General features: G+C 37.3%; 6 protein-coding genes across 6 annotated transcripts; 4 read left to right on the top strand and 2 right to left on the bottom strand.

Moving 5' to 3' along the window:
• The first annotated feature begins 6,436 nt into the window (after window positions 1-6,436).
• Window positions 6,437-15,196, top strand: LOC129245303 (hairy/enhancer-of-split related with YRPW motif protein). The gene is made up of 3 exons (XM_054883384.1): window positions 6,437-6,609; window positions 6,681-6,895; window positions 14,289-15,196. Exons 1-3 carry the CDS (start codon window positions 6,437-6,439, stop codon window positions 15,194-15,196), a joined length of 1,296 nt encoding a protein of 431 aa, XP_054739359.1.
• A 24,421-nt stretch (window positions 15,197-39,617) lies between these two features.
• On the bottom strand, window positions 39,618-41,075 carry LOC129244596 (nucleoporin seh1-like). The gene is made up of 5 exons (XM_054882317.1): window positions 40,878-41,075; window positions 40,377-40,817; window positions 40,111-40,319; window positions 39,903-40,045; window positions 39,618-39,842 (listed from the first exon to the last, which is right to left on the bottom strand). The coding sequence occupies exons 1-5, from the start codon at window positions 40,986-40,988 to the stop codon at window positions 39,673-39,675; spliced, it is 1,074 nt and encodes a 357-aa protein (XP_054738292.1). The 5' UTR covers window positions 40,989-41,075; the 3' UTR covers window positions 39,618-39,672.
• A 418-nt stretch (window positions 41,076-41,493) lies between these two features.
• LOC129244673 (nucleoporin seh1-like) lies at window positions 41,494-42,927 on the bottom strand. The gene is made up of 5 exons (XM_054882442.1): window positions 42,761-42,927; window positions 42,253-42,693; window positions 41,993-42,201; window positions 41,793-41,935; window positions 41,494-41,735 (listed from the first exon to the last, which is right to left on the bottom strand). Exons 1-5 carry the CDS (start codon window positions 42,869-42,871, stop codon window positions 41,566-41,568), a joined length of 1,074 nt encoding a protein of 357 aa, XP_054738417.1. The 5' UTR covers window positions 42,872-42,927; the 3' UTR covers window positions 41,494-41,565.
• A 2,184-nt stretch (window positions 42,928-45,111) lies between these two features.
• On the top strand, window positions 45,112-52,158 carry LOC129244672 (potential E3 ubiquitin-protein ligase ariadne-2). The gene is made up of 3 exons (XM_054882441.1): window positions 45,112-45,785; window positions 46,752-48,112; window positions 50,595-52,158. The coding sequence occupies exons 1-3, from the start codon at window positions 45,719-45,721 to the stop codon at window positions 50,739-50,741; spliced, it is 1,575 nt and encodes a 524-aa protein (XP_054738416.1). The 5' UTR covers window positions 45,112-45,718; the 3' UTR covers window positions 50,742-52,158.
• Window positions 52,159-54,221: 2,063 nt separating this feature from the next.
• Window positions 54,222-55,660, top strand: LOC129244571 (zinc finger protein 239). The gene is made up of 4 exons (XM_054882274.1): window positions 54,222-54,354; window positions 54,530-54,635; window positions 54,732-55,294; window positions 55,354-55,660. The coding sequence occupies exons 2-4, from the start codon at window positions 54,567-54,569 to the stop codon at window positions 55,550-55,552; spliced, it is 831 nt and encodes a 276-aa protein (XP_054738249.1). The 5' UTR covers window positions 54,222-54,354; window positions 54,530-54,566; the 3' UTR covers window positions 55,553-55,660.
• A 3,911-nt stretch (window positions 55,661-59,571) lies between these two features.
• LOC129245845 (regulator of nonsense transcripts 3B) lies at window positions 59,572-61,646 on the top strand. Its single transcript, XM_054884267.1, has 3 exons — window positions 59,572-59,765; window positions 59,853-61,187; window positions 61,243-61,646. The coding sequence occupies exons 1-3, from the start codon at window positions 59,655-59,657 to the stop codon at window positions 61,600-61,602; spliced, it is 1,806 nt and encodes a 601-aa protein (XP_054740242.1). The 5' UTR covers window positions 59,572-59,654; the 3' UTR covers window positions 61,603-61,646.
• The last annotated feature ends 9,826 nt before the right edge of the window (window positions 61,647-71,472 follow it).

Raw genomic sequence — 71,472 nt, 5'->3', positions numbered from 1 at the left:
AAGAAGTAACAAGAGATTTGGTGGCTTCTAATACAAGCAGGCTAAAAAGACCATTGTATTTAGAGCTCTGGAAAGAGGGTAGTTAGTCAAGGAAAGGAGAAAAGGATCAGAGAAAGAGATAGGAAAGAATAGAGACAAAGACGGAGGTAGTTAGTCCTGTGAGAATTTTCCAAATTCTTTGGTAAATCTGTAAATATCCTCCAGCTATCCGCCTTTTCCAAGCAAGACAGGCACATTGGGCTCTCAATGATTCCAATGGTGGGCATATGCTGACCCCATGGATTGTGTCCTGTAATAATATCGACCATCAACCGAACGTCTTTCCTTCCAAGTTTTAGAAGAAAGTCCTACAGTTTTCTGTTTGGGCTTGTCACAAAACACATCGCAGTTCTGCAGCGTTCTAGACCGAACCATCGCTGTTTTGTAAATTGCCTACATAATCGCTCATCCGATTCATATTACCTGCGGAAATGATTCCGATTATTGGCTCTGGCCCTTGTGGGGGAATCGCTGATCCACGGTTGTCCAATTCAACGGCAATCTCGTTTCCTTAAACACCGAAGTGTCCTGGATCCCATATAAGTACAAACCTGTTCTGACTTGCGGCAGAATTAAGCTTCTTCTTAGATTCTTGAACAATCTTTGAAGTTTGATTCGCCTTCTCCAGTGCCTTCAGTGCAGCCTGACTGTCAATAAAAACTCCAATATGTTTCCCGCTCCATCTCCTCTCGATTATCCATTCGGCTGCTTTCAGGATGGCAAAAATTTCCGTTTAGAAAACAGTTGCCATTTGCCACAAAGCATAATGATACTTATTACTATCGTGTATGTACCATCCGGCTCCAGACCCTATTTCATTCTTGGAGTAGGGTTTTAAAGTTGGGATAGGTTAACCAGGTTGCTTGTCTAGGACACTTAGATCCTCTCCCTCCAGTGAGGCATTTTGCAAATTTCCCAGTTCATCAAAGAAATAATCGCACGGCTTCTTTGAAGTGCAGGACATTCACAAAGGTAGTGTTGTACCGACTCAATTTCTTCTCCATCTCCACAACTCCTGCAGAAGTCATTGTGAGGTACACCCATTCTACTGGCTAGGGTGTCAATAGCGCAGTGACCCGTTATAAAACCTGTGATGGATGGTAGTTGATCTGTTGAATCCAAGCAGAAAGTTTGTCCGTTTAAGATTCAGTTCAGACTTTTAAGTTAAAAAGTGCTAAATTTTCAAAGCATTGTTTGAAATACTTACACTCACTTTATGATAAATATTATTATACATATGTAGATATCAAACGAAAGAAGATATATCCAGCTATTAAAAAAATAGCAAAAGAATGAATTTGAAAGGTTTTCCTAATAGCTCAGTATATCCTATTTCATTTGATACCCATGCTAATATCATAGAGTGAGTGTAGGTATATAATTTATTTTTAATGAATATTTGTTCTTTGAAACTTTAAAGCCCTCTAAAATTTAAAATGAAATTCACGAGAAAATTAAAAACAGAGTTAGCAGCAAAACTATATAAAATTTCTACTTTCACGTGCGTATGAAGTTTTTCCTGGATAACATTCACTGTTGCACGGTGTATTAATGCCCACCTACAAAAAAGCTTATCTATTTGTCTGTTGTTGCATGTTGAGGGTGCTGCTATGTGCCTCACAGAGATATTTTTATTATAGGTAAGTGAGGAAGAATGAATTTCACACTACAACCGGCTGACCAACGATTTGACGCTGCTAAGATCGGTGAACAAAATTGGTTTGCTTATCACTGGAACAAAACCTTGGAGGGGCTATACGAGTAATATTTAAACTGGGAAGGATGTAAAAGGCTGCATATATTGACATCGCCGGCGCATGTAAAACTGGGTTAAGTTCTGCTGCTCTGAATGTCGTTTTGCACTTACTTCCCACAGCCTTTTACGTTATTTCCTCGAAGTGTTGTTAGGTTAAAGGAAGTTGGCCTCTGGAGGGAATGTTCCAATGGACATGGAAGCATTTTTGCGCAGTTAAAACCGTATTTCTCTGAACTTCGGACAGATCTCTCTATCCGCAAACTGGAATTTGAGGGTCGTGCTGGGGCAATCTTTTCTAATATGTCTTCACTGACGGCTCATGGATGGAATCGTGAGTCGAAGCATATCTAAATAAGAAAATTTAGCTATTTCCTTAAAATTGTGAATACTGCTAACGTTTTTCAGGCAGAAGTCTTTTCTATCCTGCAGGTCGACAAAATGCTTAGGGAACATGGGAGCGAGGGAGATATTAACATATTTTACCATAGTCAAGCCGCGATCAAGGCTCTGACGACGCCGTAGTACAGATACGTAAGGAGGCGATCAAATCTCATTTCTCTGATCTAAATTTCAGGACATGGGAACATAGAGAGAATTGAAATTGCTGATGAGCTCGCCAGGCAGGGAACTGAATTGTTCTCAGAGCCCTACTACCCGGTCATCGGCACCCCCGTGACTGTTGTTAAAAGGAATTGTACAACTTATTTCTCAGAAAAGCGCAGAAGAGGAAATTTCTTCGTGTGCTTTTCTAAAACCCTTTGGCCGCAGTACAATAGTAGGAGAACTCAGAAAGTTCTGGGGACTATACGCCATTCAATTTCCAAACTCGTAGCTGTATTTACCGGTCATTGGATGATCGGCACACACCCGGATAAGTTTGGTTTATCATTTAATTGCCATTGCAGAAGTTGTGGGAACTTCCAGAGATGGAGAGTGTTTAGCACTTTCTCTGTAAATGTCTGGGTTTGGCAACTAGACGATTAGGGTCACTGGGTTCTCCTTTCTTCGATAGCCTGGAGTACTGTGCCAACCTAAATCTCATCAATATTCTACATTCGGATCGGGCTGGCTGTAGATATCTGCCTGTTGGAGGAATGCTACTTGAGGAATGCCAGACTGGCACTTCAACCATTTCACCTACCTACCTACCTATAACTTCTAACCGCCTATACTTTTCTGCTAGTCCTCAACAATGTTCTGCATAAGTCTCTCGATGGCAAACTCCGCGGCATCCAATCGACTTTCTCGGAGCATCTCGAAGATCTTGATTATGCTGATGACTTTTGTTTACTCTCAACGAAACACACTAATAACCAAGGAAAACTTTGTGGCCTAGCAAGCGAAGCCACACTATATGGGTTGAAAATAAACATTCAAAAGACAAAGGCAATGAAAATAACTGCCAATATATCCTCAAATTTTGTTATAGAAGGAGAGAAAATTGAACTTGTCGACTCTTTCAATACTTTGAAAGAGATTACGATGGATGGTGGTGCAAAGAAAGACATAGAATCCAGATTAGCAAAAAGCGCTGGAGCTTTCGCTAGCTTACGAAAAATCTGGAGTTCAACCATTTTATCAGTAAACACAAAATTGAACTTGTACGAATCCAATGTTCTCACAATTTTCTTATATGGGTGCGAGACATGGCTAGTTAGCGACAGCCTTACAAGTAAGTTACAAGCCTTTATAAAGTATTGCGTCGCATTCCCAAAATTTGATAGCCCAACACTATAAGCAACTCGTCATCATACCAACGCTGTAACATCCATCCAGTCGCTACAATAATAAAAAGGCGTAAATGGGGCTGGATAGGGCACACTTTACGGAAACCTCTCGGACAAATCTGTTGCTACGCACTTGACTGGAATCCTCAGGGCAGCCGGTAAAGGGGAAGACCTAAAACGTCATGGCGTCGCACTGTATTGAAGGAGGCAGAGAATGCTGGTAAATCATGGCTGGAGATAAAGGAGTCAGCAAAAAGTCGAACTCGGTTCAGATGTCTCACCTCGGCCCTATGCTCCCACAGAAGTTAGAGGAAAATGTTGATGATGATGATGTAACCGCTACACGTTTGTTCTAGGAGAAAAAACATCCCTTCTAATCCAAATTGTTTCAATTGAAAAATATAAGTTTCGAATTACTTTCACTAATATAAATATTAACAGGCGGCCGCCGCACACTGGGGATTTTTGTACAGAGATGCGGAAAAAAGTATACATCCCAAAAAATATTTACATTTTTACTACTAACGAAGTTGTATATATTTGTGTATGAAAAGAACATGTCTAAAAACTATTTTTTTTTTAAATTTAAAAAATTTTTTTTTTTTTTAATTCATAAATTTTTTTTTTTTATTAATATAAGCCAGCAAATATTTACGCACAGGATATATGTAAGTTCATAATTCTGAATTACCCTCAAAATGTCAAAACAAAATTAAAAGTGTTTCGTTATCATTATGCAAACACTAGAAAGCGTTTAGTTATTATCATTGCCAAAAAATAATCAGTGGCGCCTGGTGGCACCTGCAATTGATTAAAACTGAAAGAGACGCTATTAAGCAACACGCTGATACTAGTTTCTGACCGTAGGTAAATGTAGCTCAACGTGCAGATCCAAGAATATGAAGGAATATGATTTTTTTTTTTTCGTAAAATTAATTATAAATAGATAATCAAATGCTTCACAGCCTTTGTTCTTCCGGCTAAAATATATAAAAATATCGTACCCTAAATGAAAAATAAAAATTGGAAGTCAGCTCAAGCAAAAAGAAAAAAAACCACCTTGGGCTTTGAAGTTTTTTCTTAGTCAGTTCAATACAATAAAAAAATTATACTTTTGACATACATATCTATAAAAAAAAAACTGTAAGTCGGAGTTTAGTAATTCTTTTTGATTTTATTGTTGGTTCTATTCTGGAATTTAGAAATACCATTAAACATTGCGTAGGTGGTATGTTGCAAATTTGACTTTTTTCCGCAAAATCCCCAGTGTGCGCCGTTGCCAAATGGTTGGTGCGCGTCTACCATTGGGAGTGCGTAGGTACGCGCCATGTATTTATTTTTATATTTTTATTTGTGTTACCAGGTTATTTGGCATGGGGATGACGCCAAGTCTGCCATAATCTGTAGCAGCAATAAATCTCGAAGCATCGGTAACTTATCCAAGTTTTTACTTTGCTTAAATTTTCAAACGTTCAATGTCAATATTTCCTCATCTTACCAGAAATGTTAAATTCTGTTTTGGGCAAAATAATTCAAGGGACTTACTAAGTTGAATGAAATTCCCAAATTAAACATTTTATACTTACATACATACAGAAGGAGTACACATATTTCGGATTGACCTAGTCGCGTGCAAATACACAGTTTCAGATTTCATAAAATGCTCCTTTTATTGAACTCACCATCAGGGATTTATGTATTTACATTTTGGCAAGCACGCAGACACCTGTTTGTAGGACACAAACTCCAGATAATCTTTGGAGAGTGTACGGTTATACAATACGGCCTTGAAAAGTGGGCAACAGATGTAGGCCAATTCACTTGTTGGGGCCGCACACGACCGACGTTGGTTCATGTCGCGTGCTCCACGCGTTTGCATGCGCCCAGCAGCAGGAGATACATATGTAGATAAATAGGCCGGCGCAGAAAGGCAGCGCCCATGACGGTAACGGCGGCAGCGGCACAAGTCTGGGCTTTGTTTTCCGAGATATGTCAAGTGGCTACGGCGGCTGCAGCATCGAAACAGCCGACCACCAGTGCATCATGTCAATCAACAAGCGCCAATCATTGTTTGAATAGGCCACACATACAAATCCACGTGAATATGTGCGCAACTATTTAGATTTGTACATGTGTGTGTGTGTATTATATGTATTTAACGGTAGTAGCAATAACAAAAGTTAACAAGAAGCACCTTGCATCTCGTTATGCTCTCACTTAGCTGCAGCACAAACCCCCAGGTGAGTGCGCCTTTATAGTTCTATGTAGATAAGCACATACATACACACATACACGCACATTATGCATATGAATGAGCCAGTATTTACCACCACAACAATTCACCAATAGCGAAGTGATACTGAGAGAACATATGCTTTACACACTCTCATTGTTTGCTCTTTGTCGAGGATCGATGTGCTCTCCGCTCGAACCCTTTATGGCCAATCTTCTACCGCATCCTTCGCTGTCGCTGTCGCCGTCGACTGCGACTCGTTCATTGTTTGGCACTGCCAGTGCCGGTCAACGCTCGCTTTACTGCTGCACAGCCTCGGGCGGTGGGTTGGTTGTCACCACCTTTGTTGGTAAAGCCGGCCGTCGGCACATATTTGCGTATAGCGAGGGGTTGGTTTGAGTTTAGATTTTATTGGCGGCGCTACGACTAGCGTAGTGCAGGATATGGTGAAAGCAGAGCAAGGGTTCAGGATATGCCGGCACATGCAGGTCGCACGTTGGTCATGCGCTGCAAAATCAGTCGAACGCCGTTCGTACACACGATAAGTCACGTGTGGCTACTAGCTCCTGTAGTAATTGAACAAAAATAAATACATAGTTGGTTTTCATAGAGGCTTCATCAACTTGACCACACTTTTAGTTTCTAACCTGTTCATACGACGCCTGTGTTGAATATAAAACAATGGAACATAATCTGCACAACAATACGCCAGCACATTGGGGCTACGGAGTTACTCCGGTGCCAACTACGCCGCAGACCCATTGGGCTCCGCCGCCACAGAGTCATGGCTTGAAACGCGCCCTGTCCGAAAGTGATTGTGATGATCTGTATTCCGAGGAGTCCTCGAAGGAGCAGTAAGTAACTAAGATTTATTCAGTCGATGAAAGTATCTTTAATCATATTTCTTAATTTAAAAAAATTTAAGAATATCGCCCAGTGAGCCGGGAAGCTGCCAACTATTAACCCGTAAGAAACGACGAGGTGTAATCGAGAAAAAGCGACGGGATCGCATAAATTCTTCACTCACCGAGTTAAAACGCCTCGTGCCTTCAGCTTATGAAAAGCAGGGATCTGCTAAACTGGAAAAGGCAGAAATCCTCCAACTGACCGTGGAACACTTAAAAAATATACAAACAAAAGGTAAGTCAAGGACTATAATTGTTGAATAGATTGTGCATACACATACAAACATACATGCAAATATGCACTTGAAAGTGATTAAGGCACTTCCTTATTAAAGGAAAGTAAATTATTAAGGAAGTGGGAAAATTATTGAGGAAGTGGAAAAATTATTAAGGAAGTGAAAACATTATTAAGGAAGTGGAAAATTATTAAGGAAGTGAAAAAGTGATTAAGGAAGTGATAAACTCTTAAAAGTGCACACAAAAAAATTAAGCGAGCAAAATCTTTAGTGCCGCCGAGAAATTTATTTGAAAAATGTAGAAAATGTTGTGGGCTTCAATAAAAGGTTATTTATGATAAATACCAAAAAAATCAGTAAAGTTATAAAACAATAAATGTACATCCAATAAATGGCAGCCGCGGTAGCCGAATAAGTCGGTGCGTGACTACCATTAGAAAGTGCGTAGGCTCGAATCTCCGTGCATGAAACATTAAAGTGAAAACGTTTTTTCTATAGCGGTCGCCTCTCGACAGGCAATGGCAAATCTCAGAGTGTATTTCTGCCATGAAAAAGCTCCTCATAAAAACCATCAGCCGTTCGGAGTCCATTTAAAACTGAAGATCCCTGCATTTGTGAAACAGCATCACCACGCATGCCACAAATGGGAGAAGGAGCTGGACAAACACCAAAAGAGGTCTAAGCGCCAGTTATATATATATATGTATATATGTATAAGATATGTGGAAAGTTCTAAAAAATCAAATAAAATTAAGAAAAATAAACACAAGTAACGCCAACCGCTATAGCGCAGATAAGGCTGAAGCATCTCAGCCGAATGCAGCCAGAAGAAAGCCACATACGCTCAGTCCAACACAGCTCTACATTAAGTTTAATAAGGAACTAGGCTTGGAGGAGGTGCTGTGATGAGTGGAGGGCTCAAAACATCATGAGGTCGAAGTGCAAACTTAAAATTAAATCTAATCTAAACTAAGCCAGTGGATGTTTAATCTATACTTGACACATGAGAATTATGAGCAATTTAGTGAAAAATGTGTCAATTAAGATTTCCTCCGGTCAAAATTTTTTCGATACATATGTATATATATTAGCTCATTTAGCATTTCCAATAACGCAGATTTGCACTATTTTTCGACATTTTTCATAATAATTCGGAACATGTCTGGGGTTAAGGCGTCAATTTCCTTGCAAATATCGTTTCTATCGAGTCTGTGGTTTTTAGTTTGCATCTTTACCTTTAAGTAGCCCAAGAAATAGTCCAACGCTACCAAATCGGGCGAGCGAGGAAGGCAGGCGAAATCGCCGTGGGAACTATTCAAGCATTTTTCTGCCATATTCCAAGCAAAGCCAAGAGTCCATAGGCAACAAACGTTGGACAAATTACATTTTATAGTGGAAAAAATACAAAACTTTCTTCATAATTTTCTGTAAAATGATTTTGGGAATGTTCAATTGCAACAAATGATGGTGAAAAAAGGTCTCAAGGACCATGTTCTCCACACTCCACGATGTTCGCATTCGCTGAAGTTGATATACAGTTGAAACATTCCCGCAAGACACAAATTTCCGCTCGAGAGACTTTATTGTATTCACTAAAGGGAGGGGTCTAGGGTTTGAGCATTTTTTTTAATGAATTTTTGAGACTTTGCTTTAGAGATATGAATAGTGAAAATGTATTTAAACTTTTTGTACATTATAAAGCATCATTTCAACAATATTGTACTAAATTTTTGTAAGAAAATATCGGGAAATAAGCCGGTGAGGTAACTTTTCCGAAAACGCCTTTTCCAAAAGGTGATTTGCGGTGACTATCGTATCTAGCTGTAGAATCACCTGAAATAAAAAAAACAGAATTATTTGGTTAAATTATCACCAAAACCTCCCCCCCACTGGCTCCGATTTTTTTTTTTTTCATTTTTACGTTGCCAGCGCGTTTTTGAAGCAAAAAGTGCGATTTTCACTGATTTTTTCGCTGTATAAGTGGAAACCGCTCTTAATGTAAAACAAAAAAGTGAAAAATCTCTCAGTGGGGGGGAGGTATTTTATATATAGAAGTTGTATACCAAATTTGAAAAGGATCGGTTAAATATTGTTGAAGTTCTAATAGTCACGGACTTTGAAAAAGTGGTTTCGAGAAAAACGCGTTTGAAAAAAACGCTCCGCTCCAAACGCTCGCAGCTGTCGCAGAGGAGTGGGGACAAAAACGTCTATAACTCCAAAAGTTTTGCTCCGATTGAGCTGAAATTTTGGGACAATATTTTTGAGATGATTTACTATAAGAAAAAGCTATTTCCAAAAAATCGATTTTTTGAAAGTCAAACCCTAGACCCCTCCCTAAAGGTGATGGGCGATTCTGGTACTTTCACTGGTACGCACTTTGAGTTAAGATGTTCGAGGAGTTATTTTCAAAATAAAATTTCACGATTTCTGCGCATTCTGGGCTATGTATTTTTTTTTTATATGGAAAATACACCGAACACCGTCCGCGAAAAAAAATTGTCAAAACTCAACGCTCAACTTGCAATTTAATGTAAAAAATTTAATGACCTACAAAACTGCATACCCCGAATTTTTCCAAAATATTCTGACTAAAAAGTTTGAAATTTTGATGAAAATTTTTCTATTTTTTTGTTTATGTATGCTTTTGTGCAAAGTTTGAAACTTGAAATCATATGGTTTTAGTAGGAAAAGTAAATAAATTGTCAAAACTTGTATTTAGCACAGTGTATATTAAGTTCCATCAAGCAAAAAAAGTATATATAATATATAGTATGCGTATATACTTATAATTGGCGCTTGAACACTTTGTTGTGAGTTTGGCCGAGCTCCTCCTTCTATTTGTGGCGTGCGTCTTGATTTCTTGGCGGAAATACTCTCAGAGGTTTATTATTGCCTACCGAATGGCGATCGCTATTAGAAAAAACGTCTTCTATCATTTCGGTGTTTCATGGACGGAATCTCGAATTCTGAATGACAGTCACGCACGAATCCATTAGGCTACGACGGCCGAAAATATTGGTAGGATAATGAGCACAATTTGAGTAGGTTGATTTCACGATTATAACTTTGAACATTTTACATAAACAAGTCATTTATTCAGAAGATACCACTTCATTTTTGTCGAACTTCTTTGCCTCATTACACATTTTTTAGTTTTATTAAGTTATTGAATGTTTATGCTTGCTAAATTTTTACTGTCATTATTATTTATTGAATCTATTAATTAAACTTAAAACTAACAATAAGGTTTCGACTCTCAACCTAAATTAGAGTACCTACAGCTTCTTGAAGAAGGTTAAGGTTGTTATGGAGACCCCAAATATGCGTCACAGGGTTGGAAGGTCAATTCTTCTGAGACGTGACGAATTGACGGTATGCAACAGGGACCGAGTCAATGGATTTGGGTGGTGTCCCAGCCTTTGGTTGTAGTTTTGTTGGATTACTGCTATTTCTGCTGCGACTAATGGAACATTTAGGTCTCGATGGATACCAATTTTCATTGGTTATGTAGCACGGCGCTCCAGTAACCATTCTTAATATTTTAGATTGCCTTCGTAGTAAAGGGTTTTTCAAATGGCGCGGGTCGATTTTGGCGCCCTGTGGCAGCCATTTTGTTTTGGTGACATCTGTCAAATCTTTTGTTTATTATTTAGTTGTTTATGCCAATTCATCATGGCAAGTTACACGATTGAACAGCACGTTCAAATGATAAAACTTTATTATCAAAATGAGTGTTCATTAACGCAAACGTTGCGCGCATTGCGCCCATTTTTCGGTAGACGTGGTAACCCTTCCAATTTCTTATGGCCCATATTGAACCATATGGACCTAGACGACATGTGGTTCCAGCAGGACGGCTCTACGTGCCACACAGCAAACGCCATTTTATTCCACTTCAACATCTACCCGCCCTTATTGAAAAACCCTTTATAATTGCAATATTTCTGGCACTTGCATTACTCCACAGTTGTGAAGCATACGTCCAGATTGGCTTGATGATTGTATTGCAAAAAAGGACTCCTGATTAATGCCCGAAACAGGAATTGTTTAGCCAATGCAGATCTTTCGGTTTTAGATTCATCTCTGCACTTTTGGCCTCAATGTGCCTTTTCCATGTCAGGCTAAATAGGAGGCTATGTAAAAAAGGATTTATAACATTCTTCTTCATCATTTATATGTATGTATGTACATGTACTTATACAAAATCATTGAATGGGTAAAAATCATACCACAGGCCGCGTGCACTTTGGCCCCGCGCCTCTACTTGAGAAAATTGACGATATATATACATCCGTAGTTTCGGAAGTCATTGTGTATTTGTCGCAAGCAGGTCAAGAGTTGTTAAGTTTCGCACATTTATTTAATTTTAGTAGTTTTTTTTAGTGAATAATTCAACAAATTATTCGAGTTGTGTATTCAATGTGATTCTATCGAAAATCATGAAGCGGTTTTAAAAGGTGATGTACGTTGGCAGCTTCTCGCTTTAATTTCGACATTTTAACTCCCTTAGAAAAAATTGCATTGCTTCTTTGTTGATTCCGGTATGGATTTTGTGAAAGATCATGATTCAATAGTTATAGTAGTAAAACGTAGTATATATAGCCGATTTTCTGCTATCGAAAAAATGGATCAAATAAGTTGCATAAACGTTTGTATAAAAAATGGAGTTAAGTTCTCAAAAACAATTGAAATGTTGGCAGTGGCATACGGTGAGAGAGAGAAAGAGAGAGAAACACTGAGTCAAAAAAATGTGTATAAGTGGTACAAGCTTTTCACAGACGACCGAGAAGATGTGAATGACGAGGCTCGCTCTGGACGCCCCAGCACATCATCAACCGATGAAAATGTTGAGAAAGTGAAGAATGTACATATGTGCACATCCAGCAGTTTAATGTTTAGCTGGAGTTTTCTAATTACTTTTCAGCATGGTTAGACCGTTAACCGGCTCTCAATGAAAGAATCAGCTAATTAGCTGACGTAACTGGTGTCATGACAGCAGATTGTGTTGGTGTTTATACGAAACTCAACTTACTTTGTTGACGTCTGAACAACGACTGATTGGACGAGTGCGTGCATACGTAAGAATTGAGCGGGCGGAATTCTAGTGCCGAGTACCCGGTGACATGCAGCCGAAGTTACTCGCTAAATATCATTTTTCACCAAGGCGCACTGCGTATCTTAGATGGCGCCTTCCCAAAACAGTTACTTTATATTTAGCGATTTTGACAAGTCTGACGTCAGCTCCCTTCGCAATACAGAACAAACGAACAAAACAAACAAAGGTAGGGGAAATTGCATTGGGAAATTTCAGTGAATGGCTTGGTCATATTCTGATTTGTGATATTACAACTAAACAAACGAATGCAAACGAAGTGCCGCGTGTTAAATTGTGAAAGCACAAATGAATATAAAGCTTCCAAATGCAGTTTTTTGCGGAAAACGCCGTGGCAGGAAAATGTGTGTGTATGTGCGTTTAATTTCTTCTGTTTGACTGTTTCCATTTCTTTCGCCTCCTCTTCTTCTTCACAAACAAGTAATTCCGCTTCTTTTTGCTTGTTTATTGATGCACTCTTGCGACACGACGAATTCGGAAGGCGCAATCTCTTTCTTTATCATTCCTGATTTTTCAAAATAGCTGAAGGTCAAAGCTAGCAATCTACAGGGTGGGCCATATAGCGTTTGCTTTTTGAACCACCTATTTTTTTGAGAATGGTAACACAAATGAAATGTCAAATGTGTTCATAATTTACTTAAAGGTTTGACATTTACGAAATGGGACGCTTGAAATGAGACGCTTGAACAAAATTGGGAAATATTGAAAACCTATTTCCAAAGTGGTGAGTCTTCTTCTTCTTTTCTGATTTTCACATCGGTGGCTACGTCAATATGCAAAATTGTCGGATTTAGGGTTCAGAAAATCCACACGTTACTGTAGAGAAGCAAATGCATCCACAACGAGTCACTGTTTGGTGCGGTTTTTGGTCTGGCGGCATCATCGGGCCATTTTTTTTTCGAAAATGAGCGAGGAGCCGCGGTTACAGTAAATGGCGAGCGTTACCGTGACATGCTCAACGAGTTGTTTCCAAAAATTGAAGAGGATGACATGGACGACATTTGGTTTCAACAGGACGGTACAACTTGTCACACTGCCAAAGTTACACTCGAACTTTTGGCTACCGTTTTTGAAAACCGAATAATCAGCCGAAATTCCAATATCAATTGGCCGCCTCGGAGCTGTGATTTAAGCCCGTTGGACTATTTTTTGTGGGGAGCCGTTAAGGACAAATGCTATGCGAACCATCCAGAGACGATTGATGCTTTAAAACACGAAATCGAAGTTGCAATTCATGAAATTGGAGCCCAAACATTCGAAAATGTGCTTAAAAATTGGGTTGATCGAATGGCCTACTGTAAGGCCAGTCGTGGCTGTCATTTGAACGATATTATTTTTCATTCACAAATGACAATGTTCAATCTTCAAAATAAAAAAAAAGTTTGAAAAAATATTGATTAGTTTTTTTTTTTATACCCGATTCAAAAAGCAAATTTTACATGGCCCACCCTCTATCATCTTTGTCTTCCAGAGTCCCCTTCACAATAGTCTATTTTTTTAATTTACAGCACTACTAGTCTGGTCGCTTATAGTTATGCGCTTTCAACTCAAGTGGGATATTTTATTTTTTTGCTTTCTCCGTAACTCACTAAATTTCCTACTGTTTTTTACTGGTCGAATGCAAAAAAAATATAGCCAACATTGCTGGGCTCAATCCCCTATGGTTTTCTCCTGCAAATGCCAACAAACAAATTTACTAAAAGATTTCAGTTGATAAGTTCTGCCTACGCTAAACACTTATTTGACTAATGCCAACTAAATATTGTCTGGTACTGGCTGCCTTTTCAATTTTACGCCTAAAATACCCGCGAGAACTCGGTTTTATCAGTTTTCCCACCCAAAAAGTAGTTCCCACGCTTTCAATTTATCATTTTAATCCCACAACAGAACTCTCCCATAAAGCAGCAGCACCACCACCACCACCACCTCCACTGCCATTAGCAGGATCAGCAGTCAATTGCCGATATGTGTGTGCGTGTGTGTGAGAGCAAGCGCCTTTGTCGCGTTGTTATTCACCCGTAATGCAAATATTTTTTATGTCCCTATCACCAAACATACTTGCCTTTAGACCCACCCTCTGTCATGACAAAAGGGTTGGTTCGTAAAGTACGACGCAGTTTCCACAATTGTGAGAATAAAAATAATGATAGTTGTGAATTATAAGTGTGCATATGTATATGTATGTGTGTGTGTTGTCAAATCCATAAGTCAACAGTGAATATTTAGATACATTTGTATGTATGTATTTATAACTGATTTTTTATGATTTACTTTTGCAGGTATTGAATCGTTCAGCTATGATCCTCAGCGCTTTGCCATGGACTATCATATTATCGGTTTTCGAGAGTGCGCTGCTGAAGTGGCGCGCTACTTAGTGACCATAGAGGGCATGGACATACAGGATCCGCTGCGCTTACGCCTAATGTCGCACTTGCAGTATTTTGCTCAACAACGCGAGCTATCGGTGAAAAGTTGTGGCAGCCCAGGTGGTTGGACTACTGCACCGGTAACTGGTGGATATCAGCCGAACTGTGCTGCTGCCCCATATCAAACCTATGCAAGCGCAACTGCTGCGCACTCGACTATCAATCCTGCTTACATGGCCGCACCACTACATCCTTATCCTACGCTGAGCACCTCACCGACCAGCACCTCTCATCTGCATGCGCACCATCATCAGCAGCAGCAGCAACAACAACAGTTGCAGCAACAGCAAGCAGCACCAGTGCAGGTTAATCGCACTTCTTCCGCCTCTGGCACAGTGCCAAGTGAAGCAATGCCACCGATTAGCCACTCAACAAGCCAACAACAAAATCCTCAACAACAACAGCAACAGCAACAGCCGCACTCTACGCAATCAACAACGTCACACGTGCAACAAGCGCCCGTGCCACATGAAGCACACCATCAACAGCAGCAACCGACACAAGCGCAAGCACAACCTCAGCACTACACACAAGAGCGTACACATCCCGATCAACAGGGTCAAGTCAATTACGCCGACTTGTCCAACTCGCAGGTTCATGCCGACCTACGAAATCCCACGGCGGCCATTGCCACAACCGACTTGAACTACAGCGGCACAACTCATTACCCAGTTGCAGGTGCGCAGGAATACAATGCCAATTACGTTGCAGCAAACGGATCGAAACCATATCGGCCGTGGGGTGCCGAAATGGCCTATTAAGGGCGCTAAAGCAATCAAGTCCATAAACTCGCATATGCGTTGATGGCTGAGAGGTGAAATGATATTCAGAATCTAGTCGCTAGAATTTAAACAAAATTAGTTAAGAAAAAAGTTCAAGTCCTCCAATGCGCCAATGCATGGAGTTGAGATATTTTGTCGATATATGCAAATAATTACGATTACATATGCATGCACGTATACTATTACATAAGCCCACGCGCACATACATACATACATATAGTGTTCCAACATGTACAAATATACACATCAAATGTTTACACGGCGATAACTAAATTTAAGCTTTAATATTTACGTATTTACAAAACGTCAAAGAAAATGACTATATTTTTTATACATACATACATATGTACATATATGCTACATGATTTACCAGCAGTATATAAAATTGTATATACTTTGTTTCTAAAAAACAATTAAAACCTAAACTCTTCACCTAAATTAAAAACTTAGTTTAGCCCAAATACAAATTTTAAGATATTTTTTTACGGCTAATAATAAAAGTACAAACACATTGAAAAAATTACCAAATATTTGCACTGATTTTATGGGTATAAGCGCACGGTCGAATGGACTCAAGTTCATGCTGCGATTACCACGGCTGCGACGGAGCGTCTTGGAACGAGGCGATCTGAAAAGAATGCAGACCGGTTTGATGCCGAATGCAAGCAAGCGATTGCGGGTGAAAATCATGCCAGGGAAAGGCTACTCCAATGGTTCACCAATGGTAATTTAGAAGCCTACTCTGAAGAAAGAAAAAGGGCCACCAAACTCTGTTGTAAAGGGTGTTTTTTTTAGAGGCTAGGTTTTCAAGTTGGCACTACTTTTTTCGTAGATGGTCTTTTTGACAGCTGTCACTTGATTTATGCTCAGTTTGGTTTGCCATTTCATAACGAATAGACTTACACCTGAACAACGTTTGCAAATCGTCCAAATTTATTACGAAAATAATGGTTCGGTTCGCGCGACGCATCACAAGAAAATTTTGTTCAGCGATGAAGCTCACTTTTGGTTGAATGGGTATGTCAATAAGCATAATTGTCACATTTGGAGTGAACATAATCCACAAGCCATTGCTGAGACGCCGTTACATCCTCAAAAAGTCACTGTTTGGTGTGCTCTATGGGCAGAGGGAATCATTGGTCCATATTTCTTTAAAAATGAAGCCGGCCATAATGTTACAGTCAATGGAGAGCGCTATAGAGCCATGATTAATGACTTTTTCGTGCCTGAATTGGACGATGTTGATGTGGACGACCTTTGGTTCCAACAAGACGGCGCTACATGCCATACAGCCAACGCAACAATCGATTTATTGAAGGAAACTTTTGGTGAGCGCATTATCTCGCGCCGTGGACCTGTGGCGTGGCCTCCAAGATCGTGCGATATAACACCGCTGGACTATTTCTTGTGGGGCTATGTGAAGTTGCTTGTCTACGCAGATAAGCCCGAGACGATTGACGTCTTGGAAGAGAATATTCGGCGCGTTATTGCTGACATACGGTCCCAATTGCCGCAAAAAGTGGTCGAAAATTGGGCCTCTCGGCTGGAATTTATTCGAGCCGGCCGCGGCGGCCACTTGCCCGAAATCATTTTTAAAACATAATGGCAAACCCTTATCTTTATAATAAAGCTAAATTCTTGGCCATAACATTAAATTATATACGTTTTATTTCATCTTGAAAACCTAACCTCTAAAAAAAACCCTTTATAAGGAAGAGAGATTCGCTTAAAGACAAAATAAAACAAACACAAGGTTTTCAACTCAGGATAAATTTTCCTACAAATAAAGTTGGTGGATTGAATGCGAACGAGAATCATATAATGGAATTCCCGTCGGAATTGGGAAAGACCTCTCCGTTCGATTTCAAGCAAGATTTCAGACAGGGTGACTCGCTGTCGTGTGACTTCTTTAACTTTACGCTGGAAAAGATCGTTCGAGCCGCAGAACTTAATCGCTCAGGCATCATTTTTTATATGAGCGTGCAATTCATGGCATATGCCGACGATACTGAAATCATCGGCTTAACAAACGCGCTGTTAGTTCTGCCTTCTCCAAAGTGGATAAAGAGGCAATACGAATGGATCTGGTGGTGGACGTGGATAAAACGAAGTATCTCCTGTCATCAAACAAACAGTCGGCGCACTCGCGTATCGGCACACACGTCACTGTTGACCGTTATGATTTCGAGGTTGTAAAGGACTTCGTATACTTAGGAACCAGCATTAACACCTATAACAATGTCAGCCTAGAAATCCAACGTGGAATCTCTCTTGCCAACAAAAGCTACTTTGGTCTAAGAAGGCAATTGAGTAGTAAAGTCCTCTCTCGACGAACAAAACTAACATTTTCTTCATGAATTTCATTATACCCGTTCTAACGTATGACACTGAAGCCTGGACGACAATATCCGAAGAAGTCTTTGAAAGAAAGATTCTGCGGAAGAATTTTGGACCTTTGCACGTTGGTGGCGGCGAATATCGCAAACGTGGAAACATTGAACTGTATGAGCTTTACGACGACATAGACATAGCGAAGCGAATAAAGATCCAGCGGCTGCGTTGGCTGGGTCATGTCATCCGAATGGATACAAACGCTCCGGTTCTAAAAGTATTCGATGCGATATCAGCTAGGTGTAGCAGAGGAAGAAGAAGCCTCCTCTACGTTGGAAAAATTAGGGGGAGAAGGGCTTGGAGCGCTTTGTTAAACTCGGCCAAAATCGCATAAGTGGTTATCGCGCCAATCAAGAAGAATAAGTTTACCCCTAGTCCAGTAGAAGAACATGCAGATTTGAGAAATTAAGCTGGATATGAGAATTGTGAACCGAGCCAGCGCTAAATTAACTAATAAAGATTATCAATTGTATGAAAAACAACAGCGCACATGGAAAAGATGGCATTACCGCTGAACTGTTTAAACATCTGAACGAGGTTGGAGTAGCAGTGATACTCAAGCTCATACTATAACTATGGAGAGAAGAAACTGTACCTGACGCATGGTTGGTAGGATTGTTAGTACCAATCCACAAAAAAGAAGCAAGGCGAGGAATCCCACTACTCAGCACCTGCTACTAATTATTCTCGAGTTGTTGGCGTACCGCCTCAGATGTGCGGCGGAAAATATACTGGATGCTTTCCATTTCAATTCAACCGGGCTATTCGGGTCATGTTCTTCGATTTCGATGTAACTGAAATATGTTGCTCTCTGGTCAAAATAATGAGACACGTATTTTTTTGTTCGCCCGAAAAATTTTTTTTTCAAGAGTTATCGGCAATTTTGTTTATCGGCTCAAACTCGATTTTTTTTAATTTTATATATATATTTTAATTATATAAGAAACAATTTTTTTTAAATGCCCATAACTTATATAACGAACCGATTTTAATAATTCTGGGTTCAAAATGATCATAATTTCTTACACGAGCGACCTCATGTAGAAACAGTTGCAAAAAAGTAGTTGAAAATTTTTTTATTTAGCAAAAAAGAAAAAAAATTGAAATTTTTTCGAAATTCAATATTTCACAAAGTGTATTTTTGTTTTTTTTATAACTTTTTCAATATTTCAAAAAGTGTATTTTTGTTTTTTTTATAACTTTTTCCAAATCAAGAGGACACCTCAAACTTCAATTAAGCTGAATGCCCAGTAGCTAAAATGAGTTGTTTTTGAGTAATGAAATTTTGAGTAAAAAACCTGTTTCGCACTTTTTGTTTTTTGCAAAATAAAAAATTTGCAACTACTTTTTTGCAACTGTTTCTACATGAAATCGCTCGTGTAAGTAATGACGATCCTTTTGAACCCGAAATTATTAAAATCGGTTCATTTTTGACTAAGTTATGAGCATTTAAAAACAAAATTTTCTTATATAATTAAAAAAATCGATTTTGAGCCGATAAATTGCTTTTTTGCTAAATAAAAAATTTTCAACTACTTTTTTGCAATTGTTTCTACATGAAGTCGCTCGTGTAAGTAATTACGATCATTTTGAACCCAGAATTATTAAAATCGGTTCATTTTTGACTAAGTTATGGGCATTTAAAAAAAAAAAATTCTTATATAATTAAAAAAAATCGAGTTTGAACCGAAAAACAAAATTGCCGATAACTCTTGAAAAAAAATTTTTTTGGGCGAACAAAAAAATACGTGTCTCATTATTTTGACCAGAAAGCAACATATTTCAGTTACATCGAAATCGAAGAACATGGCCCGAATAGCCCGGTTGAATTGAAATGGAAAGCATCACTGGGAGAGTATCAGAGTGGTTTTCCTCCCGGTCGCACAACAACTGACTGAAAACGTGGTCTAATGCAAAGCCTTGAAAAGTATAAACAAACAACTATTTGGCTTAACTAAGGCCACCTTCAACAACACCAAAGGAAAAGTTCTTGTGGGAACAGTCGGAACACTTTGCCATCGCAAGAGATATCAAACAAGTTATCAGCAACTGTATTCACTTTGTTTTTACACTACACAATTAAAGACGATGTGAAATCGGGTCATATAATCAGCCGCTTCGGCCTATTTATCGCGTGTGCTGCTGGCATAGCCATCCTCGCTCAAAATCTAAGGTACATGGATGAACTTTTCACTAACAGTGAAATAAAAGGAAAGAGTATCGGGCGCCATATCAACGTCGATAAGTCCAAATAAGAATGTACATGAAAATGTCACGCGATGTTGAAAGGCTGTCGCCTACAAATATAACTATTGGGCAGTAGGTTTTTGAAATAAACGGGCAGTATGTTTTTGCCCATCGGAAAAACACTTTCTTAACAAATTGTATAATAAAATAATAATCGAAAGTCGAATGTACGTAGCCCGCAAAATCTTCACCTTATTTTTTGAACACACCTCGTATATTTCTAGTTTTGTTTTGTTCGTATTTACGAGGAAGCCTCGAAAGCATTTACCCCGTCGGTGTTGGACAGTGTTTAACTCGAACTAAACCTCTTACCGTTTAAGTACCGATCCCCTCCCGGTACTATCGTTAAGTAGGCCTTTTGAGCAGTAGGCTCTACGTTAGTTGCTCTTCACATGCAGTCCGTCAAAAGTTCTTCTTCTTCTTAATTGGCGCGATAACCGCTTACTCGATTTTGGCCAAGTTCAACAAAGCGCTCCTCATCTCTTTCTCATGCTAACCAACGCCAGTTGGGCACGCCAAGTGAATCAAGTCCTTCTCCATCTGATCTTTCCAACACAGAGGAGGCCTTCCCCTTCTTCTGCTACCACCAGCTGGTACCGCAACGAATAATTTCCGAGCCGGAGCCTTTGTATCCATTCGCTGCGCTATGTCTACTATGCGCCATCAAAAGTTGCATTTACAACTTCCCACAATTTTGTTGGGTCTGTTCACCCTTTCCCTCCATACTTGTCTCACGTCGACTTAAGAGTCCGTTTTTTTCTCGAATTCTCGAATATCGTCCGTTTAGCAGCCGTTGACCTTGAAGACGGATGCTTTACTCACTGCTGCGTGTTTTAATGCATTTTGGATACCGCCGATTGCTCACGAAACCGAATCCCTTGCATGCTTCGAATGCTGAAAATAGTGAACGACACAAAAACTCATCGCGTGAGAACAACTGCGTTCTTTTAATTACATATTTACACAATACATCGGTTTGTGTGTGTTTGTTTTTCGTGGTATCAACACAATATTGTCTATACTAATATTATAAAGAGGAAAACTTTGTTTGTTTGTAATGAATAGGCTCAAAAACTACTGGACCGATTTTAAAAATTCTTTCACCATTCGAAAGCTACATCATCCACGAGTAACATGGATTATATTTTATTTTGGAAATAGGGCTCGAGATATAGGTCAAAACGTGGACCCTGGTAATCTTCGGACGTGTATGTACAATATGGATATCAAATGGAAGCTGTTGGTGAATGCTTTAGTCCAGAGTATTTTTCATGCCGCTCCGTGACTAGGGTCTCGAAATAGAGACCAAAACGTGGACCCTAGAATGTGTTTGTTCAATATGGATATCAAATTGAAGCTGTTGGTGAATGCTTTAGTACAGAGTATTTTTCATGCCGCTCCGTGACTGGGGTCTCGAGATATAGGTCAAAACGTGGACCCGGGTAACCTTTGGTTGTGTATGTACAATATGGGTATCAAATGAAAGCTGTTGATAAGTGCTTTAATGCGGGGTAATTTTCATACCTATTGATGACTAGGGTTTCGAAATATATGCCAAAAAGTGGACCCGCCGTGTCTTTGCACCGAATTAAACCAAACTTATGCACATTGTTAAGTAAGTATTGAAAATGGGTTTCGTAAAGTTTGGTTGTAATTCGGAGCACTGGCAACGGGTACAGGGTTCTTTTGAACCAGCCATAATATCGCTTACTTTTTTAACGCTTGGGGCGGAACTGAACTGTCAAATTGACAGTGTGAATTGCAATGTGTCAATATTTCTTTCTGATTTGGATGCCATAAGGAAAAAACGTAAGTGCAACATGTAAAAATTGTTTGTGAATTTTTTTGGAGTGGATTTTGGAACAGTGAATAATTTCTTACGAAATTTGAGAATTTAATGTGAAATCCGAATGAAATTGTGTGTTCGTGGAAAAAAAAATTTTTTCGTTTTTTTTTTTTTTTTGAAAAATATAAATAGATAATGGTTAAAAAAGCTCCAATGCTTAATAAAACATATAAATTGAAACGAAAAATTCATGGATGATCAGGAAAAAAGACGATTGTTTCTTAGTTATTCATATGCGTTGATTTGAAATTTAAAAACAATCTTCTTTTTTCCTGATTTTCAATTTATATTTTATATTTACTCAAAAACAAATAGAAAAACAAAAAATATTGTTTATGCCAAAGCGCTTGAATAAAGAATAAAGAAATAAATAATATGAAAATCATATATGTTCTGTTCTAAACCATATCTATTCTATTTTAGTGTGCCCAGCGAAGGGGGCCGGGTTTGCTAGTCATTGATATACATACTTGCATATACAGTTTTGTGCTCTTCCGCGTTATCAGTTACAATTTTTCATTGTTTAATAAACCAAAGCCAAAAACCTACAAATGCAAATGTTCATTTATCTATAATCAACATTATTCTCCAGTGTTTTTAAGTTATTTTCATAGAAATTATAATTTTTCTAAGTTTATTTTGTAAATGATTTCGAAATGTACTGCTTGGCAACATAGTGTGGTGAGAGAGCACTCAGCTGACAGGGTTTTACGGGATTTTTCAAATATCGTGAAATAAAATCTACGATACTACGATACGGAAGGAAGGAATTTTTCATTTACATGGTTCTCATTAGTTTGATCGTAACAGCTGACAGGGGACTGCGTTTACGTCGTTCACTGTTTTCAGCAGAAGTCGTCATGATGTCGAATAAGTTTTCTGGTACTATCGGATCTACTGATAGTGCAGCTAAGTCGCGTATGCTAGCCGCAATTCGTGGGCATACAAAAAACACAAGCCTTGCATTTTTCTCTTCATCACATACTGGACTAGAGGCGGCTCATGCAGTCTAAAGCGGTGTACTTATAGATAGGTACTTCTGGTAGCACGGCGTATCAGGAGTTATACGAGGGGTGCCTTTTATATGTCGGGAGTTGGCAACCCTGATGTTGCAATCTGGCAACTGACAGCTGTATCGCAAAGTTTGACATTTTTTGGCTTTTACGTACTCAGAACATTTTGAAATACCAGCGCTATTTGTGTTGTTTACAGTAACTTAAAAGATTCATCTCGGTCCAAAAATGGAATTAAATCGTGAACATTTTCGTGCCATTATTTTTAACAACTTTCGACGTGGATTAACTCAGCAACATTGCATGGATGAACTTAATTCATTTTTTGGCGATGAAGCTCCATAAAGGACCAGTGTTTATCGATGGTATGGTGAATTCAATCGTGGTCGTAGTTCACTCCAAGACGAATTTCGTGAAGGTCGTCCAAAATCAGTTGTTGTTCCAAAAACCATTGATGCTGTGCGCGAACTGATATTGCAAGATCGTCATGTGACCTATCGTGAGATTGAGACAATCCTAGGCATTAGTGGGACCAGCATACATTCAATATTGCATAAACATTTGACTGTCAAAAAAATTTGTTCGCGTTGGATCCCACACAATTTGTCAATCGCTCAAAAAGGGCCCCGTGTCGATTGGTCGAAGGAAATGCTCAAAAAATACGATCGCGGGGCTTCGAAACACGTCTATGACATCGTGACAGGTGATGAATCCTGGATTTACGCGTATGAGCCCGAAAGTAAACAGCAGTCGACTGTATGGGTGTTTCAAGATGAGCCAAATCCAACAAAAGTTGTTCGCGCACGAAGCACTTCCAAGCAAATGGTCGCCTATTTTTTGGGAAAAACTGGACATGTCGCAACCGTACCACTAGAACAACGCAGAACAGTAAATTCTGAGTGGTACACAACCATTTGTTTGCCAGTTGTCTTCCAAGAAATTAGGAAAACCAATCGCCAAAGACGGATCACTCTTCACCAGGACAATGCGAGCTCTCACACATCGGCTCAAACAACTGCATTTTTGAGCACCCGAAACATCGAATTAATGGGTCATCCGCCGTATAGTCCTGACTTGGCACCGAATGACTTCTTTTTATTCCCGTACGTAAAAAACAAACTGAGAGGTCAACGTTTTTCGACACCTGAAGAAGCGGTTGCGGCATTCAGAATACATGTTTTGGAGGTACCTCATTCAGAGTGGCAAAAGTGCTTCGACAATTGGTTCAAACGCATGCAAAAGAGAATATTTTGAAAAACAATAAAGTGATTTTCGATTATTAAAATTTGTTTTTGTCCTCTAATCCCGACATATAAAAGCCACCCCTCGTACTAGCTGGATTTTAAGCTCACCATTGGCCCTCGGCAGCAGACTTCTGCACGCTCGTTTCACACAAATTGACACACTCGTTCAATCAGTCGTTTTTCAGACGGCAACGAAGTAACTTTAGAGAAGGTTGTGTTGATTTTTTCGTATATCACTAACACAATCTCAGTTGTTTTGTAAGCTCGTCTCCTGTTACGCTCCTAAATGCGCTCCCAGTTCTCAGGTTAACGGTCTGATATTGGCCGCACCATTAAAAATCATTTCACCATGTATGTAACCTTCTCTTCTCCTATAATCGCTGATATGTCCGTGTACACGCACACTCTCACTCGTTCTTCTGCCAATATATCGATTTACAAGCGTCAGCATTTGCTTAACTATTTATGTGCATACATACGAATACATATTTACGCACATTCTCAACAAAATTTTAAATGATTTGTTGAAGTGGAAATTTCGCGTTTTTGGTTTTGAACATATTTTCCATAAATACAGTCCATATGCAGAGATTTGCATATTTTTGAGTTTCACCGCGTGTGCTTATGTATTGGTGACCACTGGTCAACCCAATTTGCATACTCACTGCCGCAGCAGCCAAGGTACGAGTATGTAAATGTACCAATATTTCAAAAAGGCACGTGTTTATTTTCATAATACGGACTAGTTAGAGCACTCGAACTTAAAAGTTTTGCATAATCCTTACTTAAGGAATGGTCACTAATTACAGATGTATGTATGTATGTAAGTATGTATGCATATTTTGGGTCCGCGAGTTCAATGCATTTGGGGTGTCTTCCTTGGAATACGGCCGTGGCCGTGTAGCTGTGCAGTATTAGTTGAATAGATGTATGTGTGTATATGTGTATATACAAATAAATGTACTTTGTGAGCATGCATACATACAAACATGCGTGTATTTCTGTAAGTAAATGTCGAATTCACAGATCATTGAACACATTTGATTACTCATTCATATTTTACTCACATTTCCTGCAACTTCTCATGCAGCAATGCAGCAAATGAAAAAAATGTATTTGGTAAAAAACAAAACATACAAAAGTATTTTATTTTAAAAGCTGTCGATTATTATTGAATTTGATAAATACTGGAAATACATCTTCGTGTTTTGTTTTCGGTCAATGTAAAGGAGATTTAGTATCCGCTATTCTAGTGCTGTGTTTTTAACTTTCTCGTCTGCTCTTACTATTGGATTAGCCAATTAACTACACCTGTGTTCGAACTAATAGAAGCGTGACGAATTACGAAGCTTTAAGTATTTTTTTTTTCTTTATCTAATTTTTTTTTTTTTGTTTTGTTATATTTTTTATAAAAGTGTAGTGCATTTCACAAAAAAAACCATATAACTCAAACCTCCAAACTTAGTACAAAATTCACAAATGTTTAAGAGATTTAAAAAAATTGCCATCAACATTTTCGACTTTTTAAGGGGACAGATACCTGAAAAATTTCGAAAAAAATTTTTTTTTGCATAAAATGTTAATATAATATTTTAAGAGAATGTCAAAAAATTCTTAGAACGTAAATTAAGGTATTTCTTTCTTCTTTGGTTAAATTTCAAGGGCCGATATTTAATGTGAACCACACCTAAACGTCAAGTTTTTTCTTGCATTTCATTTGACATTTTTCAATTTCAGACTAACTCAATTTGAACCATGGAAAGATACACAATCGAGTCAATGGTCAGAATGGTAGCAGGAAATGGCAACAGTGAATGGTCAATTTTCGAAGAAAATCATCTTCAGTGATGAGGCAGATTTTCACCTCAGTGGATTCGTCAATAAGCAGAATTGCCGCATTTGGGCGGATGATAATCCAAGAGTGATTGCCGGAAAACCAATGCACCCACAAAGAGTGACTGTTTGGTGCGGTTTATGGGCCAGCGGCAGTTACTGTGAATAGTGTTCGCTATCGTGAGATGATAACGAACTTTTTATGGCCCGAATTGGAAGATATGGATGTGGACGATATGTGGTTTCAACAGGACGGTGCCACTTGTCACACAGCTAACGAAACAATGGCTCTTTTACGCGAAAAGTTTGATGGCCGAATAATCTCACGTCGCGGCGATGTCAATTGGCCGCCAAGATCATGTGATTTGACACCGTTGGACTTTTTTCTTTGGGGTTATTTAAAAGAAAATATAAGGCGCCAACAATTCAAGAGCTAAAGGATGAGATAATTCGGCACATTTACGGCATAGAATCTCAATTATGCCTCATACGTAATTGAGCTATACCAATATTATCATAATAAAGAGAAATGACAATAATTTCTTAAAAAAATTGTATTTTATTCAAAATCAACACCGGTCCTTGAAACTTAACCAGCCGTTACGTTGCCGACTTTAGACGCGTTTTTCTCAAAACTATATTTTTCGAATTGGCGTACACGACAACTCGAAAAGTTATTGACCGATCTCCCTGAAATTTTGCACACATCTTTTTTATGATATTATTTTCTATGTGAATTTACAATTTAAAAATTTTTCGAAAAAATAGTAGGAAAATTCGACCCAAAATTCATTTTCTTTTTTTTTTTGAAGCATTTTATTCGGCGATTTTTTTTTACATTTTTTTTAATTCATATAGAAATTATGACATTAATAAACAAAAAAAAGTTTAGGTTGTTTGTATTCAGGTCACTTACGCCGATACTACAATGCCCGCCGATTCTGAGGCCCCGCTGCGATCTTCCTGGAAGAATTGAATGTAAATCCGCCATTTTAAATGATTAAAATAAAAAACCACATTTTTTATATTATTTTAATGTATAAATAAACTGTATACCAATTTTGAAAAAAATATATTGACTTCTTCATTTTACATAATTTTAATGAAAATCAGGGAAAATATGACCGTTTCCAGGTATTTGCCCCCTTAATCAGAAGATTTAGAAAACTTCAAGCTGTGCAATTTTATATAACTTGAACTCGGTAAAAAATCGCATTGATTTTTACATTTTTTTCTTTTGCATACGATATTGAGAATTTTCTTCAGCATGTGCGGATGTCTTTTATAACAAAAAAAGAACTCAATACTTCAGCGAAAAAAATGGCAAAAACCGACCAGAATTTTGAAGTAAGAAAATTTACAGTTTTGCAACCAATAATTATTGGAATATAAAACTGCATAGCCAGAATTTTTCCAAATATTCTGGATAAAAAATTGGAAATACTGATGACAATTTTTTTAATTTGTTAAGGGGTTAGGGTTAGTCAGAGACCCGAAAAAATTTTGATTTTCAATTTTATTGCTTTATTTTACAAAATTAAAAACATAGCATTAATACATCATTTTTCGACTTGATTTTAGCAAAAATTAAAACAAAAATTAATAATTGTAAAAGTTATCGCTGTTTGTGTGGAGCCCGTTTCTCCAGAAGTCCCTTGCGCTGATCGTCACAAGTCCTTGGAGACTCATCTAAAAGCAATCGGACAAGAGAAATTAGTTTTATTAATAGATAATCTTGTGCCTGATCGAAGCTTTGTTTTTTTTTTCAAAATTAACAATATGGCGGTCTCAGGAAATATTTTTCAGATTTTCGAGAAAAAACCGACAATTAATTGTTTAAAAAAATTGAAATTCTTGAAAAAAAAAAATTCTTCGATCAGGCACGAGTTTTTTATGTTTTCTAAATGCAGTATAAATTTTATTGAAATCTACCAAGCGGTTTTTTAGTTACAGTGAACACCAGTTCCAAAAACATAGTTTTGAGAAAAACGCATTTAAAGTTTTGCTATCGATTTACGTAGAGTTATACGAATTATTTAATTACTTACACTGTGTCATCTATCCCTGGGCCATATAATAACTAGTTTTTCAGCCGTCATAGCATTCCACCTTCTCGAGTATTAACGTTAGCGCGCTTATCTGCCATTTTCATCCGTACAGCATCCATTTTTTCAGCATACAAACGCTCCGGAGCGCCCGAGCGCCCTTTGTTAATTGTTGAATAACTCGAAAAGTATTTGTCGGATTCACTTCAAATTTTCACACGATATTTTTAAGATATTATTCTTTAAAAAAAATTCTGACTACCCGCTTTCTTAGCTTCACAGTCTGCGGTGGACCATAGCTTCATCAACAATCCTCCTCCAATTCAGTCTCTCTCTTCTCTCATTTCTACAATTACGAACGTTCATCGCTTTTAAGTCTGCTTCCACGTCATCAAGCCATCTCTTTCTTGGTCGGCCTCTCTTTCTTCCTCCGAATGGACGCAAAGTAAACATCCTTTTTTGGATTCTTTCGTTGGGCATTCTTATGATGTGGCCAATCCATCTAATCCGCTGCGTTTTAATAAAACATATTACATTTTCATCATCAATAAGGTTTTCAATTTCATTGTTATAACGGATGCGTATTAAATAAAAAAATGCAAAGTAACGTCTGCGACACTTTCTTCACATGATTTTACTTTGTCCCCAAAAATTTTTTCCATTTCATCATCGCTGTCAGATGAAGAACGTTCCATTAGCAATTCTATTGTGGCAATCACAGCTTGCTTTCGTCTGTGCATTTATGTATGTATGTATGTATATTTATTTCCAAATCTATACTAATATTATAAAGAGGAAAACTTTGTGTTTGTTTGTTTGTTTGTTTGGTTGTAATGAATAGGCTCAAAAACTACTGGACCGATTTTAAAAATTCTTTCACCATTCGAAAGCTACATCATCCACGAGTAACATGGATTATATTTTATTTTGGAAATAGGGCTCGAGATATAGGTCAAAACGTGGACCCGGGTAACCTTCGGATGTGTATGTACAATATGGATATCAAATGGAAGCTGTTGGTGAATGCTTTAGTCCAGAGTATTTTTCATGCCGCTCCGTGACTAGGGTCTCGAGATAGAGACCAAAACGTGGAGCCTAGAATGTGTTTGTACAATATGGATATCAAATGGAAGCTGTTGGTGAATGGTTTAGTACAGAGTATTTTTCATGCCGCTCCGTGACTAGGGTCTCGAGATATAGGTCAAAACGTGGACCCGGGTAACCTTTGGTTGTGTATGTACAATATGGGTATCAAATGAAAGCTGTTGATAAGTGCTTTAATACGGGGTAATTTTCATACCTATTGATGACTAGGGTCACGAAATATATGCCAAAACGTAGACCCGCCGTGTCTTTGAACCGAATTAAACCAAACTTACACACATTGTTAAGTAGGTATTGAAGATGATTTCCGTATAGTTTGAATACCTATTGGTAGATAGGGTCTCGAGATATAGGTCAAAACGTGGGCCCGGGTAACCTTCGGGCGTGTATTTACAGTATGGGTATCAAATGAAAGCTGTTGACTGATGACTAGGGTCTCGAAATATACGCCAAAACGTGGACCCGCCGTGTCTTTGCACCGAATTAAACCAAACTTATGCACATTGTTAAGTAAGTATTGAGAATGGGTTTCGTAAAGTTTGGTTGTAATTCGGAGCACTGGCAACGGGTACAGGGTTCTTTTGAACCAGCCATAATATCGCTTACTTTTTTAACGCTTGGGGCGGAACTGAACCGTCAAATTGACAGTGTGAGTTCCAATGTGTCAATATTTCTTTCTGATTTGGATGCCATAAGGAAAAAACGTAAGTGCAACATGTAAAAATTGTTTGTGATTTTTTTTGGAGTGGATTTTGGAACAGTGAATAATTTCTTACGAAATTTGAGAATTTAATGTGAAATCCGAATGAAATTATGTGTTCGTGGAAAAAAAATTTTTTTTCGTTTTTTTTTTTTTTGAAAAATATAAATGGATAATGGTTAAAAAAGCTCCAATACTTAATAAAACATATAAATTGAAACGAAAAATTCATGGATGATCAGGAAAAAAGACGATTGTTTCTTAGTTATTCATATGCGTTAATTTGAAATTTAAAAACAATCTTCTTTTTTCCTGATTTTCAATTTATATTTTATATTTACTCAAAAACAAATAGAAAAACAAACAATATTGTTTATGCCAAAGCGCTTGAATAAAGATTAAAGAAATAAATAATATGAAAATCATATATTTTCTGTTCTAAACCATATCTATTCTATTTTAGTGTGCCCAGCGAAGGGGGCCGGGTTTGCTAGTTAGTTAATAACCAAGAAGCACAAGCATAAAACACAAGAGATACCTTCAATGCTTTCGATTTGTATTTCGGAAATTGCAGCAACGGTGACTGGGGGCTGTGGTACAGAGGTGCATGCCTCTCTCTATATCATTGGTCGATTCCTATTTAATACATGACTTCAAATAAACTTTATAAATTTTATCTTAAATATCTTTACTTACATTCGCCATTTGAATCACCATTTTTATTTAAATTTAAACTTTGACTCAATTCGCAAATTTGAATTCGTGTTTATTTTTACTTTGCGATCAGCTGTTTTTCGCACTTGCAAATTCTTACAAGTAAAAATTTATCCAGTAACATCTTGCAACTTCCCCTCAAAATGAAATGTCTTATTGCTCTCTCACTTTCCCCTACTTTGCAAGTTTCTTGAATACATGGACATCAAAACTTGAAAGTATGTAACAATTGTCACAAATTATTTGCTTCATGAACAAAACAGTGATAGATAGGATGCTGTCTGAAACGAGCTGTTTGAACCCACCAAACGTATCGTTTAGCGTCTTTACTCGCCGCAAGTTTTGCGAATCGCAATAAATTCTTGTCATTACAGGCCATATATTGTATGTATTTATGTATGTATGTTCATGTGTGTGATACATATGAACTATATTTTTGTTTTTTGATCAACAGAGCGTTAAAGCAAATGACGTTTGGACCACCTGCGCATATATTATAATTCCCTGCCAAATATGATACCATCCGGATTGCATATGTGTATGTACTTATGTATGCACACATTTTTAACGTAAATATACGCAACTCCTGTATTCTAATTCTGCGACACTTTCTACACAATTTCAATGTTCATTTATTATTGCCAATATCGGATCGATGTGCACATGCAAATGTGTGTCGAATAAAAATGACAATAACACAACATACATTACAAAAACATTATCCACTTAATTGCACTTAACCACATTAAAATGTTTGAATGAAATATTAACATCAAAACACTTAAAGCGATGATCGTTGTTTTGGAACTCCGTTTGAAGGCTTTGAAGACCTGTTGCAATGAAATCATACAGCAATTATCGCTTATCGCCGAGTTGGGTGTCCTTCAACCACCCTAAAATTTCAAAAAAAAAAAAAAAAGAAATCTATAAAATCATATTTCACTATTTCCATTGCAGAAATATGTACATAAAAGCATGATAGGGGTTGATTTTTTGATTTTGAGTGCAACTTTGAGTTAAGTTTGGATGAAATCGTTTATTAAATAGGGGTGTTGTGTGCCGATAGTAGATATGATGGCAGCGTGGGAAGTCGAGTCAAAAAGGTCTCTCACATTTGACACGAGCTGCTCGTGGTGCACCACTATTTTTGATGCAGTGCCTTATTGTTTGTAGATATTTTCACTTGTGGACAATTATAATTGAATGTGCGCGGGCTGAAAAAAAAAATTAATTGTCACGGGTAAATGTAGCGGTTTGAATTAATATTGTCAAGCGAAGTGCACGTATCATATCACATTTAGAGGCAATACGCGAGCGGTGAGAAATTTCAAATCGATAATGAAGTGTTTCAAAAAACTTAAAAATAAAAATTAATATTAAGTGCCCATTAGGTCGAATGTTTACAATAGGTAACATTGGCAGAACGCGCGTTCTTTTAATTAAGGATCTTTTTTTGATAGAATCGTCACTCAGGCGCGATAGAAAGAAGCACCTGTGTTCAAAATAATGGAAGCGTGAAGAATTACAAGTTTTACCAATTTATGTGGTATTTTCTTTTTGTATTTAAAATTTGTTTTCTATTTTTTTTTTTTTTTTTTTTGGGCGCCGTAGCGGAATGGATTCTGGCGTGACTACCATTCAGAAGTGCGTAGTTCCGAATCTCCGTGCAGGAAACACCAAAATGAAAGAAGTTGTTGTAATAGTAGTCACTTCTCGGCAAATCTCCAAGTGTATTTCTGCCATGAAAAAGTTCCTCATAATAATATCTGCCGTTCGGAGGCGGCTTAAAACTGTAGGTCACTCCATTTGTGGAAAAGCATTAAGACGCAGCCCACAAATAGGAAGAGAAGCTTGGCCAAACACCCAAATAGAGTGTAAGCGCCAATTATATATATATACAAGATGGCGCAAAATCAAGCAATTTTGTTTTTAAATAACTAAATTAAAAAAAAAATGATTTTGAGTGACTGAAATTTTTATTTTGACCTTTACGCGTTCTATTGCCTGTCAGATTGTATACTGCAGTTGTCTAGTTCGCAAGTGTCAAATACTACGTCTATCAACGAAGCAAATAATCTGTAACAATTATTACAATAACAACTTTTGTTGTTCATGTATCCAAAAAACTTGCAAAGTAGGAGAAAGTGAGAGAGCAAAATGATATTCAATTTAGAGGGGAAGTTACAAGATTTTATTGGATAAATTTTTACTTGTAAGAATTTGCAAGTGAGAAAAACAGCTGATCGCAAACTAAAAATAAACACAAATTAAAATTTGCGAATTGAGTCAAAGTTTAAATTTAAATAAAAATCGTGATTCAAATGGCGAATGGAAGTAAATATACTTAAGAAAAAATGTATAAAGTTCATTTGAAGTCATGTATTAAATAGGAATCGACCAATGATATAGAGATATGTATACAGAGGTATCTGTACCATAGCCCCAGTCACCGTTGCTGCAGTTTTGCGAGATACAAATCGAAAGCATTGAAGGTATCTCTTGTGTTTTATGCTTGTGCTTCTTGGTTATTAACTAATTTGGAAATATATACTCGTATACCTACATAAATGCATAGACTGAAGCAAGAGAAATATGAAGCAAGGTGCGATTGACAAATGTATCAAATTATTGTGGGGAAAATAATATCATGTGATCCTAAGCTCGTTATTTCGCGATTTATTTGCCTCATTTTTTTGTTTCTTTTTTTTTTTTTTTTTGTTCTGTAGTTGAATAAGAAGTAGCTCAGCTGAAAGATTTTTAATTTTTGTGATTTTTCCCGCCAACAATTTAATCAACTGTTCGTAAAACTTGCTAATTGTTAACGGTTTTGCGTTCATATACTTTTTTTTGACGTGATAACGTCTTATAATTCGATTTAACAGGCTGCACGCACGAAAAAATGTGTCGTTACCTTGCTCATTAGTGTTACCTTGCTCATTTGTCGTTAACTTGCTCATTGCCGACAAAGCAAACGAACGGCAACGTTCGACATCTTGCTCTCTCCTACTTAAGTGAGCGTATATATGTATGTATATGCGCATATGTACATATATAAATTCATGTATTTGTATTTGCATATGCCTTCTTATTGATTATTATTAATTTGATTTACTTGAAGAATTTAAAATAAAACCAAGTTTGTTAATAATACCTGTTGTTTTAATGTTATTATTATTTTTTGACATGATTATGTTATGTTATGTTATGTTATGTTATGTTATGTTATGTTATGTTATGTTATGTTATGTTATGTTATATTATGTTATGTTATGTTATGTTATGTTATGTTATGTTATGTTATGTTATGTTATGTTATGTTATGTTATGTTATGTTATGTTATGTTATGTTATGTTATGTTATGTTATGTTATATTATGTTATGTTATGTTATGTTATGTTATGTTATGTTATGTTATGTTATGTTATTTTATGTTATGTTATGTTATGTTATGTTATGTTATGTTATGTTATGTTATGTTATGTTATGTTATGTTATGTTATGTTATGTTATGTTATGTTATGTTATGTTATGTTATGTTATGTTATGTTATGTTATGTTATGTTATGTTATGTTATGTTATGTTATGTTATGTTATGTTATGTTATGTTATGTTATGTTATGTTATGTTATGTTATGTTATGTTATGTTATGTTATGTTAAAGTATATTATGTTAATTTTACCTCATTCTCTATATCCATACAAAATATCTATCAAACAAATAAAATTAAAATTTTCTTTTGAAAAATGCAACCATTCAATCAATATTTTCTTATGACGTTATCACGTTAAACTATCGTCAGTAAACCGACTTTACAGACAACCTCATTTTTTTGATATTTTGCTCTTTGACAGTGAATTTTCGGAAATTAAGTTACTTGCAAGTTACTGGGTAATTTTTGCATGCACAGACCTATTGCAAACAAGGTTACTTAACTCACAGAGCTGAATTTTCACAAGAATTCGAGGAGCTTCAAACCTTTCAAATAGTGTGGTGATATCACCATGCTACAAAAATTTACTTTTTTTTATCCAGGGAAAATTTCAAATGCTCTAATCAAAAGTACATCACCGCTATCCAACGTCTGCAAAAAAAAATCCAGTGGAGCATAGTAAAGCCGCCATACTATAAAAGGCATGGCTATGTACCTACATCGCGATTTTGGCTTTCCAACTGTGACTAAAGCAACGAAGCAATTTGCCTTAGCTCACAAACAGCTATCAAAAAATCGTGTCGACGATGCAACATTCAGCTTACTTCGGCTGAATGCCACTCGAATACGATTAAAACTCACAACGGTATGGAGAGCGAACAGCGATTATTTTGTAGATAAATGGTAATTTAAATGAGCTAAATTAAAGATTTACACATGTGTAATAAAGTATTCGCTTCGAAACTTACTTTTGCTAGTCATATAAATTTTATTATTATCAAATCTTACGCCATGCCTGCTTTTGTTTGCATCATAGCACCGATTTCTCCTTATATGCTGAAGCTTTTGTATTCGGCGTTTGTACATTCTAAACTTGAGTAAGCATCCTTCATTTGGTCTACGTACTATGAGTGCCATGCTGCTAGAATTGTACGAATCCAGAAAGTATTCTTACATTTTTAATTGCGTTGCGTAATTTACACTTTTCGGATCCTATCCCTCCCCGTGAAGCGCGATGCTTATTGATTAACTTAAAATCATTGCAGCACCGGAGAATAACCTTGTCTTTGCCTTTCATTTTTGATTTGATCCTGTTGCTGTTGATTGTCCGGAGTTCCGAGTTTTTCTATATTGGTCTCTCAAAATCTCTTTACGCTCGAAATGCTCCTAATAGTAGAGCCGTAATTGAGTTTAATACATAAAATCTCTAAATTTGTTGAAATAGATTTTTCATTTTCAAAAGATGGCCTATTGAAATTTTTGAATATTTTTTATAAATAGTTTATTTGTACTTTCTTTTTGTAAAGCCTATTAACGCTAAACTATTTCTACTTAGCCTATAAGAATATATTATATTCATGAGCTTAATAAATAAATAAATAAAAATTGCTTATTAGTATCTTTTTACACACTAGGTCCAATTGACAACACTTCTTCTTTTAATTTTTCAGATTTACATTTCCTCATCGATTTAGTTTTTTAAACTTTCAAAGGACTAAATTTTCAAAAAATGGTTTTAATTACTTATACTCCCTTTGTGATATTGTTATTGATATCAAAATATGATATATATGTATATAAATAAAAAACAAAATCCCAAATATAAATTTTTTACAGTATCAATTGCGTATAGTTTATTTCGTAAGAGGAAAGTTCAACAACATCTTTTTTACGTAGAAGTTCAACTTTTTTTTCGCAAGAAGAACAAACTTAAAAAGTAAACAAAATACACTTGCGTTTATTTATATATGGAAGAAAAAGCCTAAAAAATTGTGAAAAATCATTGATATTTTCCAGTCACTTGAAACTTGAACTTTGCACTACTCAAATTCAGTGGGCATTAAGGAGTTAGGGGTAGTCAGAATTTTCAAAAAATCGATTTTTTTTTGCATTTTCTTAAAGTATAATGTTTTAAAAATATTGTGTAAAAATTTGAAGTGAATCCGACAAATACTTTTCAAGTTATTCAACAATTAACAAAGGGCGCTCGGCCGCTCCGGAGCCGATAGCAAAACTTTAAACGCGTTTTTCTCAAAACTATGTTTTTCACACTGGTGAACACTGTAACTTTAAAACTGCTTGTTAGATTTCAACAAAATTCATACTGCATTTAGAAAACATAAAAAACTCGTGCCTGATCCAAGAATTTTTTTTTCAAAAATTTCGATTTTTTTTAAACAATTAATTGTCGGTTCTTTCTCGAAAATCTGAAAAATATTTCCTGAGACCGCCATATTGTTAATTTTGAAAAAAAAAAAACAAAGCTTCGATCAAGCACAAGATTATCTATTAATAAAACTAATTTTTCTTGTCCGATTGGTTTTAGATGAATCTGCAAGGACTTGTGATGTTCACCGCAAGGGACTTCTGGAGAAACGGACTTCACACAAACAGCGATAACTTTTGCAATTATTAATTTTTTTTTTTTTTGAAATTTTGGTGAAGTCAAGTTAAAACATGATGTTTTTATGCTATGTTTTTATTTTTGTTAAATAAATTAATTAAGTAGCAAAAAAAAATTCGTGAAAATCATCATTTTTTCGGGCCTCTGACTACCCCTAACCCCTTAAACTGCATACCTGGAAAAATTCTAGAAATTCCGTTTAAAAAGTTGGAAGTTTCGACAAAATCTGAAAATAAATATTTGTTCAAAGTTTAAAACTTTGCGATATATAGTTTTTGTTGTAAATTTTAATAAACTATATAATTTTGAAACGAGAAATTAGAAACGTTCCCTTTTGATAAACGCTTGATGAGCATAATATTATATTAAACTGTTTAAATGTACCGTTACTTTTTCTCTTCAAATCATTTGCATTGCTTTTGTTACTCTATTTACTACCCAATGCGCCTAGTTTTGTAGTTGTGAAATTGAAGTACCGTTAATATTATCCAATGCAGTGTATGAGTTACTTAGTTCAAGGTAAATAAACTGAGACGACTAATTAGAAACAGTTGTTCAATGGAAGCATATTCGGGAAGTTGTGTTATTTTAATAGTAATATAATCGACTTTTTGGTGTGTATATATTTTAAATTGGTTGTTTAAAAGCAACTAAAATATTCGTCTTCAAGATGTGTAATGGGAAAAAGCAGCAGCTGTACACCTGCCCTGCGCAGCTCCATTTTTGACCTTCGTAAAGCTGGAAAGTCGTGCAGTGAAATTTCTAAACACTGACATCCAACGGGAAATTCAGGATGAATCTAATTTCGAAATATCCAAGAGGACAATTGCTTGGCGTCTGGTCGAATCTGGACTGCATGGCAGAGCAGCACGCAAGAAGCCCCTTCTAACCAAGATACAAAGGAGACGGCGAGTAGTCTTTGCGAGCTCCCATTGGTCATGGCCTCCAAATCAATGGAAATATATCGTTTGGAGCGATGAAACCAAAATAAATCGCATAGGCCCAGATGGTAGAAGGTATGTTCGACGGTCAATCAACCAAGAATTCAATCCTCGCTACGTTTCACGGGTAGTGAAGCATTGTGGAGGATCAATCATGGTGTGTGGATGTTTCTGGTGGAATGGTATTGGCCCAATCCATAGGATTGATGGAATTTTAAATAAGGAGAAATACGTCGATATACTAAAAAATATAATTTTGCCGTGGACTGAGGAAAATTTGCCTGTTATATGGAAGTTTCAACAGGATAATGATCCAAAGCACACGGCAAAGTTGACGAAACAGTTTTTCGACGAAAATTCCAACATTGTTTTGGAATGGCCATCATCCAGGCCGGACTTAAACCCAATAGAGCATCTCTAGGGTGACGTTAAAAAAGCCGTGAGTGCCAAAAATATCCTAAATATGGATGTCCTTTTTGCCGAAGTAAAAACGGCATGGCAAGCAATACCTGTGGCGCGCTGTCAGAATCTCATTACATCAATGCGCAATCGATGTGAGGCAGTGTTGAAGCAAAAGGGTTATGGAACCAAATACTAACATAATCTTAATGTTGATCTGATAATACATTACTGTTTCTAATTAGTTGCCCTATCCAAATCGTGCATTTCACATGCTTTAAAAAAAATATATATATTTAATAAAGAATTGCGATTAAATTGTTTTCCACTAGTTTTTAAGTTTATCATACGTTTAAATAGAATTGGCAAAAAGTTATGAAAATACGTGTTTAAAAGGAAAACGGAAAATTTATTTTGAAATAAGTGTCGTTTCTAATTAGCTGTCAACAGCTGTATGTATGTAGAAGAAAATTCCTAACGTAAATTTAAAAAAATCAACGCGATTTTTGAACTACTTCAAATTTAAACTTTATACTTTATATTAAATACTTTATACAAAAATTATAGTGAAAATTTCTGAAATATTTTAATTTTTTGTGTAATTTTGCGTACAACATTTAGAACTTTGATTATAACGTTTTTAATACAATATTTTTATTAATACAATCTTTTTATAAAAAATTAACGAAAAAAATTTAGCACGAAAAATATAGCAAATATTGTAAAACGATAAAGTGACTTAATTATGTGAGTACAAGTCGCCGTTACGCCCATAAAAACTGCTGTTTTTCAATAACTTTTCAGGAGAGCAAAAAAGATGATTTTTCAGATAGCGAACACTCAGCTGTCTTTGATTGCTACCAAACCAAAAGAGATTTAAACAAAGCAAATGCAGAAATGTGGGCAATAGATAGTGTTAATAAAATGTGAAATAAAAAATTACAAAAATCAGATAACAGTTTTTGTTGGCACAGCAACAAAGGATATTTCAACATCAAATATGCATAAAATTTTCAATACAAAATATAAAAATAAATGTTTGCTTGATTGTCCGGTATAAACTTAACCGTAGCTATGACGTTCATTCGACTCAGCGTTTATTTGGACCCGTTAGGTCACGGAGGAGTCGAGATATTTGTGAAAATCCTATTTTTGGTCAGATTTCTCATATACAAAAAAAAAATAAAAAAATTTGATCAGTAATTTTGCAAACATGTTCATGGTTTGGTTTGTTTCGGCACTGCGGCTTTATACCTGAGAAGTAATGTTTCTGCAGTAAAAGAACCCCCTAAATGGCAATGGAATCAAGATATTAAGCTAAATATTTGCGGTCCGAAATTAAGCAACTAACCCCTCGATCGCAGGGGTTATTAATTCTATACATTTTTTTGGTTCTACTTATAAGGTATTAGGGAATACAGTGCTTAGTGCATATAAGAATGTGTAAAAATTTCCCGGTTAACATTTATTTCTTTATGAAATAGCCAGTTATCTGCCCGCCTGCTTTCTATTGGGAAATCCAAAAAAAAAATTTTTTTCAGATTATAAAAAACCCAGAAATAGAGTATCCTAAGAGTTGCGCATGCCAGCTATTTTATAGTTTTCTAAAACAAAATCTGCGTTTACATATCTACCTGAATGCGCATACAAAAGCTGCAATTATTAATAAAATACAGGTTATAACTCATTAAACCACAAATAACAACACAAAATTATTACCCGTTAAATTCTAATTAGATAAAACCGGCTAAAATTGGGAGAAAGCCCCCACTAACGTTGCCAATAAAATTAGATACAAAACTATGTAAAACTTTATTGAAGCTTACAAATCAATAGGCTGATATTAATTACTTAAATTTAAAAATTTAAAAAGTTTAGGAAGGGATATAAATTCAGTAGCGCTTGATAACTGAACACTGAACTTAATGCCATGGCACTTGATTCGGATTACTAATTGTCCCTTTCTTATAGTATTTGGCAGTTGCAGCAGCTGATGCAGTCATTGACGGCGAGTTTAGACTTGGTTCATAAGACGGGTAACTACCCTCGGCCTTTATTACCGCAGCACATTTCCAATTTCTTGTATAATTTTCTATTAAAAAATATTATTCATTAATTGTGTGCTAGTCAACATTAATACAGGTGTATTTACTTCGCCAAATCCGCACACATCCATCATCGCCAGTGGATATTAACATTGTTGCCAGCATATTCCAGCAAACTCTCCAAACGGGGCAATTGTGATCACTAAACTTGGTCGTTTGTATGTCAAGTTTTGTGTTTGCGGAGGCATCGCTATTTGAAAATAGTTTTAATAAAAAGCAATATTCCGTGCCGAATTCCAAATTTAAAAATCTTACGTGACGCCTCGAATGTTCACAATATATAAGTCCTTGCTAGCCACCGCCAACATATGGAACGTACGACCGGGATTAGGTGCGAATGCCAAGTCAGTCACAGGTTGGGTTATTTCATTTATTGTTTCAATCTTTACACATTTGCGAGCACTTTCACTATATGCAAATATAAAAACCTTCCCAGTGTGTGTAGCAGTCTCGTCACTTCCCGCCTATAAATAATAACAATTTTTTTTTATTTAGTTAAACGGAGCTCGATATTTTTTTACCGCTAAAAGTTGCGAAGATAACAAATACGTCGAAGTATTCCACGATATGCAGCTCAGTGGCAATTTATTGGCAATTTCATGTAGAACAGGCCATTGAGTGAGGTTCATTATATCGGGGGCTTCATAAATGCGAATTATGCCGTCCGCTGAAGCCGTAGCCAACAAAAGCCCCAGGTATTTTGGTGCGAATTTAACGTCAGTCACGCTTGTGCGAGAGTCAGCAAAAGTCATCTGTCTCACCCAACGACGAGCGGATGTCGTTAAAGACGCCACTTTTTCACCAACAACTTCTTCCCACACGGATGCAGTGCGGTCAAATGAGCATGTGACTATAACTTGCCCAAACTCGGGATGTGCCCACGAAATTCTCCATATCGAGCCAGAATGTGCTTTCCAACAACTTGATTCTATCCAATTGCCTTTCTCATCTTCATCCCAGACCTTATGTAAAAATTTATTTTAAATGTTTTCCCGGCATGCGGTATAATTGTATGTATAAACCTTGACTGTTTGGTCACTGGAACAGGTTGCCATGCGACGTCCGTAATAATCGAATGCTACATCATGAATAACATCCTTGTGGTCCGCTGCTATTAATTCAACCTCAAACATTTCACAAGCAAAATCAAAGAAACCTCCCCGAGTCGACGGTACAGATCGACAAAACAATTCACTCAATTTACCAATAAAATAGTTACTGAAAAACCAATTAATTCTATCATAACAGGAACACAGAACAGGGTGACAAAAACTATTAAGCGCTAACAGAGAAGATTCTCAAGCCAGAGAATGTTAATGAAATGAGAAGGCGCAAATGTTACTGTTAAATATTTTTAGTACAATTGAGTTTTGAAGGGTTTCTTGTAAAGGATTTTAGAACATCGCCGATACTGAGTTTTGCACCACACAAAAATCCAAAACACTACCCATCTCTCACATCAACATTAAATTTTTTACTAATTTTGAAATCATAAGTGAATACACAGAATTTATTAAGAATTTCTTCATTCCAATTAAAAATAAAAAAAAATGTTTGTTTAATCAAAGATGATTTTCAAGTTGCTTGAAAACTTTATGTAAAAAACACTGAATATTCGAAAACTTCAACTTAGACTAATTGTATTTAAAATATCTTTATTACGTACATAGAAACACAGTAAAGGGCTTAAAGTAAAATAAACTACTTACACTAGTGCCAAGGCACCTGACTTGGGTTGCTAATTGTGCCTTTTTTATAGTATTTGGCAGTAGCCGCGGCTGCGGCAGTGAATGTCGGAGAGTTAAGACTAGGTTCATAAGACGGATGACTCCCTTCAGCTTTCAACACAGCAGCGCATTTCCAGTTTCCTGTATAATTCACTAAGTACAAGAGATAATAGGTAATATTAATACACTTTTTAACATAAATAAAGCTACTTCGCCACATTCGAACGCTATCATCATCGCCAGTAGAAATCAGCATTGTACCCAGCATATTCCAACATACTCTCCAAACGGGACAATTGTGATCGCTAAACTTAATGGTTTGGATTTCCAGTTTCGCATTTGCGGAAGAATCACTACAATTTAAAGAAATTTATTGAATGTAAGACAATCATTCATATTTTTATTCTTACGTTGCTCCTCGAATATTTACAATATACAGATCTTTACTAGCTACTGCTAATATATGAAATCGACGACCAGCGGCAGGAGCGAACGATAGGTCAGTTACAGGCTGGTTTATTTCATTTATAGTTTCCACTACTGCACATTTTCGCGCGCTTTCGTTATATGCAAAGATTAAGACTTTCCCCGTATGCGCAGAAGTATCGTCACTACCGGCCTACGAATATTTAATTTCTAATAGATTCTTAATAGATGTTTTATTTCTTACGGCTAGAAGATGCGAAGAAAGCTTGTATGTGGAAGTGTTCCACGATATGCAGCTCAATGGTAATTTATTTGTTATTTCGTGCTGAACTGGCCACTGTGAAAGATTCATTATATCCGGTGCTTCGTAAATGCGAATTATACCATCCGCTGAGACTGTGGCCAAAAGAAGGCCCAAGTATTTGGGAGCGAATTCCACATCAGTAACACTAGTGCGAGAGTCCACCAGAGTCGTACGACGCACCCATCTACGAGCTGGTGTCATGGTGGCTGCGACTTTTTCACCAGCAACTTCCTCCCATACCGAAGCGGTACGGTCAAATGAACATGTCGCCAAAACTTGCCCGAACTCTGGATGTGCCCATGATATACGCCATATAGAACCAGAATGTGCTTTCCAACTACTCGAAACTGTCAACTTGCCTAAATCGTCTTCATCCCAGATCTATAGTACTTTTTATGTTTACATAAATATTTTCTTAGTTGGGGAAATCAACTACATATGTACATACTTTCACAGTTTGGTCACTGGAACAAGTGGCCATACGTCGTCCGTAGTAATCGAAAACAACGTCGTGGATAACATCTTTGTGGTCCGCGGATATTGGATTTACTTCAAACATGATTGTAAATAAAAGTTATTGCTTATAGATCATAATCATATTCCAGAACTTGAAAATGTTGCAGAAAATTCGCAAATCTAAGTTTACAGAAAAGTACAACCACAGGGTGATTTGATAATTAATTATCTCGCGTATTCAAATTTTGTGAACAAATTCAGCTATGACGTAGGCAGCAATAATCATCAAGTAAACAATTAAAAACTCTCATTCATAATTGCTGTTTATCAATTTGCGAATATCTGTAAAAAAATAGAAGTGTAGTAAAAATTAAAACTTAAACTGAAACTTAATTAAACTACATACGGAACACAAGACAGGGCTAGTTTACTGGGGCGGCAGCCCTTAGTCGGAAAAAACCCGAGTCATTCCGGTAACGTAGAACCGGCTGCCATAATTCCATAATGATGATTTTAATAAAATATTTTTTTCACTCAGTCTTAAGTTACTCTAAAGAGATAATGCAGAGAAAATGCTTTCAGAGAAAGTAAATAAATGCAATTACTACATTAAGCCTTTAAAGATTGAAATTCTTAAGGGGGAAGTCTACTGTGAATTTTTCAAAAAATCGATTTTTTTTTTATTAGCTTAAAAAATACTTTGAACCCTCTTAAATAAGGTGCAATATGTGTTACAGCTGGCTAAATTTTTCTTCGTTGAAATTTCGACCTTTTCCCGAAGCGCTCCAAAGCGCGTACCTGCGGCACATGAAACTTTAAACGCATTTTTCTCGAAACTAAGTTTTTGTATACGGTATACACGATATCTCGAGTTCTGATAAATGAATCAGCTTAAAAATTTAATTATATATTCTCTGTAATAATGTCTCTCGTCTGACATAGGATTTTTTGATATCGTTATTTGTTAAATTGTTATAAACAATAGTAACATCAATTTTAGGCAAAAAAAAAAGAAAAAAAATTCAAGAATTTTTTTTCCAACGCCAAAATTTTTTATCGACATAATCCTACGTCAGACGAGAGTCAATACTATGTATATGATAACAATATTTTGTTTTTTTGTTTTAGATCACCGAAACGTAAGATTTCATGTACACCGTTTAGGCACCTAAGAAAAGCGGACCTGCGCTTGCAGAAGTGCCACAGCGGCCATTTTGAATATTTTTACTTAAAATTTTTTTTTTTAAAACTTAAATATATAATAAAGATAAGAGTTTAAATAGATTTTATGTACGAGCAATATTTTGTTAGAAATAAAATCCGGAAAATAAGCCTGTTTTTTCCCTTGTCACAGTAGACTTCCCCCTTAAGGGGCGTTTCAGTGCATAAAAGTACGTTCACATATGCTTTAATTATCAATAAATCCACAAAATTAATCTACCCTTTCATGTATGGCAGATTACCTGCAAAATTGACAACCAGCTGTCAATACTGTTGTGAAAGGTTTTTCTTTATAGAAATTATTTTTGGTTTGTTTAATTATTATTAACAATATGAAGAAAAGACAAGAAGAAGGAATAGCTAATTTAATTGTGCAATTGGCTGCTAATAATAAACAGTTGGAGGAAATCCGTAAACGACGTCTCTCGAGGTTTCAAGAAATTATGGCAGCAATACGCATTCGTAATTCAATATTATATTTTATAATAAGTAATAGGAGGACACACGTTTATGGACACACCCTTTTTTCTGTAAAATGAATCCATAATTAATAATATTTAACAAACATTTTATTAGAATTGTGTTTACAGACCTGTTTTCTTTGCCGGCATCCATTTCATTTAGTTTTTATTTTGATGTTTCACCTTACATTCGTAATAATAATTATCGATAACACAGAAAACACAGGGTTGTATGTCAAAAAGTATCGTATTGTCTAAGATTATTTTATAATCTCAGATTTTGGGAGAGAAATTTTGTATGGGAAAACGCGCTTTTTAATTACGGATTGGGGATTAAGCACGAAAAAGTAGATCACCTACTTATATGTGAACGTAATATTTAACTGCTTTTTAGGCATGTAATTTTTTTTGTTTTATACAGATATATAATATATTGAAAACATTTAAAAAATTCAGCATCTAGACCTATAATGAGTTAAACTCAAAAATTTAAATAAAATAACGTCAAATATGCGTTGATCAAACTGGCTGGCACATTTTATTTTATTACACTATGGCTAACCCTCGATAACTATCATCCTTGCAATCGCACTGTGGTTCGCAAATTCCGATTTCCTGTGTTTCATTTCTATTTGAAAATCGAGCAATGTTATTAATAAAAAAGAAGTTCATTTGCCCTTTGGAGAAGAAAAGATTTGCTTTTTCGTGGAAAGCAGTTTTCTAAAACGTGCTGAAAAGTTTGTCACAGATTACGGGCAAAACAATATTTTTGAAAATGTGTTATATTTTATAATTGAATACAATAGGAGTGTAAGGTGCCTAGGAAAGTTCCGAGTTGTGTGGTGTACAGAGATAAACGAAGAATCAAGTTTTGTAAAAAAAAAAAACAACATGCAAACATGTTCTTTGTATTTACGGAAATAAACTTTACGTATAAAACAAAACCAAGAAAAAGAGATTTTAATTTTTTTACAAGAAGTCAATGTTCAATAGTTATCGCACGTCGCTAGTTATAACACAAAAATCTCATTGTGTTGAGAAAAAATCCTACATATGTACATAGCCACACATATTTATAGCACGAGTGGATAATTATCCTCTGTACAACGACGTTTACCTGCTATCGCCCAGAAAACACAACACGACAACAGAAGCAGTTGGTGACATTTGCTAACCCACCTAGCACCTAAATTTTCGCAATAAAAAAACGCAGTCAACTGACAAAGATAGAATATTTATAGCCCACTGTTTATTTGCTCCTAACAAAGATGTCAGCCGACTCGGATATGGAGTATTCGGACAACGATTGTGAATACGAAGATTACTACAATTCAGGTAGGTAAAACTTTAGTAGAAACTAGTAGGGAAATCTTAACTCCGGAGCGCCCTTTATTTTAGCCTTTTGGTAAAGTTTAAATTGGCCTGACTGTTAATATGGTAATCATTTATTTTACGGCCCGGTTCCAAAAATTGGTATTGGTCGATGTCGTTTAATTCCAATATTAACATTCCGGAATCGCAGCGTCAATTTTTTCACTAACGGTTGGCCCATGAAGTACGCTGTTTCGACAGGGTGGGTCCAAAGGGAAATGCTTGTTAGGACAGCGATGGAGAAACTCCTGATACACTATATTTAATGAGGTGTATGCTTCCGGTCAAGTAGTGAGAGAAAAACGGTGCAGCTGAGGTGAGGTCCAACCAAAAAGTTGAAATAAAGCACCGTACCGGTAGCAGTACCGCAACCATAACCACCAACCTCTGCTTCTCGACGTTCCCCCGATAATCGGTTCTTCGTTACCGGAACGACCCGGATTTGCTATATATCCGACCAAGGACTGTCACTCCAGCAGCACTCCCCGTACATTGATGCTACAACAATAACAACAACCTCTGTTTCTCTTTTTCCTTTATAATTTTTTTTTAAATCTCCGCTTTTTTTGCAACCTCTTTTATTTTTATTTCCAATTTTTTTTCTGACAATGTACATCTCTGCAACGTAGGAAAGTGTGTTTCCTTGTTAAATGGGAGCACGGTTCTCATTCGACTATTTGCTAAACCATCATGGCCTGTACCAATAGCGGTTCCATGGAGGTTTACTCCGACCACTTCTAAACGCACCGTTGCACGCTGCACCTTACTAAAGTTTCAAAATTTATAAAAGCTAGGTGCTATTAACGACATTCACCGAGAGTCTCTTGAATTTCGTGTTCGTATTCGGTGCGCATTTTCTATCCAAAAAATTTAACGCAGTACTAAAAACTCAGGTTTTGAATTTTTATTTTATTTTTATTTAATTTGCAGGTGAAGACTGCGATGTGGAACGCTTGGATCCGAAAAAAACTGACCCTGAATACTTCGAATTTGAATGCCTCACAGTCGAGGAAGTGGAAAAATTGCTCAATGAATCTGTGGAAAAGCTTAATACGATCCTCCAGATTACTCCATCATTAGCGAAAGTGCTGCTGCTAGAGCACGAATGGGACAATCAAGTAGTGGTGGACAAATATCGAGAAGACGCAAATGCTTTGCTTATAACAGCTCGTATTAAACCGCCGAATCCAACGCTTAGCCTACCTGACCCGTCAGCTCCATCCACCAGCAAAGACGCTTTTGCCTACAGCAATAGTAATACCGGTGGGAATGGCGACCCGCCTCGGAACGTGTTGATCTCAATCGGTGTCTATAACACAGCGACGTCTGGCAGTCAGCAGACGACTTCGTACCGCAGTCAAATGTGCCCGGTCTGCGCCAGCTCACAACTCGGTGACAAATTCTTTAGCCTCTCTTGTGGTCATGCTTTCTGCAAAGACTGTTGGTCAATGTTTTTCGATACGCAAATATTTCAGGGGATTTCCACACAAATCGGCTGCATGGCTCCAATGTGCAATGTTCGTGTTCCTGAAGATTTGGTCCTCACCCTAGTGACACGGCCCGTAATGCGAGACAAGTATCAACAGTTTGCCTTTAAGGATTACGTAAAATCGCATCCCCAATTGCGTTTCTGTCCCGGACCAAATTGCCAAATTATAGTACGTTCACCCGAGGTTTGTCCGAAGCGCGTCATCTGTACTTTATGCCATACGTCATTCTGTTTCAAGTGTGGCATGGATTACCATGCGCCTACCGACTGTTCGATAATTAAAAAATGGCTCACAAAATGTGCCGACGATAGTGAGACAGCCAATTACATCAGTGCTAACACCAAAGACTGCCCAAAATGCATCATTTGTATTGAAAAGAATGGAGGTTGTAATCATATGCAATGTTTTAACTGCAAACATGACTTTTGCTGGATGTGTTTGGGTGATTGGAAAACTCATGGCTCTGAATACTATGAGTGCTCGCGCTACAAAGACAATCCGAATATTGCCAACGAATCGGTGCACGTGCAAGCTCGAGAAGCATTGAAGAAATACTTGCACTACTATGAACGATGGGAGAACCACTCAAAATCGTTACAGTTGGAGCAACAAACCATTGATCGATTGCGGGACCGTATCAATGAAAAAGTGATGAAGGGGCGTGGCACCTGGATTGATTGGCAATATTTGTTCAATGCTGCCGCTTTATTAGCGAAATGTCGGTATACGCTTCAATACACCTATCCGTATGCATACTTCATGGAAAGTGGGTCGCGAAAGGACCTATTCGAGTACCAACAGGTGAGCGCAAAAAATATTTGTTAAATAAGTTGCTTCGTAGGCCACGTTATTATTGTTTTTGTTGTATCAAAATTACTAAACCTTACCTAACAAAATGTTATTAAGGTCAATCAACGACGGACCCAGGAAACATTGTGTGAACTCGGTGTATATAAGTTAATTTGAGAGGTTGTGTTACGGCCGTCGTGGCCGAACGGGATGATGCGTGACTACCATTCGGTATTGCGTGGGTTCGAATATTGGTTACTCGATGAACCAGCAAAATGATAGAAAAAGTTTTTTCTACTAGCGGTTGACTCTCGGCAGGCAATGACAAGCCTCTGAGTGTATTTCTGCCATGAAAAAGTTCCTCATAAAAAACCATTAGCCATTCAGAGTCCGCTTAAAATGGTAGGTCCATTCTTTGTGTAAACACATCAGCACGCACACCACAAATAGGAGGGGGAGCTCCGCCAAACACCTAGCAGAAGTGCACGCGCTAATTATTTATTTATTTTTTTTAAGTGAAGTGGTGGTTAGCACCGAGCGCGGCAAGTTCGGACTAATCCTGTATTCAGGGAATTACATCTACTGCAGTATCCAGAACGAAATAAAGCCAGCATCATACGGGTCTTTGCCTTTAATTTTTTTTGGATCACATGATATTTTAACGTTGGCAACTTTTCTCGCTCCAAATCTTTTCTGTCAGTCAGTTGTTGTTTTTGTGATGATAATTTTTATGATAAAAGTCTTGCCAAAAATGGATTTGTCAATAAGTGCCGTCGCAGTTTTACTTTGACGTGATCTACGGGGCAGGTATTGCCAAGCTCTAGAGTGAATATCTGTATACAAAAAGGTGGCATAGAGTTCATAACTGTCGAAGGTGAGGATCTGGAAAGGCTGCAAAAAACGCTTCACCAGCTGTTATGATCTCATCATTTGATGCAAAACGCTTTCCATGTATGAATTTTTTATTAATTTTTTGAACAGATGGTAGTCGTTAGTTGCCAAATCTGGTGAATGCGGTAGATGCTTCGAACTGTAGTTCATGGATTTTAGCCATTGTCAAAATGCTTTTTCTTCACAAATTTTTTCCTTCAGCTGGTCTAAAAACTTACATTAATATTCAGAATTTATTGTTTTATCAGTTTGCAGGTAATCCAGAAACAAAATTTCTTTCACATCCCAAAAAACTGTTGCTAATACCTTTTTGACCGTTTTCTGGACACGAACTCGTTTCCGAGTCGAAGAACCAGATTCACGCCATTCTTTAGTTAGCTTCTTTTTTGATTTAGGAACATGGTTAGGTTAGGTTAGGTTATAATGGTTGCCCAGAGAGTAGGGTCCACTTGGACGAAATAGTTTGGTTCGTCCTTTGTGATACCATTGAAGGACAAAGAAGGGGGAGGAAGGGAAGGGATGGGGAGTGGTGAGTGTTTGTGGACTACGAACGGTGACTAGTCCGCGGTTGTGTTAACCTCATTATGCTGCTGATGTAGTTCATCAGATTTTTGTTATCAACACCTGCTATATCAGCAGGCGCAGAAAAGAAGTGAGAACCAAGATACTTGAATCTTAGTCCCGCGAAAGCTGGCCAGCTAAGGAGCAGGTGCTGAGATGATTCCACCTCATCCTCCATGTAGCTGACGCAAAAAGGACTCGAAGTAATTCCGAGTCTCACGGCATGTGTACCTCGCGGACAGTGCCCCGTGATGATGCCCACGAAATTTGAGAGATGACATTTTGTCAATCCCAGGATATCCCTCGAACGCCTCCTATCCAAACGTGGCCAGAAGGACTTCGCGACCCTACACGTTCGTGTACTTGCCCAGCGTTCGCTGAGTTGGTGCATAGCCCATCCTTCCAGGAGTAGAGCGCAGGTTGTCAAGGGGATCCCGATCCTCTCCTTTCGCGGGCACATTGCCTCACTGGCCCCCTGTCTGGCCAGCTCGTCGGCTTCGCAGTTTCCTGCAATGTCACTGTGACCAGGTTAGGAACATGGTAAAATACCCAAGTCTCATCCATAGTGACGAATTGACGCATATAATTTGTTTTATCCTTTCGGAAACGCTTTAAATGTTGCTGAGAAAATCGTATTTCAGTCAAAATATTGCTTACACTGCCCAATGAGATGCTTAAGGCTTCTACTATCTCTTTCTTCTAAATCTTCTTCAGTCACTCGATGATTTTCCAATACGGTATCCTGTATTTTTTCTACAATTTCTGGTGTTTTTGCGGGTTTTGGAAGACATTGACAGGGATCGTCAGCAACCCAATGAAATGAAACTTCACGTACGTTCATATAAAGAGTGCACCGGCATAACAAAAAAAAATTAGGCTAGCAGCAACGCCCTCTCTTATCTAACCGCAAAACTTATTAAACGACCTTCAGATTCTACTTAGTGTTATAAAATTCAGAATAAAGAAATACATTACTAAGAAGTTGACATAAGCAAAAGTTTATATTATCCATAAAAAAATGTTCCTTTTTATTTCTTTACAGGCTCAACTTGAGGCAGAAATTGAGAATCTTTCTTGGAAGATCGAACGTGCCGAAACAACAGATTTGGGTGATTTGGAAAACCAAATGGATATTGCTGAAAAGCGTAGGACAACGTTGCTCAAAGACTTTTTCCCCATAGACGTTTGAGTGCCAACAACAAAATGACTGCAACAAAATAGCGAAATTATTACACATTTAAGTTATCAATCGTTAATCCATATACGATAGTTGATTGAACCATTTGGTTCACATGGCTGCTAATACGAATGGATAAACTGCAATACAAACGCAATGCGCTAAACATTTTAGAATATACTAAAAAAACATACATACATACATAGACACATGCATATAAACTATATCGAAACCAGGATATAATGTATTAAAAAATAGTATATGTATGTGCATATATAATCAATATCAGTGGGCAATAGGCGAAAGGAGCGCCATATGTGTTAAATATTAATGTAGTTCACAACAAATGCACTTCTAAGCGCATTGACAGACAACCAGTTGGAGATAATTTAAAAATAATTGCCCAATGTTAGGACACATTTTTAACTTAGAACAAAAATCAAACTTCTTAGCAAATTAAATGTTTGTTAGAAAGACGGCAATGTAAACTTAAGCAAATGTAGGCCTGTTAGCTATGAATTAGTTTATCAAATTTGGAATTCAACAGAGAAAAATTACAACTTGATAATCGAACACAGGATGGCGACTCAATTATAAACTAATGAAAGGGAACACTATATTATGTATTGTAGGTATATAAAGGAATTGCAGTTTCGTGTGCACTTGCGAAACAATTACAATTTACGTGACATTTTTTAAGGGAATATGGGAAATAACTAGTCACTACCGACAAATTGTAAGGCGCTGACTCCAATCCCGATATCTAAAAATTTTCTCCCACAATTATCCACTAATTCCCGTTTACCCAGTATTAAACCTAAAAATGTGTTTTTGTTTAAAATTTTTTATACACCTAACGTAATGGAAAGTTTCTGATACCGCGCCACTGAACCTATTCAAAACATCTAGTGGCTTCCCGGCCACAAAATTAATGTTACGCAGTGTAATCATACAATGTTTTGTATATACGTATGTGGTATTTATATACTTAGCTTTAGATTTTTGTTTTTATTTTTATTATTCGTTTATTTTATTTGTAAATTTTACTGTGTATAGCTCGACTTACACATTTTGACTGAACAAGTAACTTTATTGCATAAAAATAAGCGTAGAATTAAATAGAGCTCTTCACTTGGGCTCTTCAATTGTATAATTAAAAGGTAGATATCGTGTCCAAGGAGGAATACCGAAAATAATGGAAATTTATTCACTAATTATATCCCAGCTGGGGGCAATCAGCATGATATTTTTAAAGTTGCAATTGAAACTATATTCGAGCGCATTCTTATTTTAAATAAATTGTAAATTTTAACATATGTATGTATAAGGCATTCAATTGAAATAATTGACAAGATAATATGCTTTTAAAATTACAGCATTACGTATAAAAGTGTAATAATAACAAATAAAATACAAATGTAAATAGATTTAGTGTCAAAAAAGTGTGTTTTCATTTCCACCATGAAAAATGTATCTACCGTTCACCGGTCGCAACGGTGAATTTCACCCATCGTATGTATTCGCTATACAGGATGACTTGAAGACAAATGAAGGTATAGGCGCTGGGGTAAAGAAATGTTCTGAGGGCCTAGATTGGTGACGTCGCGCCGAGTAACATAATCAGCAAAATGCTCGAACGCGAGAACACCTGGAACGCGGTAAAGAAATATATCGAGAACGTACTAGGAAAAAAAAGATAGACCTCCACACAATGCAACAAAGCGAAGCCGCACAGATAGAGAAACAAGAAGACAAGTCTATTGCATGAAAGCTGGCTACAAACATGGTGGACCCATACGTGGGTCCTTTATGGATGCCGTTCTGGGCCCTCCCGAAGTAATATAGAAAGCAGTTCCGGGAATGGTGTCTCCCCAGAAGGAAAGAAGGGATCGTTTTAGTGGCCACACAACTCGACGCAGTCGAAGACGGTCGCTGTAAGTGCGAAGGCATTTTGAACCCTAGCTCACCCACCAAACAAAAAAAAAAAAAAAGCCCTGTGGATTACGGTCACAAAACAAAGTTATTTGTGTCGATGGTTAGTTTTCTCAGCATTTCCAAGCGGAGGTGTATGCCATGTATGTCGATGTGCAGAGATCGATTTCGAAAGACAACTACGATGAAAGAAAATGAGCGTTAGATGCATCGGACAGAGAAGCTGCGGCCTCGCTACTAATAGGATCCGAGCCCTTCCTTGCCATGTTGTCACATGTCATACCATCAAGGAACAGTTTGAAGCGAAGAGTTGAGGCTACGCCATATTAACTGCCAACAAACTATGGGGCTTTGCCATTTTAAGTCCTTATTGAGAGGGTACAACCTAAAGAAATTTAAGCATCCCACGAGCCTCCCTAATGACAAACTAGTTCCCACGACAGTCGGTTCTACGTAACCGGAACGACCCGGATTTATATCCGGCCAAGGACTGTCACTTCAGCAGCCTTCCTCGTATATGCACGGGGTATGTTTATGCTGCTACAACATACAAAGAATGATCTCTGGTATTCTCAGAGATCGTTGCAGATTTCTTTTTGTTTCTTTCAAGTCTAATTATAGTTCTTATAGACCACTTACAGCTAAAATGAGCTTAAATTACTGCAAATAGTTAAATAAATTAATTAAAAAAAAAGAGTTTAGAAATTTATAAAATTCATTCTTTGACATCGAAAAGTCAAGCGGAATAGAACTCGAGATCTTAAGCAATTTAAGATGAAATGAGTAGGTCTTGCGTAGAGATCGAGTAGGGATATGAAAGTGAATGCTTCGTAATAGGGATGAACAATCAATTTCTGTTTTAATAACTTAGCCCTGCCATAAGTTCTGTTACAAGTTAAGTCCATTATAGATGTGAAATTATAATACTTTTTTTAATAAAGTTAGTTTTATTAAATCAAGTAAATATTAAAAATATGGATCTTCCAGCAAGATTCCACCCCAGCCCATAAGGCGAAAACCATCCAGCAGTGGCTAAAAACCAGTAGTCCTGGGATTGTAGCCGCAGAAGATTGGAAGTCCAAATTTGGATCCATTGAACTACAGTTTGTGCTCAGAATTGGACAGCCTCACATTTGACATTTTAATACACACAAAACACAAGCGTGCTGCTCCTCACAACATATCGCTCTAAATGTTTTGTGACTGTGTTGCTTTCAAAGCCTCCCGACCGAAGGTATGAATTGAAATTTTTTATTGCCTTTATAAATTATTTATACACAGTGTTAACGTTGTTGGAAAACTAAAGAAATGATGACAAATAGTTTTGACAATTTCTGTTCAGCTACTCAAATTGTTCAAAAGCTGGAAAATTTCAAACCAGCAATTCAGTAGTTGAGCAGTGAACGAGTTTCGAGTAAGCATCGAGCTACTCACATTGCTCGACGATACCCGAGTATCTGCAGCACTAGCATGAACGCCGCATTCGAAATACAAAAATTGGTTGCACTGCTGGCAATACTGGTTCGTGGCCTCGCTGTCAGAGTGATGTTGTCAAAATACAACGAGTTTAATTTCTTCGAGCATCAGCTGTCAGATTTTAACAATTTTTTGTAGCGACGAGGAAAATTGCCGCTGTTGTTGCAGACTATCCGAAAATTTGTGCATTTCTGTTTTGCAAATTTGGTGATTTGAGGTAAACCAATAATAATTTATGATTAAAGTGCAGTTTTATTAACTTTAAACTGTAAAATATGTAAGTGATTTGTGGAAGTCACACTCGATGTGGCGTATGCCATGTAGTAAACGTGTATATGTATTAATGTCGCAAAATCGCCAGCATGCATTTATTTGTATTTTGTCAAATATAGTTAAATTGGAGGATCCCTGTCCGCTGTCATCTCCAATATGTCTGCAGCCGATGAATTTGAGGAACCAGCACCTGCGCCCACCTATAATTGCAAACGGTGTAAAAAGGTAAAAATGCGTATGCAAATATGTGAACTATTATTTTTAACGTACAAATATTGTTTCCATTTTGTTTTTGTATTCGATTGTATTTTGTCAACATAGACATTTACTTGCAAACGAGATCAACTACTACACAAAAAGGAAGTACATTTTCAAGCAAAATCATCTTATGAGTGCAAATTGTGCTCGAAATTCTTCTGCAACAGTGGCAATTTAGAACGTCACATGAAGGTTCACAACGATGTGCGTCCATTTGTGTGTCATATTTGTGAGAAGGCATTTGCACAAGCCGTTAATTTACAACGCCATTTCTCGGTGCACAATGGAGAGCGACCATACCAATGCAGTTTTTGTACCAAATCGTTTACTCAACAAAGTAACATGCATCGCCATCAACTAACTCATACTGGTGAGAAACCATTCCGTTGTAAGCGATGCGGTCGGTATTTCTCTCAGCGCGTCAATCTTAAGAAACACATAATGGGCCATCTAAACGCGAAACCTTACTCCTGTGGTATCTGTCAGAAATCCTTTATACAACTTAGTAATTTCAAAAAGCATCTGCAATCTCATGTTAGAGACGGAATCGAAGTGGATGTGGCAGCTACTGTTGCCGCTGCAACTGCTGCAGCTCGTCAAAATATTGATCTTGCATCTCAGCCAGTGTAAGTAAAACGTTTTGTAATAGAAATGGTGACTATATGATTTTGTTTTTATCCTGAAGGGCTTTTGAATGCGCTATTTGCCGCAGCATTTATGATAATTTTGCTGATTTTGAAATGCATGAAAGTGCATGCACTGGAGCTGTACAACCGAAAGTGGAAGCTCTGGAACCAAATAACTCTGTTGAAATGTTTGCTCCAATGAAATTTGAGGTTTCTCATCTGGACACTCATGAAATAATTATTGAGACTACCCGATAAAACTACTGAATTAAAAAGAACATGTTTGATGAAACATAAATTTAAAATACACCTAAAAATAAAATAATAGCATACGAGTGCGCACTTACAAAAGATTACTGACACTTTGCAGAACGCTATTTGCATTTATATACATAGTAATTCATACGATACTGCAAGGAAGGTTCAGGGCATAGGTAGACAAAGGCTATTCTTAGCTCTATGTTAGCATCTACTATTCTAAATGGATGGATAGATGGGATTTGGATACAACATTTCAGAAAGTTAGGATTAGTAGAAACAAGTACCTGCCGTTTTTGTGACTTGGACGATGAGGATGAGCCAGATCACATGCTCTGTGAATGTGTAGTTCTAGCGCTGATATGGAACAAAAAGCTTGAGGAAATGCTCGGTCACGCGGTCAGCCACCACGTCAGAGGTTGCATTGCACTAGAAATTAGTTGTGTAGTGCAGTAGTAGAATGTAGCAGTGCGTGATGTGGTAGTGCTCACTTTTAAATTGTTTTTGTACCAGAGGTAGTCCCAAATAACGATATAGTAAATGTATCGGCCGCCCTAGCCGATTGGGTTGGTGCGTGACTACCATTCGGAAAATTCAGAGAGCATAGAGGTTCGAATTTCGGCGAAACACCAAAATGAAGAAAAACATTTTTCTAATAGCGGTCGCCCCTCGGCAGGCAATGATAAACATCCGAGTGTATTTCTACCATGAAAAAGCTCCTCCTAAAAAATATTTTAAGTGCGGAGTCGGTTTAAGCATCAACATCAAGATGTACGCCACAAATAGTAGAAGGAGCTCGACTAGACACCCAATAAAGAGTGTACCCGCCAATTATATGTATACATCTAAATATATGTATCTTTATATACGACTATATATATACAACCGTTGAAAAATACTGCAGAACGATACCCGATTCTCTCCATTTTGTCTAAGAAAAACATAAATATTTTTACTTCATGCACAAAAGTTAATACAATACGAAATTTCTTTGAGAAAAATACTTAAGAACGAAGAAAAATAGTAGAAAAATCATTAAAAATACAAGCGGGAGGGAAGGGTATACATTAATATTTTGTTGACTGGTGCACAGCGCCTTTGCATTGACATTGACATTATTAAACCTCTGCTGACTTGACCTTTTCAAATAACTGATCCAAATTTGTGATATTCTGCGTACAAGTGCATTTTTCAAGTCGTTGATGTCCAATCCAGAACAATGATCAAATTGTCTGCGAAAGCTTCCTTATGATTGGTGAGACAAACTTGGGGTCTAATGCTGCACGTTTTGGCCACCGCACGTACTTCCTACCATCTGGAGCAACTATTTATTTTCGTTTCATCGCTGCATAAAATATAATTCCGCTGATTTTGAGTCCAGGATATGTGCGCTGGAACAAACTCAATTCGGCGTTGTCGCTGCGATGCTGTTACCAATGACTTTTTCCGTACCAGTATTGCATCGCAACTGTTCTTTCATTATTGGCTTTTCCAGGTGAACAAAAATTTCTCGATCGATGTCAGCGGTACTCTTTCTGAGATCCTTTTTTGGACTATCAATGTGGCTAGTAGGCTTTCGCGCTTCCTTTTTTCTGGCAACGTTTTCTGTTATTTCATACTCAGAAAAATATTCCAAAGCATTAAAAACCATCGTTTTCGAAACGTTTAAATGTGTTGAAATATCATTGTCTTTTGCAACTCAGTGATTGCTTTTCGAAGAGTTGGGATGAAATTTTTCTTTCGCCATTATTGAATCGATTCAACTGTAGGAGTACTCCAGATGCTTTATTTTTTATTTATTTATCTGTTACAATGTAAAACAGAAAACAATTCACAAAATGTTGAACGAAAACCGAATCGTTTTTAACCCTCCATTGGACACCTTTTTTTAAAACCTTCGGTTGGGCATCCGGCTCTGGCATTTTTTCGCCCCGTTCGGGGATCCGTTTTAAAAGGTTATATCCATAAATTGAGAGAAAATTTAATTTTAGGAAGTTACCTGGAAACTCAAGCCGTTAGCAATAATACAAATATGTCAAATTCAATTCAGAAATATGTTAAAAATGAAAGAGCCAATCTGGCCAGACCCGGGTGCCCAATGGAGGGTTAAGTATATTCCTCACAAAAATAACAGTACTCGTACTAAAACGCAAAAAATCAATAGGAGCTCTTTAGGAGAAATAGATAAATGGACGTATTTCAATGAATGTGATCACAGAAAATATATTTAAACGCAAAAAGTACCGTTGTTGGACAACTTGCTGCCAATTTGAAGGTAATTACATCTCTTATAGAAACGTAAGAAAGGTATTAAACAACATTTGACCATCCGAAGCAAAATTGTGAGACTAGTTTTGGCTGCCAAGTCACATGTAAACTTCTAATTACTGGTTGATCTGAAATTTTCTTATATTTTGAACACAATCTCAGTTTTTCCGATCTCTGTTGTAAATCAGCCGGTGTCTTATCCCTTATTACAGCAGAAAATCGGCTGATACCTTCAAATTCTCTTATAGTGCTCACACTCACCAACGTAAACGTACGGCCGTGTCAACGGACACGATGCTACCAATGAGAGCCTCATGTGAATGAATTCTCACCATCGTTCCGTTCCGTAGTATCGTAGATCGTTGACGTGGGATTTTGGATTGTTTCCGTAGAAATGTATCAGCTTATTGCTCTCTCACCACACAGTGTTGCCAAACAGTACATTCGAAATCATTTACAAAATAAGCTTAGAACTATTTTAATTTTTATCAATATAACTGAAAACAATGTTGAGTATTATTAATTACACAGGTCAACAACGTTTTGTTCTAGGAAAGTGTAGGGTCATTTTCGAAGTAATTTTTTGCGTAGAATCCGACTCCGGGGCTTAAATTGCTCTATCACGTCAGGATTTTGAGATATCCTAACCTAAAAGTGCAAAAACGCTGTTTTTGCCCATTTTTGAGGTTATGTAGCTACGCAGATTTTGCTCTTCATAAAAAAGTAAACATAGTATTTTAAAGTATAAGTCTCCCTCTTTTAAATGCCGTTGAGTTTGCTTAAATATCTTTATTTTTCACTGAGATATCGCATTTTGAAGTTTCCATGTTTGTGAATTTTTCGATATTCGAAAATCCATTGAGATAATATGAGACGTGATACGGTCGATTACATAGTCGAAAAAATCACAAACATGGAGACTTCAAAATGCGATATCTCAGTGAAAAATTAAGATGTTTGAGCAAACTCAACGGCATTTAAAAGAGGAAGACTTATAATTTAAAATACCACGTCTACTTTTTTATGAAGAGCAAAATCTTTGTAGCTACATAACCTCAAAAATTGGCAAAAACAGCGTTTTTTGCACTTTTAGGTTAGGATATCTCAAAGTCCTGACGTGATAGAGCAATTTAAACCCCGGATTCGGACTCTACGCAAAAAAATACTTCGGAAATGACACTACACTTTTATAGAACATTCCGAACCCATTTTTTTGCAGACCTGTGTTATAGATAAATAAACTATTTGCATTTGTCGGTTTTTGGCTTTGGTTTATTAAACAATGAAAAATTTTAACTGATAACGCGGAAGTGCACAAAACTGTATATGCAAATATATCAATGACAACATTGAGTCGATACAACGAAACACAAACACACACAATCCTATGAAAATATGAAGGAAAGCAGCAGTTTTCTACGAGCACAAGTGTTGCTCAATTTTGTGTTATCCAAGGGTGACGGAAAGCGACTACGATACGTTGGTGAGTGTGAGCACCATAAAAGCCGATTAACGGTTTGATGTTGGCCACACCTTTGCATTCTGGCAAAATTGAGAGTCAAGAGAGAAAATTGCCAAAAAACTGAGAGTATTTTCACAAGCTGTTCTTGAATCGAATTTTTCACTAATAAAAATCATTTGCCATAGGTAGTGCGACGCATTATCCTTAAATTTTTAGATAAAATTAGTTTACAACCCTGTGCCACTTTGATCAACACAAGAACACCCTTTTGCGTTTTGACGATCAGCTGCTTTTGACGTTTAGTCTTCGCCTTGTATACAATATTTCGGCAGTTTTGAGTATTTATCGCAAACCGTAGATTTACAATAAAAAATGACAAAAGTGGAGAATGGTGGAAAATCGGATGGGAAATCCGCCAAATCTGAAAAGGAGAGATCCAACAAACGCTCCCACAAGAAGGAGAAACCGAAGCCCCAAACAAAAGTAAGCTATCTCTGCTTTTAAGGACGCCTTATGCTTGCGTATGTGTCCAATACGTATGCAAATTTTATTTTGTTTTTAATGTTGCAGATAGTTATTCGACATTTGCCACCAACCATGACTGAAGAGGAGTTTCTTAAGCAGATTGATCCTCTGCCACCACATGACTTTTACTATTTCGCAGCAGCTGATTGGTCTCTGGGATACGATGCTACTTGTCGAGCCTATATAACAATGAAAAACTACGACGATGTTTTTTTATTTAGAGATCGTTTTGATGGCTATGTGTTTGTAGACTCCAAAGGTGCTGAATACCCAGCTATTGTTGAATTTGCGCCTTTCCAGGGACAAGTTAAGAATAAATCACGCCGCGTGGACAATAAAGTAAACACTATTGAACAAGAGTCCCACTATCAGCAATTCTTGACCAAGCTCGAGGAAGATAGGGAAGCTGCTAAAGGTGGAGAATGTAAACTAGAATTCAGTTTGGATCGGAAGAAAGAGGAAAAAATTACTTCAACGCCGTTGTTACAGTATTTAGCTAATAAAAAGGAGAAGCGGCGCGAAGAGGCCAAAAAACGGCAAGAGGAAAAACGTCGTTTACGTGAAGAAGATAAGGAGAAACGAAAACAGGCACAGCCGCAGGTTACGAAAATAATTTCCAATCAAGAAGGTGGTGGCGGAGGTGGAAAAGGTAGTAACAAGTCGGGAGGTGGTAAGGAAAATATTGCGGGCGAAAAAAATAACCAACAACAGCCGGCGGAGGAGGGTAAAAGCTCACGTTCCCAGCGACGGGCTGAGCGCAATCAACGGAGGCGTGAAGAATTTGAACGCAAACGCCAAGAGCGAGAACAACGAGACAAAGGCACTGAAGGCAAAACAAAAATGGAGAACGAAGGTGAGCCGAATGCTGTCGGCGAGAAGAAAGTAAAAGAGCAACCACAGCAGGCAAATAAGCCCGATGATGGAAAACAAAATCAGCGTAAAGAGGGCGGAAAGCGTTACAGTGAACGTCGGGAACGCGAGAGAAACCGGAACCGCAAAGATAAAGAAAAGGAGAAAGAAAAATCAAAGGATGTGATAGTGGAAAAAGAACCAATCAAAACTGAAGGCTCAGCTTCAGAAGCCATTAAGGCCGCAGCAGCAGCTGCTGTTGGTGGAGAAGCGATCGTCAGTGAGTCTGTAATGAATTTCATACGAAGTGTGGCCACCGCCAAAGAGTTCGTTCCTATGCACAAACAACAAGAAAGGGAAGGTCTACAAAATAAGTCGTCTGATGAAGCTATGCCCCAAATAAACGATGAAAAAGATGTTGAGAGCAAACCCTTGCCAGACGAGCAAAAGAAAAGTGATTCCGCGATCGAAGAGGACGCACACACACAAAAACAACGTGCTGCAGAAGAGCAACGTCGCATTAGGAATAAGGTATAACATTTTTATTAAATCAAATATTTCATACATAACATGTAATATTTCCAAGGATCGACCCTCGATTGCTATCTATCAACCAAAAGCGCGATTGCGTATATCTGAGGAGCGCGATCCCAGTGCTTCGCAACTGCAGAGCAGTAGTAAAAGCGACACACGCAGCAATCCTACTTCAGATTGCGAAAGTGTAAAAAAGGAAGAAACGCAAAGGAAAAAAGTTTCTCGATATTCCGAGCGTCGCGCAGAGCGACGCAATAACAAAGATAAACAGAAACTTTCTGTAGATCCCATGGAATCGGAAGTAAAAAAAGATGCTGTTGAAGAGCCGAAGCTCGATGTAGATGAAAGTGTGTCACATTTAAATATTAGTAATCGAGATGAACAGCAGTCTGACAAAGGAGCTGAATTATAAATCAACCGAGAATTTGTGAATAAAATTATTAATGCATTAATTCATTTGAACTTCGTTTATGATTTCATTGCATTAACTCAATACAGAAATACCGCAACAAATCGAATTTTTAACAGATTTTGATGTATAATCTTGAAATACACTTTTACTAAAAAAATGATTGCATTTCTATGAAAACCAAGAGCTTTATATGGATTGAAAAAAAGCTCGAACCAAACTTATCCCTGTTCTGGGTTAATCTGTATTCAGCTTTTGCCTTCTGTAAAGTAATAAAAATGTAAATTGGGATCTTTCTATACTAAGATGAGAATATGTATAGGGGTTTTCAGTAAGAGCGCTTCAACTTTTGAACTTTTTTGAATAAAACACAAACGGTTTGACTTTTTTAACTAATTTTTTTTTTATTATCGAGCTTGAACATATACATTTAAGTATGAAATTCGATTTCTTTTGCATGACCAACGCGTGCACGTTTTACGAAGTCCAATCGTTGAACCCAATTTTCACTCCACTTCCACTCTTTTGAATAAATCGGCCGAAATTCCAGCAATTTCGCGTTCAATATTGGCTCTGAGCTCACAAATCGTCGCCGGCTTGTTACTGTAGACCAATGACTTCACATAACCCCAAAACGGGACGGCTTGTTAAATGGACCGTAAAACGGCCGTAATGCTCTTAAATCGTTGCTCAAGTGTGTAGCGTTCCATGATGAAATGTGTAATAATGAAGTTTACAAATGACAAGCGAAAAATAAAAAATATTGCTCGTTCGCCCTCCCTATCGGAAAAAAGTTGAAGCGCACTTATTGAATAACCCTATACTTGCACATTAAATGGACTTCACTGAAAACAATTATTTTGCATTGAACTTTAGAAAGCTTTAAGGGGGTAGTATGGTTAATTCGGTGTAGAACAAGCATATTTTTCGAAATTTTTTTTGTCGACACAGTTGATTTATTCAAAATTTTAAAATTACTTCATTATAAAGCCATATTTAAATAATATTGTGTGAAATTTTCATTGATTTTTATGAAGAAATGAATTGGTGGCAGCGAATCTTCGCGGACGTCTCATAAAAAAGTTTTATTGCGGTGTCCCTCAGAACTCATTACTGGATCAACTAAAATCAAAAAACCAAATTGATTTCATCAGCTAATAAAGTTTCGCAGGTAACAACGCCGAATTTTTTTTTTTTTTTTAATTTTTTAAAGCGCTTTGAAGTCAAAACACCGATTTTTCATAAAAAAAACTTGAAAACTTTGTTGTTTTAAAATATGACAAAATTTAAAAAAAAAAAACTCGACGTCATTACCTCGTGAATAAAGTAAAGAAACAAAAAAACCAAATTTGAAAAGAATCGGTGCAGTAGATATGAATCTACAGTGGACACCGACCGTAAAAAAGGCAAGTGTGAGAAAAACGCGTTTAAAGATTTGTGAAGCGTGAAATCCGGTTGGAGAGGTAGATACTTAATCCTTTGTGTCTTTGTCAATTTTACTCTAATGCACTTCAAACTTTCACACAATAATCTTAAGATGTTATAGAATAATTTAAAAAAAAAAAAAAAAATGAAAAATAAAATACCATACTACCCCCTTAAAACTCATAGCATAATTTAAAAATCTATACTCATAATATAAACGAATCCACTTTTCCAAATATCGTCAGTCGCTCCATTAGAATTTTTCGTAATAAAAAAAAAACTTGAAAACATTCAATAATCCTTATAACTTAGAAATAATATTAATAGTGAAAATTAAAAATGTTTCTTTACTTTCTTATATTGCTGTAGCAGGGACCAGGTTTACTCGATGGTGCACAATTAAAAAAAAACTGTCATACTCGTATACATAGTAAATTTATTAAAAATGACACTTAAATTAATCTTTGACAATCGCAGCTGGCCACTTAAGGGGTCCCGGTGGCCTAGAATTTTCAAAAAACTGATTTTGTTTCGAAAGAATAGGCTTTTAAGAATATACTGTTAAATTTTTGGAAGGATATTCACAGTATTTTCGATTCTACAGCCGTTTTAGCAGGCAGAGTCAGATTCGTCACGCATCCACTTTCAAAACTTTAAATTCAATTATCTCAAAACTACTTCGGGTTGATTTAAAAAAAAAAAACAAAAAAAAACTATTCAACCGAATCGTCTGAAATTTTGAATAATATGTCAATGGCTATCGCCCGTATTCGAATCATATTATTATTTCAATTATTTCGTTTTTTTTTTTATTAAAAAAGAGGTTGTCTGTAAAGTCGGTTTACTGACGATAGTTTAACGTGACAACGTCGTAAGAAAATACTGATGGAATAGTTGCATTTTTCTAAAGAAAATTTTAATTTTTTTTGTTTGATATATATTTTGTATGGATATAGAGGAGGAGGTAAATGGAATTGCAATGGAATAGGTCAAATTACATTTACACAAACGTGAAAAATGACGAAACATTTATAAAATTCATGAAAGATATGTTCAATTTCGATTGTGCATCAGGCGTTAATAAGTCAACAACACTAAGAGGCACCATCTTTTGACTTTTTCAAGACACATTACACTCGAAACACCCCCTTTCATTTCTTACTTTTCCTATCATCGTCCTATTCTCAACAGAGAAATGGTTCATTACCATGCACACAGGAAGAAGGCATATGCAAATACAAGTATTTGAATTTATATACAAATGCGCATATACATACATATACATACATATATATGCTCACTCAAGTAGGCTCTGGCTCTGTCAGATGTCGAACGTTGCCGAACGCGGGGACCGGTTGTGCTCTTTGTCGTTCGTCCCGCGGTTTTGCTTGCAGTTCGAGCAAGGTAAAGACGCATGAGCAAGATAACGACACCTTTTTGGTGCGTACAGCCGGCTACATCGAATTTAAGACGTTATCACGTCAAAACTGAAAAACCCGATTTTTAGAGTGTCAAATTCAAAACCGTGCCATTTTGTCAATTTTTTTTTACTAGTAACGGGACTTAGCTACAGTCATACTGTTTAATAATTTTTTTGGTTTTTGTGTTTCAGATAAATATAGGGTTTTCAATAAGGGCGGGTAGATGTTGAAATGGAATAAAATGACGTTTGCTCTGTGGCACGTAGCGCCGTCCTGCTGGAACCACATGTCGTCTAGGTCCATATGGTTCAATATGGGCCATAAGCAATTGGAAGGGCCACCACGTCTACCGAAAAATGGGCGTGATGCGCGCAACGTTTGCGTTAATGAACACTCATTTTGATAATAAAGTTTTATCATTTGAACGTGCTGTTCAATCGTGTAACTTGCCATGATGATTTGGCATAAACAACTGAATAATAAACAAAAGATTTGACAGATGTCACCAAAACAAAATGGCTGCCCCAGGGCGCCAAAATCGACTCGCGCCAATTGAAAAACCCTTTAGAAGAGCCAAAATGGACAACACCGTCCAGTTCCAATTTTCATTTTAATATAGTATATAAAAGAAGTAAATAAAAAGCCTAATTTGTAAGTTTTATTGTAAAAAAAAATTCCTGAAATACCCTAAATTTTCGAGCTCTAGACCACCGGGAGCCCTTAATGTGCTTCGATAAATTGTATCGTATAATCTTATCAGTCACTTGCTTGATATAATCGCCGCACGTTTTGAAAATGGGATATAAAGGGGGAGAGGGGTGTAACCTCATTCTAAACCTGAAAACCTCCGGAGGCTTATAGCTTTTTTTAAAAATTTGTTGTTAAAGTTGTGTAAAAAAGACACCTCAGAACGAAGTTCGTATGCAGGTTGAATTTTACAGAGACGTTGACTAGAAGGGTAGTTGCAAATTTGTAGAACTTTTGCGTAAAATTTTTCACTTAGGCGGCCTTTGGTTGCTCTTAAAAAAATAACCCTTATCGGTACAACTTCGGCTCCACCATTCATAGTCGATTTTTTTGCGTGGAACTCTCATCCTCAACAATGAACTGAAATAACCCAACTGTTTTTTTTCTCGATAGATACTTAGAAAGGCGAGAAAACAAAATCGGTTTACAAAAATACACGTGACTAAGTTAAATTTGTGCCCAAACATGTCACGCATCACTGCAACCCTTACAGGCCATTGGAAAGTAGGGGATCATGCGGCTAGACTCAACCTACCCTTCAATCCCATCTGCAGAAGCTGTCAAGCGGAAGGGGTGATGGAAAGTCTTTTCCACTACTTATGTGAATGTCCAGGGCTAGCTAGGGCACGACTCCTCTACTTCAGTAAGCCTTTCTTACAGCAAATTAAGGAGATCTCAGACATCGAGATAAAGGATTTGCTGCTATACTTGGACCTCACTAAATAGCACACTAAGCAATTTTTAAAATACAATTAAATACTATGTCAGATATGTCCAGCTCATTTGTCGGGGTTTACTCAATTTATTAACTGCTTCTGTCGGTTTTTTCGTTGTAATAAAGTCTGTTATTAGCCATTGTTTTTTGCTTTCTAGAGTTGTTTACACAAGGTGGCGCAAAATTAATAGGTAGGGTTATATTTCACACTTGAGAACTGGACAATTCCAGTACGCAAACAATGCTGATCGTTCTTCTTCTTCTCCAGCTGGACACACCAAGTGAAGTGAAGTTTTTCTCCGCCTGATCTTTCAAACGCAGAGGAGGTCTTCTTCTTCCTCTGCTACCACCAGCTGGTAACGCATCGGAGCGCTTGTATCCATTCCGACGACATGACCCAGCCAACGCAACCGCTGGATCTTTTTTCGCTGCGCTTTGTCTATGGCGTCGTAAAGCTCATACAGCTCATTGTTTCCACGCCTGCGATATTCGCCGCCACCAACGTGCAAAGGTCCAAAAATCTTACGCAGAATCTTTCTCTCGAACACTCCAAGCGTCGCTTCATCGGATGTTGTCATCGTCCAAGCTTCTGCGCCATACGTTAGGACGGGCATGATGAGAGTCTTGTAGAGTGTTAGTTTTGTTCGTCGGGAGAGGACTTTACTACTCAATTGCCTACTTAGTCCAAAGTAGCAGTTGTTGGCAAGAGAGATTCTACGTTGGATTTCAAAGCTGACATTGTTATCGGTGTTAATCCTAAGTATACGAAGTCTTTTACAACCTCGAAATCATAACTGTCAACAGTGATGTGGCTGCCGACGCGAGTGCGCCGACTGTTTGTTTGATGACAGGAAGTACTTCGTTTTGCTCTCGTTCACCAGCAGACCCATTCACTTTGCCTCTTTATCCAGTTTGGAGAAGGCAGAACTAACAGCGCGGTTGTTAAGGCCGATGATGTCAATATCATCGGCATACGCCAATAATTGTACGCTCTTATGAAAAATTGTGCCTAAGAGATTAAGTTCTGCGGCTCGTACGATGCTCTCCAACATCAGGTTAAAGAAGTCAGATGACAGCGAGTCACCCCGTCTGAAACCTCGTTTGGTATCAAACGGCTCGGAGAAGTCCTTTCCAATTCTGACGGCGCTGCTTGTTTTGAGCAACGTCATCTTGCATAACCGTATTAGTTTTGCGGGAATACCAAATTCAGACATCGCGGCACACAGGAAATATTTTGCCTAGAAACTCATGCATGCACCTTACCAGCTCCTCGCCGTAATGTTTGGCAGTCCGCGCCCGCGGCATTGTTGTCCTTTAACCGCATTATGGCTATCATCTCAAGTTCCTCGCACTCACGTATTTCGCTCTCTCGGGTTTTCTGTCTGATAATACGTCTCTCTTCTTTTTTTAGCTCCCGGTAACGATGCCACATGGCTCGCGTTGCGCCCGATCGCGCGTGGCTCTATAGGCGGCATCCTTTCTTTCTGCGGCAGCATGACATTCCTCGTCGTAACAACTGTTTTTTCGGGCTCGCCGAAATCAGATTTCTTCTTCGGCGGCGGCACGTAGAGAACGAGAAATGTTTCTCCATTGCTCGGTTTGTTGGGCAGTACTCTCTGGAAGCAGGAGTGGGAGTCGAGTGGCGAATCTTCTGGCGGTCTGTTGTGATTGCAGATTTTCGATGTCGAACATTCTTTGCGTATGTAGATGTAGGTTTTTTGCTGCACAGAGGCGTGTGCGGCAGGTTGGCTGTCACGAGGTAATGATCCGAGTCAATGTTGGGTTCCCGGATCGTACGTACTTCTAAAACACTAGAAGCGTGTCTTTCATCTATCACAACATGATCGATATGGTTGCGCGTTTTACGATCAGGAGGTAGCTTGGTGAATCTCCTTATGCTGGAATCTGGTGCTGCAGATTATCATGTTTCGAGCCTTGGCGAAGTCGATCAGCCTCTGTCCGTTACCGGATGTTTCGTTGTGCAAGCTGAATTTTCCAACTGTCTGACCAAAAATTCCCTCCTTGTCCACCCTGGCGTTGAAGTCGCCAAGCACGATTTTTATGTCGTGGCGGGGGCAGCGCTCATAGGAACGTTCCAATCTTTGGTCGCATCGTCCTTTTCGTCCGTCGGAGCGTGGGCGCAAATGAGTCAGATGTTAAAAAAATGTTGTTGTTGTAATCAGTGAGCAATATAAACAAACAAGGACCGGTAACTGGTTGGAGGACCCCATCGGTACTGCGGCATTGTGGCTCCCGCCAGGAAATGGATTTGTGTGGGCAAAACTAATAAGCTGCTATCTGACAACCAGCATTAACATCGAAGAATTTTGAAACAAACTAAATTACATTGAGCACATGGCTCGCGAAATCGGGGGATCGGTAATTGTTGCCAACTGCGGGCAGAAGTGGTAAAAGCAGAAATGTTTCGCATCAAATAAGCGATGACGACTCTGCCAAAGATATGTGTATACATATGTATGTATGTATGTGTGTGACGACACTTCAACTGATAGGTTAAAATATTAAGCCGCGTCCTTGGTTAAGAAAATAAAGCAGCAGAAATATTTTCTCTTTTTATGATGCAAAAATCATTTCGGCTTCCAACCGCAAATTCATCTCCATCTGTATTTTCTCGTACATACATAATTTGAAATGTACATGAGTAGGTATATATGAATTGTGACTGAAGAGTAGAAGTGCAACACAGAGGCCACACCTTGTAGAGTAGTCAGAAAGTCTCATAATTTTCGAAATTTCTTAATATATTTTTTGCTCACGTCGGATTCACAGAGGCAAAAAAAGCGCGAAGGCCAACGACACAAAACAGGTATGATGAGATGTTGGAAATTATTTTCATGCGAGCAACGCCAAATCACGTACGTGCCGTTTGTGCATTCTAATTCGCCGTGTGCACTGATGCACTTTCACATTCGCTGAGTTTCGGGAGAAATCATTGCTACGCTGTGATCAAAGCTAAGTTCCCATATAGTATACATATTTAGGTGTCTATGTAGATATTTTCTTTCTATCATGCAAATTTTTATGGAAATATTAATATAATTAAAATAAATGTTTATATACATGCACATGCATGCATGCATACATACATACGCAGTTTTAAACTATTGGCGCTTCTTGGATATAACTCACAGTAATCGTTAACCCACAACCGCCTGTGTATATGAGATGCTTTTGAAAGTTTTACGAAAAGCAGAGAATAATAATAGAACATCAAATTTAATTAAATACAATGAAAAGATGAATTAAATTTAGTTAAAAAAATTAAAAAAAAAAAAAATTAAAAAAGAAAAAAAAAAATTAAAAAAGAAAAAAAAAATTAAAAAAGAAAAAAAAATTAAAAAAGAAAACAAAAATCTTAAAAGCGAAAAATAAAAAAAAGTAAAATAAACTTAAATAATATAATACAAAAAGGGGAAAAATGCTGTAACTCGGCTGCATCATCAGATGGTGGAGCAGATGAAGATGTCAACTGCAGGCTAAACACAGCAAGAGCGGCATTCGGACGAATGCATAGAGTATGGGGGAGTTCGCAAATCTGCAGGCGCATTAAAATACGAATATTCGGCTCATGCGTGAAGACCGTATTGTTGTAAGGAAGCGAAACATGGCTGGTCTCTAGCACCATCACACAGAGGCTACAATTCTTCATCAACAAATGCCTCTGCATCATCTGCAGAATATTCTGGCCAAACACCATCAGTAACGACGCACTGTGGAGATTAACGAGCGAGGAACCCATCCTTAGGCAAATCAAAAGCAGAAAGTGGCGATGGATAGGTTACACATTGAGAAAACCTCACACAAGGGAACAGAGGTCGCGGTCGACCAAAAAACACTTGGAGAAGGTCGACGCTGCGCGAACTAGCAGATCCCGACATCTCATGGGAGGGTACGAAAACAACAGCACAGAACCGTGTACGATGGAAGAGTCTTATCGAGGTCCTATGCTTCCGAGAGGAGTGAACAAGGAAAAAAAAATGAAATAAAAATAACAGAAAATATTTCGTAACGATTTGAATTACCTTTTAGGTAGGTTAGATCGCGAAATGGGTCTGTTGTGAGCCGCAGAGGTTGGGCTACATTAGGTTCAAGAAATTGCTTAAATGTTTAAGTGGGTTGTCTTCCCTACAGCTGTTGGACTACAGGTCTTCGCAAATAAGTCTATTTCGTCATATGCATTTCGGGATAGTTTTTTCAATTTTTCAACTTGAAAGAAAATCTAAAACTGTTATACCAATAATTATAAATATTATAAGCTCTTGGCGAGGGTATTTTTATGTTATCAGCGAGACGCCACCATTCACTTCTATTACTCACTGTATTTAACTGGTCTAAGCTTCTTCTGACTGCATAATATGTTGTAAATGGTTCGGAAGTTTAAATATTATACTCTGTCTGAGTCTAAATTAAACTTACGTAAAAGGTTAAGGGCGTCCAACATTTTTTTACGAGCATTGTAACATTGACAGTCGAACCATTCATTTTTTGGTTCAAATATCAGGAAATTTAAGTGCGTCATAATATTTTTCAGCTCGGAGGGAACTTATTTGGGAGAGCAAGGGGCGCAACAGAGTGTTTGACAAACTCAAAGGTTAAAGGCATGTGGTTCAAAAGAGCTTTGCTTCCAACATGGAATTCCTGAACAAAGGCGAGTAGGCCAAAGGAGCACATTCCGTAATCAATCACAGAGCAGCCAGCAGTACCATAAAATGTAAATTCGCCAAACGCATCCCCGGGAGCACGCTAATTCAAAACAACACCTCCTACGCCATTGATCACATTTAGACGTTTTTCCCCCTTTTTGATTCAGTGTAGAGTCTTTGGATTTTCTACTACTTTCAATTCCAAAACTGTGTAAGTATATGTTTTATTATTAGCCGACAGGCATGGCGGCCGCCGTAGCCGAATGGGTTGGTGCGTGACTACCATTCGGAATTCACAGAGAGAACGTTGGCTCGAATCTCGGTGAAAAATTCAAAATTAAGGATAACATTTTTCTAATAGCGGTCGCCCTTCGGCAGGAAATGCCAAAGCTCCGAGTGTATTTCTGCCATGAAAAAGCTCCTCATAAAAATATCTGCCGTTCGGAGTCGGCTTGAAACTGTATAAATAAATACTGAAAGATAAAAAATAAAAATAAAATAATTGGCGCTTATACCCTTTTTGAGTGCTTGCGGCTATGCGATGGCGCACATTTTGTTTTTGAATAACTTTACTAAATTAAAAAAAAAAAAACTATTTTAAGTGATCGAAACCCCTCGGAATGATCGCAAACGTCCCTTGTTATATCACAAATGCACAAATTCATCGTGAGTTCAAGGTACCCACAATAAGCGAAGAAATAAGAAAATATGCCCCTATGTTATGTAAATAAAATACTGCCATTATGTAAAAAAAAAAACAGATCGCAATAAAGAAATGGATTTAAAAATAAAAGAAAGTTGTGGAAATCTTTATTTTTACCTCCGTGGCTTGTCTGTTTGTATACTGCACCTATCTAGCTTACAATTACATTATGAGATCTTCCAGTAGGGTGATTAATTT

This window comes from Anastrepha obliqua, chromosome 4 (assembly GCF_027943255.1).
Source record: "Anastrepha obliqua isolate idAnaObli1 chromosome 4, idAnaObli1_1.0, whole genome shotgun sequence".
Classification (NCBI taxonomy): domain Eukaryota; kingdom Metazoa; phylum Arthropoda; class Insecta; order Diptera; family Tephritidae; genus Anastrepha; species Anastrepha obliqua.
Note: the sequence above shows the minus strand (reverse complement) of the source record. Positions and strands in the feature narration are given on the sequence as shown.

Bases quoted from the DNA above. Each gene is read 5' to 3' on its own strand.
- LOC129244672 (XM_054882441.1), top strand. From the start codon at position 45,719: ATGTCAGCCGACTCGGATATGGAGTATTCGGACAACGATTGTGAATAC. The intron at 45,786-46,751 runs GTAGGTAAAACT...TTTAATTTGCAG, and splicing joins CGAAGATTACTACAATTCAG to GTGAAGACTGCGATGTGGAA. The intron at 48,113-50,594 runs GTGAGCGCAAAA...ATTTCTTTACAG, and splicing joins ACCTATTCGAGTACCAACAG to GCTCAACTTGAGGCAGAAAT.
- LOC129244596 (XM_054882317.1), bottom strand. From the start codon at position 40,988: ATGTTTGAGGTTGAATTAATAGCAGCGGACCACAAGGATGTTATTCAT. The intron at 40,818-40,877 runs GTTTATACATAC...TTTTTACATAAG, and splicing joins CCAGTGACCAAACAGTCAAG to GTCTGGGATGAAGATGAGAA. The intron at 40,320-40,376 runs GTAAAAAAATAT...TATTATTTATAG, and splicing joins TATCTTCGCAACTTTTAGCG to GCGGGAAGTGACGAGACTGC.
- LOC129244571 (XM_054882274.1), top strand. From the start codon at position 54,567: ATGTCTGCAGCCGATGAATTTGAGGAACCAGCACCTGCGCCCACCTAT. The intron at 54,636-54,731 runs GTAAAAATGCGT...TTGTCAACATAG, and splicing joins ATTGCAAACGGTGTAAAAAG to ACATTTACTTGCAAACGAGA. The intron at 55,295-55,353 runs GTAAGTAAAACG...TTTATCCTGAAG, and splicing joins GATCTTGCATCTCAGCCAGT to GGCTTTTGAATGCGCTATTT.
- LOC129245303 (XM_054883384.1), top strand. From the start codon at position 6,437: ATGGAACATAATCTGCACAACAATACGCCAGCACATTGGGGCTACGGA. The intron at 6,610-6,680 runs GTAAGTAACTAA...AAAAAATTTAAG, and splicing joins GAGGAGTCCTCGAAGGAGCA to AATATCGCCCAGTGAGCCGG. The intron at 6,896-14,288 runs GTAAGTCAAGGA...TTACTTTTGCAG, and splicing joins AAAAAATATACAAACAAAAG to GTATTGAATCGTTCAGCTAT.
- LOC129244673 (XM_054882442.1), bottom strand. From the start codon at position 42,871: ATGTTTGAAGTAAATCCAATATCCGCGGACCACAAAGATGTTATCCAC. The intron at 42,694-42,760 runs GTATGTACATAT...AAAGTACTATAG, and splicing joins CCAGTGACCAAACTGTGAAA to ATCTGGGATGAAGACGATTT. The intron at 41,736-41,792 runs GTAGCTTTATTT...TCTTGTACTTAG, and splicing joins TAGCGTTCGAATGTGGCGAA to TGAATTATACAGGAAACTGG.
- LOC129245845 (XM_054884267.1), top strand. From the start codon at position 59,655: ATGACAAAAGTGGAGAATGGTGGAAAATCGGATGGGAAATCCGCCAAA. The intron at 59,766-59,852 runs GTAAGCTATCTC...TTAATGTTGCAG, and splicing joins AACCGAAGCCCCAAACAAAA to ATAGTTATTCGACATTTGCC. The intron at 61,188-61,242 runs GTATAACATTTT...AATATTTCCAAG, and splicing joins AACGTCGCATTAGGAATAAG to GATCGACCCTCGATTGCTAT.